Source organism: Bos javanicus, chromosome 3 (assembly GCF_032452875.1).
Source record: "Bos javanicus breed banteng chromosome 3, ARS-OSU_banteng_1.0, whole genome shotgun sequence".
NCBI lineage: Eukaryota > Metazoa > Chordata > Mammalia > Artiodactyla > Bovidae > Bos > Bos javanicus.
In genome coordinates this window covers 10109307-10181395 of record NC_083870.1, presented here as the reverse complement: position 1 = coordinate 10181395, position 72089 = coordinate 10109307, and the positions used below count along the sequence as shown (strand labels likewise).

General features: G+C 40.3%; 1 protein-coding gene and 1 long non-coding RNA gene across 2 annotated transcripts; both read right to left on the bottom strand.

The window, feature by feature from the left end:
• Nucleotides 1-15219: 15219 nt before the first annotated feature.
• LOC133238723 (uncharacterized) lies at nucleotides 15220-52289 on the bottom strand. The gene is made up of 4 exons (XR_009733607.1): nucleotides 51663-52289; nucleotides 45356-45416; nucleotides 44844-45048; nucleotides 15220-22518 (listed from the first exon to the last, which is right to left on the bottom strand). It is a non-coding gene; the product is annotated as an uncharacterized LOC133238723 (long non-coding RNA).
• Nucleotides 52290-62186: 9897 nt separating this feature from the next.
• On the bottom strand, nucleotides 62187-66242 carry CRP (C-reactive protein). The gene is made up of 2 exons (XM_061402132.1): nucleotides 66021-66242; nucleotides 62187-65783 (listed from the first exon to the last, which is right to left on the bottom strand). The coding sequence occupies exons 1-2, from the start codon at nucleotides 66082-66084 to the stop codon at nucleotides 65173-65175; spliced, it is 675 nt and encodes a 224-aa protein (XP_061258116.1). The 5' UTR covers nucleotides 66085-66242; the 3' UTR covers nucleotides 62187-65172.
• Nucleotides 66243-72089: the final 5847 nt, after the last annotated feature.

Here is a 72089-nt window from a genome sequence, read left to right as displayed (position 1 = left end):
ATAAAAATATATATGAAACTAGTTTATGATTTGGTTTTCTTAAAAGGTCTAAAAACAGAACTAAAGTTAAAATTTGATATATTTGGCTACAAAGATTTAACTTCTGAAGACATCATTAAAACTTTAAATGACAAGATACAGAGGAGTAGAAAACACTCGCAAAACCTATAACTTACAATTTGCAACTAAAAATCTAAACGAGCAATAAGACAGCAAATGAACCAAGAAAAAAAAATGGGGAAAACCTTTATAAGTACTTTATAAGTGCTTTATAAGGAAATACCTTATAAGTATGTACAAAGAGCCATGTACACGGATAGTTGTAAAATTATGAGGGATTGGGACCAACTGTCTCTAAGGAGGAAAATTTCAAAATAGTCATGTATACTACAGAACACTAATACTATAAGGCAATTTTTTAAAGTGAGCTGGCCAAATTTGCATTCTCAGGGGAAGTTCTCCAAAATATATTGTTAAGTTTAAGGAAAAAAGAAAAGGTACTGAAAAATAACTACACTTTCATATATGTTTAAGAGGAGAGAGGATCTGGGAGGATACATACAAAAGTATTAAGATAAAAGTGCCTCTAAAAGGGATAAACAGGATTAGTAGAGGTCATTAGTGATTTTTGTTCTTGTTTGGTTTTAACTTCACCGATAAATTCATTGTCACCTGAATTGTTGACGATGAAAATGCATTCATTAGCAGCTAAACAACAATCATTTTGTACAATCTTATTAAGAAAATGTTTAAAAAGAAGATATATACCCAGCCGCACGTGGCCCAGTTGCAAAGCAAGTAAGCAATATAGCTAAGAGACTACATATGTGCCTCTCTTTTTCTTGTGAGTTCTTATGAGAATCTGTATTTGTAGGATAAAAATCTGCAGTGACCCTGGGAGAAACTAATGGGCTACTCCTCGTGTTCTCTGGTTTGGCAAATTGGGAGGATATGAAAGTGGGATCAGCCAGAAAATTTTGAACTATGTAATGAGATCATCCTTGGTTAGTCTGCAATGTAGTCCCTTAAGAGTTTCAGAAAGGAGCTTCTTAGGAAAGGCCACATTTGGTTCTGGAGGGGGAAAAAAAATCACTTGAAGGTCCTTTTAACTTTCTGATGTATTTTTAAGCCCTCCCATTGAACTTGGAAAAGATGTTGAAATAATCAAATGTAAAATGTTTCAGCTGAGCAGGCTGTGCTCTGTAAGGGATGTAAATTGCATGTGTCGTTTAACATATCTTTATCTTTGCAGATTGTATTCTAATAGGTAAATTTATCTTCCCTGTGTGTGTTTCTTACTGATTCTTGGGAGGTCTGTGTGCCATTTTTCAAGTCCTTACTCACCAACAGAGGAGACTAGAAAAGATATTCACATTTACTGTTTCATCATTGGAGAACAGTGAGGAAAAAAATTAGGTCAGATTGTTGCCCTGAGTGGACTTATGTCCCTTAAGTGATGTTATTTAAGACAAAATAATCCAGATAATGTCAAAGGGACTTATGTCTGTCTACCACGGGAAGCCTAGGGATAAGGCCACACATCAGAACCTGTGTGTATTTCAGCTTCCCAAAGGAAGTGAGCAGCAACACTTACCCTGGCAGGTGGGCAAGTTTTCACAGGTGAATTGGGGCTTCACCTAAAGAGTCAAGTCACTCAGTCATGTCCAACTCTTTGTGACCCTATAGACTGTAGCCCTCTGGGCTCCTTTGTCCATGGGATTCTCTAGGCAAGAATACTGGAGTGGGTTGACATTTCCTACTCCAAATGTGAAGAGATTTACACCTAAAGACAGTAGGAAACTATTCCATGTCCTGTGCTTCTGGAAGTTGGCTCCTAGATTAAAAAGGTTTAGGTTCAAAAGTACACTCATTGAGGTAGAGAGGGAGGGTACCCCTTTAATATGGGCTCAGGGGCATCTACACAGTAGAACCCACAGCCAGGCAAAGACTGGTCCAATAGGGCACACTTATAGAGTAATCTGTGCACCCAGAGTCCCAAACTAGATTCACCTTGGGTCTATTTACCTTCCCTGTATATTTGTTAATCTGTTTTCTTATTCTCTAAGTTTCAGGTTAAAACTGGATATTTCCTTGCATGGAAGGTTTTAAGGCAATAGCCAAGAGATTTTGTTTTTCTGGGGCTTGGGATTTGTTTGGATTTTTAGCTTGAAAATCCTCTAACAGAATTTAGAAAAGTCTGCGTACCTTCTCATAATTGCTAACATAACTTCTGGCATATTATAAATATCACCATTTTTAAATCCAATTGTTATGTCATTTGTTAAATACATTCCACAGAATATTAAGATTTCGTATACTTCATCCATTAAAACATTAGCAAGTTCTATTTTAACAGTCAAAACTTTATATCATTTCTTTTCCTCCTAGAACTTATATTTTCAACACACTTACCCATAGAAATTTATCATAATGTAAATTTTATGCTTGAAAGTATTTTATTGACCACCCGATCATAATTCTCTGCAACAAAAGTATATTAATAAAAATTCATTTCATTTCCAGTGGCTGTAAAGATCTAAACCCTAGAGTTTCTTCTAATTAGGATATTATTCTAATTTTTATTTGTAGGTGATTTTGATAAGTAATTCAAATTTCAAATGTATGTTTTGGCAGGGAGTGCATTTCTTAATGAGATCAGATCAGATCAGATTAGTCGCTCAGTCGTGTCTGACTCTTTGCAACCCCATGAATCGCAGCACGCCAGACCTCCCTGTCCATCACCAACTCCCAGAGTTCACTGAAACTCATGTCCATCGAGTCAGTGATGCCATCCAGCCATCTCATCCTCTGTCATCCCCTTCTCCTCCTGCCCACAATCCCTCCCAACATCAGAGTCTTTTCCAATGAGTCAACTCTTGGCATGAAGTGGCCAAAGTACTGGAGTTTCAGCTTTAGCATCATTCCCTCCAAATAACACCCAGGACTGATCTCCTTCAGAATGGACTGGTTGGATCTCCTTGCAGTCCAAGGGACTCTCAAGAGTCTTCTTCAACACCACAGTTCAAAAGCATCAACTCTTCGGCGCTCAGCCTTCTTGATAGTCCAACTCTCACATCCATACATGACCACAGGAAAAACCATAGCCTTGACTAGATGAACCTTTGTTGGCAAAGTAATGTCTCTGCTTTTGAACATGCTATCCAGGTTGGTCATAACTTTCCTTCCAAGGAGTAAGCGTCTTTTAATTTCATGGCTGCAATCACCATCTGTAGTGATTTTGGAGCCCAGAAAAATAAAGTCTGACACTGTTTCCACTGTTTCCCCATCTATTTCCCATGAAGTGATGGGACCAGATGCCATGATCTTCATTTTCTGAGTGTTGAGCTTTAAGCCAACTTTTTCACACTCCACTTTCACTTTCATCAAGAGGCTTATGAGTTCCTCTTCACTTTCTGCCATAAGGGTGGTGTCATCTGCATATCTGAGGTTATTGAGATTTCTCCCGGCAATCTTGATTCCAGCTTGTGCTTCTTCCAGCCCAGCGTTTCTCATGATGTACTCTTCATATAAATTAAATAAGCAGGGTGACAATATACAGCCTTGACATACTCCTTTTCCTATTTGGAACTAGTCTGTTAAAGGTATACTGTATTTTTAAATAGGAAAACTCAACATGACAATTTCAGCACTTTCATAATCTATATTTTTGTACAATCTTAATGAAACTATGAATATGCCTTAAAATTAGACAAGCTGATCATAATGTTCCTACAGGAGACAACAGAACCAAGAATAATCAAGATTCTATAAAGGGAAAACAGTGAGAAAGAAATGCTCTAGGAGATATTTAACCACATTATAAAGCTAGAGTAATTAAAATGCCGCTGCTGCTGCTGCTAAGTCACTTCAGTGGTGTCCGACTCTTTGCGACCCCATAGATGGCAGCCCACCAGGCTCCCCTGTCCCTGGGATTCTCCAGGCAAGAACACTGGAGTGGCTTGCCATTTCCTTTTCCAATGCATGAAAGTGAAAAGTCAGAGTGAAGTCGCTTAGTCGTGTCCAACTCTTAGCAACCTCATGGACTGCAGCCTACCAGGCTCCTCCATCCATGGGGTTTTCCAGGCAAGAGTACTGGAGTGGGGTGCCATTGCCTTCTCCAGAGTAATTAAAATAGTGTGGTGCTAATACATGAAAAGACAAATCAATGAAACAGATTAGAAAGTCCAGAAAAATCCCATACAGGGATTAAAATATAAGTTAGTTTTCAATTTGGAGAAAATATGGATTATTCAATAAATGGTGTTGGGACATCTGGATAGTAAGCAGAAAAGAAACATTTGGCTTAATACTTCATACTATATAACAGAAAAAAATCCAAATTGAACAAATATTTAAATTTTAAAACCAAAACCATAAAAGCACCATTTTTTAAAAAATGGAAGAACATTTTTATCATCTCAAAATTGGAAAGGTCTTTCTACAGGTGAAGTCACAAAAGAAAATAATGATAAAACTGAACTCTGCAAACACAAATATGCATACATGGAAAAGCCACCATCTATCAAAAGATAACTGACAAACCTGGAGAAGTTATTTCCAACTCACATTGTATTCAAAAGCCTAAGTTCTTTCTTGTATAAGAAACAAAAATGATGTCCAAAGAAACCAAGCATGAACAAAGGCTAGCAAAAGATAATTGTTCACAAAAAGTAAAAATCAAACAACTCTTAAAAATTAAGGGGTATTCGACCTCAGTCTCAATAAAGAAAATGCCAGTCAAAACTACAAGCTCTAAGTTTGCACTTGTCACATTCAGTTCAGTTCAGTTCAGTCACTCAGTCATGTCCGACTCTGTAACCGCATGAATCGCAGCACTCCAGGCCTCCCTGTCCATCACCAACTCCCAGAGTTTACCCAAACTCATGTCCATCGAGTCGGTGATGCCATCCAGCCATCGCATCCTCTGTCGTCCCCTTCTCCTCCTGCCCCCAATCCCTCCCAACATCAGGGTCTTTTCCAATGAGTCAGCTCTTGGCATGAGGTAGCCAAAGTATTGGAGTTTCAGCTTCAACATCAGTCCTTCCAATGAACACCCAGGACTGATCTCCTTTAGGATGGACTGGTTGGATCTCCTTGCAGTCCAAGGGACTTTCAAGAGTCTTCTCCAACACCACAGTTCAAAAGCATCAATTCTTTGGTGCTCAGCCTGCTTCACAGACCAACTCTCACATCCATACATGACCACTGGAAAAACCATAGCCTTGACTAGACAGACCTTTGTCGCAATTAGCAATGGTCGAAAACCGGGGTGCACTGGTGATCTTTGAGTTGTCTTCCGACTTCAGTTCCATCCTTCCAAACTCTGGAATGTTGGAGCTGGGGTTGCTCACCACATCACTACTTTGCTATCTGGCGCCCTGGTAGGCTTTGCCGACAGAAGGTGCTGGAGGGGAAGTAGGGGGGGGGGGGCTGAAAGCAGAAGAAGAGATTGTCCGCCCTCTTGACTTCCTGCTCCTGACAGTTGGCCCAGCAGCTTTTTTTCACTTGCAGCACTAGTGCTTAATCATTGCAGCAGTTGAATCCAATTTGTAGTTTTTCCATCACTTTAAATACAGCTAATGGGAAGTTGCTGTATAACACAGGGAGCTGAACCCAGTACTCTGCGACAAGATAGGGGGGTGGGATGGGGGCTTCCCAGGTGACACTAGTGGTAAAGAACCACTCTTCTAATGCAGGAAAGACCTAAGAAATCTAGGTTCAATCTCTGGGGTCGGGAAGATCCCCTGGAGGAGGGCATGGAAACCCATTCCAGTATTCTTGCCTGGAGAATCCCTTGGACAGAGGAGACTGGTGGGCTACAGTCCAAAGAGTCAGACACAACTTGAAGTGACTTAGCAACAGGCAGAGGGGGAGGATGGGGTAGAGGGCAGAAGGGAGGTTCAAGAGGGAGGAGACATATGTACACTTATGGCTGATTTGTGTTGTTGTATGGCAGAAACCAATACAATATTGTAAAGCAATTATCCTCCAATTAAAAATAAAATAATTTTTTTTTAAAGTTGCCACTTCACCTTTTCTCTCTCAGTGAACCATCTCTAACCAATTAGTGCTCCCTCAGTTGCAGTTTGGTCGGGTCCCCAGGGTCCTTCCTCCAAGCTCACAGCACCAGCTGAATAATATCCTCCTCCAAAGAGATCTGCATTCAATACTGTGAGGTTCCCTCCTCTAAGCTTCTAAGTTTTAATTATTTCAACCTCTTCACATGCTCCTCCAGCCTTAGAGATGGCAGCTGCTTTCTACAATTGCTACTTCTGTGATAATTTAGTATTCTCTCCTTGTCTTAATTCTCTTCTTCACAGCTTTGTACCAAGTTAACAATTCTTCACATAAAACTGTTTAAATAATTGGTATGGCATATGATTGAGCTTCCCTGATGGCCCAGAGGTTAAGAATCCTCTGGCCAATGCAGGAGATGTGGGTTCGATCCCTGGGTCAGGAAGATCCTCTGAACATGGAAATGGCAACCAACTCCAGTATTCTTGCCTGAAGAATCCCATGGACAGAGGAGCCTGGTGGTCTACAGTCCATAGGATCACAAAGTCTGACACAACCAGGCAACTAACACTTTCACTTCAGGATTGGATCTTAACTGGTACCATGGCTCCTTTAGCCTTTTGTGAGGACATAGGCAGTCTCATACATTATTGGCATTAACTGAAGCACACAACCACACACACAAGAAAACTGGCAATTTACCATTAATTTCACATCTAGGAATTTATCAGATTTATTCATTTCTGTATGAAATACTGTGTATGAAAGGAAGTTCATTGTAGCTTTGTTGATAAAAGCAAAAGATTAAAGAGAAAAGTGGATCAATAAAGGAATGTTAAATTACAACGTATTCATTAGTGAAACATTTTGCAGAATTTTTTTAACTTTTTACACATATTTCTAGTTTATTTCTTTGTTCCAGTGTGACAGTATCAACATAATTGACTCTGAAACTGATATGATATATACTCAATAGTGATTTTTCTTTCATTTGTTCTGGTTAGCAAAGAAGAGGTTCTTTGTTGATGCCTTCCTAACAACCACTCATATCTGGAATTTATGTAAATGGCATGCAGTGATAAAGATTTAAAATAAATGTTGGCAGCCAAAGACACATTTTTTCCCTTCCTTCCTTCCGTCACTCAGCTGCACATCAACTCAGGATACCTAACAGATCAAGGATTGTGTTGTAAAAGTAACACCAGCACAAAGAACCTTCTTTCCAAGGTGAGATGTAAGTATTCTAGGGAGATTTCCAGTTAATAATCTTGTGTTTGGGATATAGTCAGTACTTTCTATTTAAAAGTGTGTTTTCAGTAGCCCACTAGAAATAATGAGTTCATATTTCAGGCAAGAAATGTATTGGCAAATGTTTGCCATGATATCACTTGTAGACCCTTGATATGAATCCTAGTCTTAGACCAGCTGGAATCTGGATGGTTTCTAGCATGAGGGAGGATTAAAAATAATTTTTAAGAAGTTCTTTGCTGTATCAATATGGAATGACCTCCAAAAAAATGGTAAATGCAAAACAAAAGTGTAAAACAATGTTTTTGTGTATCTGTTTTCATTTTTTAAATTAAAAAGAATATATGTTTGTGTAGAATAGTTCTAGAAGACACACAAGAAACTGAATACCTAAGGAAGAGGAATGGGAGAGAGAGATAAATTTGCTATATACCCTTTCACACCTCTTGAATTTTGTAGTATGTACATATATTGTATATGTGTGTATATATATATATATTAGTATATGTACAATACTAAAAAAAATGTATTCCAAAAATCATTAAAATATAAAATGAGGGGTGGAATACAGAGGATTTTCTGGTTCAAAATTGCCAACCATGCAAAAATATTTATCTACTCTCTATCTCAAGGCCACATTAGAAAGATGCTAAATTCACAACAATGAAGAGAACAGGAGGGAAGCTGTTAGCAAGCAAAATATATCTAAACATTTCTGGAAAAGGACAAAGCAATGAAAGATTCTGAATCTGGGCAAAGGAAACCATAACCTGGAATATATGAGGGAGGAGAAGGGAGCTAAGGAGACTAGAAGAGGCAAAAGTCTACCCAGGAGAATCTAGAAAGATTCCAGGCTGCCTTCATGGCTCTGGGAAGAACATGCAGTGGAAACTAGAGCCTGAAAACTGTTAATACTACCATCCACAAGAATCTCTTGCATAATGGTTTGACCAGAATAGTTGGCAGATATGTATTTTACATCCAGGCCAAAAATCATTACATACACAACGGGCAGTTTTCTAAAAGAAACTCATCAAAATAGAATAAAAGGAGCTAGTCATGGTCCTGAGGTCCCAAAGGTCTAAAAGCCCTTTAGATTGTGTTGCTTGAGAATCCCCGAGCCTAATGACTGGCTCCCCAGTCACCCAAAACAGAAAGCCCACCAATGAATGCACACACACACACACACACAAACTTTCTCTCTAGTCTTAATTTTAAATATGATGCATAACAAAGTATCATTTTGTATTTGGGAAAGAATAAAGTATGAAAGAAGAATGCCATAACAAAAAGTAACTCTGAAAGCAGCACAGATTATTTAGGGGGCAGAAAAGAGAATTTAAAAAGGAAACTAATATTCTCAGACATTATAATCTCATAGAATGAGAAGAGAATCATTGGTTCCCACCTCTGAAGTTCTCTAGATGAAATTGAAAACTGACCCCTGAATACAGAAGGCAAAGAGAGACTGAAGAAAGAGGCGGACCACTCCAGATCGGCAGATGGCAGATTTAGCAAGGAAACTTATGCAGAGGTCTGTTTGGGGCATCCACAAGGTGAGTAGATCTCCAGGCCTGCCCACCAGAATCTTGAAAATGTCTATAGATGTCTTAATGGGAGTCAGTTGCATTTCTAGTCCACATGGTCTCAGCAACACATTGCTCTTTCCAGGCATTTCGATCCTTGAAAATACCCCTAGTGTGGGAATGGTAGTCTGAAGGTACCTTCCAAGGACAAAGGAAGCGTGAGGAGTCTCTGATTGCCTGAAGCCAGCTCCTGGATCAACTGGTGGTCACGATGACCTCCCCCAACATGAGTGTTATGGAAAAGGCGTAATCAGAGAACCCAAAACAAAACACCTAGAAATAAATATATATAATTGCCAAATTGAAAAGTATTAACAAAAAATTACAATATAAACTCTCTCTGAAAATAGAATCTAAACACAAGGAGACAGAAAATAAATTCATAAAAACATCAACCCAGAAGTTCCACAATCAAACCATTGCAAATTCTTGAAAGAGAAAACACAGAATGGGTAACTATTAAAGAACTAATGTAAGAAATTCCCAGAGTTAGGTAAACAACTTTCCAGAGTAAGATGGCACACTAAATGTGTAATACAATAAATGAAGAGAAAAATACCCACATCCAGTCCCACATTCTTCAGAACCCCATGTGTCAAGCTGCTGCTGCTGCTAAGTCACTTCAGTCATGTCTGACTCGCCCACCAGGCTCCCCCGTCCCTGGGATTCTCCAGGCAAGAACACTGGAGTGGGCTGCCATTTCCTTCTCCAATGCATGAAAGTGGAAAGTGAAAGTGAAGTCGCTCAGTCAGGTCCAACTCTTCGCGACCCCATGGACTGCAGCCTACCAGGCTCCTCCATCCATGGGGTTTTCCAGGCAAGAGTACTGGAGTGGGGTGCCATTGCCTTCTCCACTGTGTGTCAAGAGACTAGCCTAAAATTTCCTGAAGGGAAAAAACAGTTCACTCAATAATGAGAAACAAATTGACATCCGACTTGGCAAATCAACATGTGTTTTAAAAGATAAACCTTCCAAAGTAACAAAGCAAAAAGTATTTTCAATTTAGAATCTGACAGTCAATCTATCAATTCAATATGAGAAAACAGTAATAACTTTTTTTTTCCAGACATGTAAAGACCCAAATCATTTATCTCCCTCATATCATACCCTTTCTTGGGAAACTACCTTTAAACATACTCCAACAATTTAAAAGGTAAACCAAAAAAATATACATATGCAATAAAAAAACTGGGACTCCAACCTAGGAGGGTAACAAGAGAGTAAGACTCCAAGTGACATCTTTTCAATGAACCCAGAGTAATCAGCTCAGATTAGAGAGAGGGAAAAAAAAAAAAAAAAGATAGTTGGCTCCAAAAGAGAGGTATCAATAGACCAGGGTGGTAAGGATAAAAAGATATCTTTGGTTCAACAGTATCATTATGCTACAAAGACAGTCACAATATAAGAAAAAAATCAAATAGAAATTCAAAAAAATAAATCTAGAAGGGAAATATACTCATACCATATAATTTGGCTCTGAAGTGAACAATAGTCACAAAATCATAATCATATACGTACTCTTGAGTTTCAGCTTTAAGAATCTATAGACAAGGCTCATAATCTTTATTATGTTAATATACTTTAATTATTATTAAAATTTAGTGACCTAAAAGTATAGATGATGAAAGTGAAAAGAGGGAAGAAGTAAAAGGAATGTAAGGATATTAATTTTTTTCATCCTCTAAAATATAAAGTAAGGAGTAAAGAAATAATGATGTATAATATCTCTGCTGACTAGAATTTCTAAGTAAATATTACAAAGTAAATATTACTGTTGGCTAACAGTCTACCTAAAATGGTGATGTACCTTCATTTGGGGGAAGTGGTGAAGATGTGCAGTCTTGACTCTAAGGGAATCTATAAATAATGTTTAAAATTGATAAAATAAGAAATAGCAATGCAAGACTTTTATAGACAAACAGAGGCTACCTCCATAAAAACTTAAATAGTCTGGAAAGTTCAAAATGATTGCCTTTGTGGAGTGGAGCTGGATATAGAATGGTGAGGCAAAAGACCATTGCTTTTCTTTAAAACTCTTCTACACTCTTTTATCTTTTAATTACAAGCATATATTAGTTGGATAAAATGTAAATATATCCAGTAATTTTAAAGGAAGTGTTACTTCACATATTTGTGAGGTTTGGGACATCAGGGTTTCATATAGATGTGAAAAATGTGAACAGGACTAGTAAATATGTTATGAGATCATTTAAACTGAATTAATAATCTTTCAAACAATCATTTTCTTCAAGGATCACAGTAAGAAGAATGGATCATTTGATAACTGTATTGAATTTCCTAGCAACTCCCAAATAAAATTGTTCTTTCAATTCCCAAAATGTTAGCTGGTTAAGATAGCGGGGAAAAAAAAAAAAAAACACCGAATAAGGTATGAAACCAGGATTTAGGCCCCACATCTGAATCTGACCATACGACTTTTAGAAAAGCCATTCTCCTTCCTGAGTTTGGTAAGCTCCTCTGCAAAGTGAGAAGGTCACTCTAGATTAGTGGATCTCAAAGGAGGTGATATACCATGGGTAAGTGGATAAAAGAGTAAAGGGTTTCCTGCAAAATTCAAAATGCATTCCAGTTTTCATTGCTCTCATTCTTAGCATTTCCTCATAGGCACATCATATCCTTCTACTCATCTGTAACTTACAATGTCTTCTTTGTATCGCGTGTGCGGCCACATTTACAGCGGGGATTCCTACCACAGTAATCTCCTGTAGGCAGCTGCTTATCTCCTCTGCACTACAGATGTCAGAGAAAGCAACCCCTTGTCAGTATCCCCTCACGTCTTGTCGTGATGCCTCTAGAAACTGCTTCCTTTTTCTCACCATCCTTTGAGTGCCGCTGTGTTTTTCACGGTGGATGGAGCTGAAATGGAATGAGGCATCTTCCACACTAATATTTTGTGTGGAAGAAAAGCATTTTGCCTTTCTTGTTCCTTTTCGTCATTTTCTTTTCTTTCGCTCTTCGGTTGCTTCCTACAGCTTGACTTTAGTTCCGCTCTCTCTGGGTCTACTGACAGAAGGTCATCCTGCCCTCGACACCAAGTGTGTATAATTCTATACTCCCTCCTGCAAAAACTAGGAGAATGGCTGTTGCCAGTGTTTTTCTATCTCCTATAAAGCCCCTCTTTTGCAGAGTCATCCTGAGTTCCCTTCCTCGGTCCTGGAAACTCCCCCAGATGTTGATCTCTCCCATTCTCTCAAGAGAGGCCACAGAACACACTCTTTACCTCTCAGGAAAAGCCATATTTAACTTTCTGTCAGAGAAACTGCAGGCTTATTGTTGATGAACACCCTAGACCTGAATCTTAATCCCAAACATTCTTCCAGTGCTGTATTTTCCCTTTTTTCAAGCAAAAGGCCTCTATACCATCCTGGGCACAATTTTGAACTTACAATTTTGAGCTAACAATACATAAAATGCCACTATAAGCTAATGCTCCTGGGGTGCCTTTAGTCCACTTAACATCTCAAGAGAAAGAATACTACTGAAGCCTTACCTCTGATACATGGGATCAGAATCAAAAGATGTTCTAAATAGCAAGCATGAATAAACTCACCTCTATGAAAGAAAAAGAGAAAAAGGTAAAGGAGAAAATAAGTTCTAAGAAAAATACTGAACACAAAAGGCGGAATAAAAGCAAAAAACACACACTTCTAAAGATTTGCACCCAGAATACATTAAACTATTTGATAATAGCCTATTTACCCTCTGATAGAAACAAGAGAAAATTAGGTCCCTAGCTTGATGGATGGAGAAGGCAATGGCACCCCACTCCAGTACTCTTGCCTGGAAAATCCCATGGATGGAGGAGCCTGGTAGGCTGCAGTCCATAGGGTCGAGAAGAGTCCGACATGACTAAGCGACTTCACTTTCACTTTTCACTTTCATGCATTGGAGAAGGAAATGGCAGCCCACTCCAGTGTTCTTGCCTGGAGAATCCCAGGGATGAGGCAGCCTGGTGGGCTGCTGTCTATGGGGTCACACAGAGTCGGACATGACTGAAGCGACTTAGCAGCAGCAGCAGCAGCTTGATGGAAGGCAATCTTTAAACCTTCCCAAGTTTTCTTCACTTTATTCAAGTTTAGACCTCTACTTCCTTTTTTCTCCTAATTATAAACTTTTGTGATTACACCCTATCCTATACTCTACACTTATTTCCCTTTATCTCAGGGAAAGAATCTAGATCAGTGCTATCCAATAAGAGTAGCCACATATGACTATTCAAATTAATTAAAATTAAATAAAATGTAAAATGCAATTCCTCAGTCACACTAAGCCACATTTCAGGGGCTCAGTAACCACACATGTTGAGTGGCTGCCATACTGGACAGTGCAGATTAAAACTTTTCTATCATTGCAGGGCTTCCCTGGTAGCTCAGTTGGTAAAGAATCTGTCTGCAGTACTGGAGACCCAGATTTGATCCCTGGGTGGGGAAGATCCTCTGGAGAAGGAAATGGCAACTTACTCCAGTATTCTTGCCTGGAAAGTCCCACAGACAGAGAAGACTGGCAAGCTACAGTCCATGGGTTTGCAGGGTTGGATACCCCTTAGTGATTAAACCACCACCATAATTGCGGAAAGTTCTACTGGACAGTGCTGGTTTAGAGGAATTTTCATTTAAGTCAAGCCTGACTAAAGCCCCTTTGTAATAATGGTATAGAAAGGTAACATTGCCACAGAGGATTTGAAAAACTTGGAGCCAACATGCCTTGCCCTTTCAGATGAGGCAAGTACCAAGAATTTTAAAAATTTTTCGTGCTATAAAACAAGATGCAAGCAGTCCACGTATAAAAGGAGCACTAACTTGGATGCACACACTTATGGAGACTGTGAGATGGAACAGGAAAACAGTCATTGAAATATTGATAAATAAATCTGGCATAGACGAGCTGAATGGAAGAAGGTATTTGTGTTCCGGACCAGAGTTCTTGGCCTCCTTAATCAAAAGAAATTGATGAGACCAGACAGGGAATTCAGGCAAGGCTTCATTAGAACTCAAACTGCAGCAAAAATAAGTAATAGGTTCCCTTGCTCACTATCCAAGATGGGAGTATCCTGCTTTTGCTCCCAGCTCCTCAAAAGTGGCAGTTGGGTTTTTGGTCTTTTTGTATCTGATTGGTTATAATTTGCCCCAGTGACACGTGCACAGTGATCTTCAGTCCCTATATAGTTTTGTATTCAATACTTTGTTGCTCATACTGATGTTTGTCCAGGTTTGACACTGCAGAAAGAGTCTCAGGTCCCTGGTCTCATCCTGTCTCACTCTGACACAGGGTTGAAAGGCAGCAAGGACTGAATACTGCAGGACTATAGTACACTGTACACTATAGGGAACTGTACACTAGACACCCATGTGCTCTCCGCTGCACATGCCTGTCTAGCTGAAGGACCGAGTGTGGGCTGTCATCCCCCCACATTCCACTCACCATGCTGTGCACCCAGCACAGCGTTAATCCCCCATTCCACAAAAATATAGGGACTAGCCACAGCCCAGACAAGCCCTGTGAATTATCTTTTTTAATTCCTCTCCTTTAGAGTCTGTTATATCTTCTGTAAAATGAATGTGATAGGCTGAAAAGCCTGTCTATGTTCTATGAAACCTGTGAATATATTACTTTTGCAGATAAGCTAAGGATGTTGAAATGGAGAGATTATGCTGGTGTCCAGGAGGCTCGATATAATGACAGGGAGGAAGGAGGTTGGAGAGAAGGGAAAATGCTATTTCATTGTCTCTGAAGATGGAAGAAGGAGCCACAAGCCAAGGAATGTAGGTGCTCTCTAGCTGCTAGAGAAGGCAAAGAAACAGATTCACCCCTAGAACCTCTAAAAAGAACACAGCCCTGTGGGCCTACCCACTTTCAACTTCTGACCTCTAGAACTGTAAGATAATAAATATGTGGGCTTCCCTGGTGGCTCAGTGGTAAAAAGAATCCACCTGCCAATGCAGAAGACCAGTTTGATCCCAGAGCAACTAAGCCCTTCCACAACTATTGATCCTGTGCTCTAGAGCCTGGGAGCTGCAGCTACTGAAGCCCACATGCTCTAGAGACCATGCTCCAAAACAAGAGCATCAATGCAAGAAGTCTGAGCACTGCAACAGAGTATCCTCTGCTCACTATAACTAGAGAAAAGCCCTTGCAGCAGCAAAGACACAGCACAGCCAAAAATAGGTAAATAAATAATTTAAAAAAATAAATAAATTTGTGTTAAACCACTAGATTTGTAATAATTTGTTACAGCAGCAATAGAAAACCAGTACAATAAGGATGCTGGATTATGTCTAAAGTCCTTCCCAATGTAAAAAATAAATTCCATAATTTTGATTCCTTCTGGAAAAAAAACACAACATATAGACTACCTTTCACTAAAGAATAAATGTGCATTTGTGATGTTAATGAAGAGCAGAGAAAAGAAGTCCAGTGTTCACAGTGACTCCAGGTATAAAGCAAAAATTCCTCGGTCTAAGACAGGACGCTGCTGAGGTGTCAGCTCCAGTAGTTACACTCAGGACTGCTGCTGTCAGACAGGGTCACAGCCCCAGGACTGCAGCTGGGGTTGAAGAACATTCCACTATGAACCCCATATATTGTGAGTGCCCAGCCCAAGACATCAAGACTGAAGTTCCACAATGATTGACATTTCTTCTGATGACAACACAAAGTCCCACATGTTCACATCTCCAATGTCTCCTACCAAAGACTATTGTTATTGTTCAGTCACTAAGTCATGTCTGACTCTTTGTGACCCCATGGACTGCAGTACACCAGGCTTCCCTGTCCTTCACTATCCCCTGGAGTTTGCTCAAACTCATGTCCATTGTGTCGATGATGTCATTCAACCATCTCATCCTGTGTCCCCCTTTTCCTCCTGCCTTCAATCTTTCCCAGCATCAGGGTCTTTTCCAATGAGTCAGCTCTTCACATCAGGAGACCAAAGTATTGGAGCTTCAGCTTCAGCATCAGTCCTCCCAATGAATATTCAGCTTGATTTCCTTCAGGACTAGTTCTTATCAAAGATCACCCCTCCCCAAAAAAAGTGATCTGCTTCTGCTACAGAATGACTCTCGCCTCTATCCCCATAAATTGTCTCTTCTCCACACTCCTCCTCACCATGGACCTCCCATCCGCCCAGAACTCTGTAATTCTCAAAGGGACCCTCAACTTCCAGGTGTGCAGAAAAGCAAGAATGGCCTAGAGACTTGGAAGAGGGCTGCCACCCCACTCAGTGAGTGCTATAGACATCAGTCTTTTCCCTTATGAGGAAGTCTTTTTAGCCTGGGCCCAGGTGTCACAAAAAGGCTACACCCCTAGGCAGGCAGGATAGACCTGAACTGAATGATGAAGACCATTGGTTTCTTTTTTCTTTTTTTAATTTTAATTGGAGGCTAATTACTTTACAATATTGTGGTGGGTTTTGCCATACATTCACATGAATCAGCCATGGGTGTACATGTGTTCCCCATCCTGAACCCCCCTACCACCTCCCTCCCCATCCCATCCCTCAGGGTCATCCCAGTGCTCCAGCCCTGAGCACCCTGTCTCATGCATCAAACCTGGACTGGCGATCTATTTCACATATGCTAATATATATGTTTCAATGAAACTCTTTCAAATCATCCCCCCCCCCTCGCCTTTTCCCACGGAGTCCAAAAGTCTGTTCTTTACATCTGTGTCTCTTTTTGCTGTCTCGCATATAGGGTCATCATTACCATCTTTCTAAATTCCATATATATGCGTTAATATACTATACTGGTGTTTTTCTTTCTGACTTACTTCACTCTGTATAATAGGCTCCAGTTTCATCCACCTCATTAGAACTGATTCTAAAGTATTCTTTTTAATAGTTGAGTAATAGTCCATTATATATATGTACCACAGCTTTCTTATCCATTCGTCTGCTGATGGGCATCTAGGTTGCTTCCATGTCCTGGCTATTGTAAACAATACTGCGATGTACATTAGGGTACAATTGTCTCTTGCAATTCCAGTTTCCTCATGTATGCTGAGTGGGATTGCTGGGTTGTATGGCAGTTCTATTTCCAGTTTTTTAAGGAATCTCCACACTGATCTCCATAGTGGCTGTACTAGTTTGCATTCCCACCAACAGTGTAAGAGTGTTCCCTTTTCTCCACACCCTCTCCAGCATTTATTGTTTGTAGACTTTTTGATAGCAGCCTTCCTGACCAGCATGAGATGGTATCTCATTGTTCTTTTGATTTGCATTTCTCTGATAATGAGTGATGTTGAGCATTTTTTCATGTGTTTGTTAGCTATCTGTATGTCTTCTTTGAAAAAATGTCTGTTTAGTTGTTTGGGCCATTTTTTGATTGGGTCATTTATTTTTCTGGAATTGAGCTGCAGGAGTTGCTTGTACATTTTTGAGATTAATTCTTTGTCAGTTGCTTCATTTGATATTATTTTCTCCCATTATGAAGGCTGTCTTTTCACCTTGCTTAGAGTTTCCTTCATTGTGCAAAAGCTTTTAAGTTTAATTAGGTCCCATTTGTTTATTTTTGCTTTTATTTCCATTACTCTGGGAGGTGGGTCATAGAGGATCCTGCTGTGATTTATGTCAGAGAGTGTTTTGCCTATGTTTTTCTCTAGGACTTTTATAGTTTCTGGTCTTACATTTAGATCTTTAATCCATTTTGAGTTTATTTTTGTGTATGGTGTTAGAAAGTGTTCTAGTTTCATTCTTTTACAAATGGTTGACCAGTTTTCCCAGCACCACTTGTTAAAGAGATTGTCTTTTCTCCTTTGTATATTCTTGCCTCCTTTGTCAAAGATAAGGGTGTCCATAGGTGCATGGATTTATCTCTGGGCTTTCTATTTTGTTCCATTGATCTATATTTCCGTCTTTGTGCCAGTACCATACTGTCTTGATGATTGTAGCTTTGTAGTATAGTCTGAAGTCAGGCAGATTGATTCCTCCAGTTCTATTCTTTCTCAAGATTGCTTTGGCTATTCAAGGTTTTTTGTATTTCCGTACAATTTGTGAAATTATTTGTTCTAGTTGAAACATTGGTAGCTTGATAGGGATTGCACTGAATCTATTGGTTGCTTTGAGTAGTACACTCATTTTCACTATACTGATTCTTCTGAGCCAAGAACATGGTATATTTCTCCATCTATTTCTGTCATCTTTGATTTCTTTCATTATTGTTTTATAGTTTTATTTATAGAGAGAAGACCATTTGTTTCTTTATCTGTGCTTATCCAGTTACATACGATTTCTCCCTCCCTCTCTCTCTCTCTCTCTCTGAAAAAAAGAGAGAGAGGGTGAGTCTCTCAGTCATGTCCAACTCTTTGTGATCCCACGACCTGTAGCCCATCATGCTCCTCTGTCCATGGGATTCTCCAGGCTAGAATACTGGAGTGGGTTGTCATTTCCTTCTCTAGGGGTTCTTCTGACCCCAGGAATTGAACCCAGGTCTCTTGTATTACAGACAGATTCTTTACCATCTGAACCACCGAGAAAGCTCTATCTTTCCCTGGAAAATAGAAAAGCCTTTTGTGCCTATGTCTGTGGAAGTAAAAAAAGGAAGAAATAGGAAATTGAATGACCTGAAATTATCACAACATTGTTAATTGGCTACACCCCAATACAGAATAAAAATTTCAAAAGAGAAAAAAAAGAAGAAATTGAATTATAAAAATAAAAAGTAGAAATTGAATCATCTATTATATGTATTAAGGAAAATAATGTAAACTAGAAATTTAGTCCACCTCTTCACCTCACAATCCTGTGGATGCTCAGCTCCATTCACTCTCTCCTGTGCCCACATAAAGTTTATTGAAGTCATAGCCTGGTGGACCAGAGCTCAGGCACGGGCTGGGTTGCAGACAGACTGCTGGTCAGAGGCCCAGGGCATGGATGAGGACTAGGAAACAGTGAGAACTTTGCCAGTTTCACTCTTCCTGTTGTTCTGGACAGTGAGGATGTTCGTGGCTGAGTTCTCAGAACTTAAATGCCTTAGATAACCTCAACTCCAGGTATTGGCTAATGTGTGAAACACTTTCCAAACCTACCTCTGAAGGCTTTGTTTTGGTGGCAAAGGGAACAGGATCATTCCCGAGTCAGGAAAATGACAAGTTTTCTATTAGAGATTTCAGGCATTTCTGGAGCTTCAAATCTCTATAGTCATGCTTGAAAATGCAGGAAAAATTCATTCTATCTGCCAGTTTAAGTGAATCATTCAAAATACGAAAAAGATTTTTAACACATGTATTATTTAGAGAAATAGGCACTTAGACCAAATATTTATGCTGCCCACTGATTGAAGCCACAAATCTGTCAATTGCTCTGTAATCTAACCACCAGTTACCATTCCCCCTTAAGGCCTACTCAGATCTACCTGGGTCTCTCCAACATGAATGTCTTAGACATACACCAGCTACTATCACTTCCCACCTAGATTTCTAACAACACTCTTATTGTTCTCAAAGCTACTCGTCCCCCTTGAAAGCAGCTCTCACAAAGGAGCTGGAATAATCATTCTAAAACAAAAACATCAATTCTCACAATTAAAACATACTATTAGCTCCCTGTATTTTAACTTTCCAGTCATGCTAGAAAAATAAGACAAGAAAAAACAAGCTTGGGATGGGCGTTATGTGAGCCAACTCCCTTAACTCTAGGGACCTTAGCATCCATTGCAAGCTCCTCACCTACTGGAGCTGTGTTTAATCCTCTAACTTCATTTCTGTCCACACCTCACCCTGAACCCTAGCATCCAAGGCTGGTTGATCTTTCAATTCTTAAAACATGCTGGTTTCTCTCTTAACCCCAATGTCTGCACATGTTGTTCATCCTTTTTATTTTCCACGTTATTGATTCTGACTCACATCCTCTTTTGACCAACTAACACTCGCTCTTTTTCCATTTTCAACTTAAATGAAACATCCTCCAAGAATGATTTCTGCACCTCCCAACTCTAAATAAGATGACTCTCCCAAATTTATCAACTGTGTTGTCATTGGCTGTTGACTTGTATGTATTGTTCACTATGACAACGTCCTTGAAAATGGTAGTAAGTCTCTGTCATGTATGCTATTGTCTCAGTGCCTAGTCCAGAGTCTGTAGATAACTGCTGAATAGTTATGTGTCATTCACTGCTGAATAAATAATACAGGGATACCCCCTGAGGTATTAATTTGCCATTGCTGATGCTGAATGTGTTCTATTTTAAGTAAGTAGCATAAAGCTTCCTTGTGTCCGTTGAAGATTCATAACAGTGAGCAACCAATGCTGTTGGAGATGATCTCCTATGGAACACATGTTCACCAAAACCCTGAGCTCTTGCATTGCTTATACTTGGAGCTGAGGGAGGCAGACACATGACACATGGAGGCATCCAAGGAGAATGAAGGGAACCCAAGGTTAGAAGGTTAGAGATTGGCAGGCCCAGTGTATACCAAGGACCCTGGCTCTGCTATCTGCCAGCTCTCTGCAGAGGGAGCAGAGTCTCTGAGAGGATGTATGCTAAATGTACATTTAGATCCTTGGGACTCCCACCCTAGACCAAATGCCTGTGATCCATTTGGCAGAAGTAGCAGAGTTGCAGACTTCAAGGAGAGCTTGAACAATGGGCATCTCTGCAGTACTCAGTGGACCTTCCTGACATTTGAGTGTTAATGTAAGACTCTCAGAACCTTTACCTGACCTTGGGTCACTGGAAAGGGAACACCAATAATGACTAAGTTAGAGTGTTCAATAACTCTATGGGACATAAGCCCAGGGACTTACTTAACTTGATTTAAAGCAAATAGAGGTGTGACATTCTTGCTCACCTGAGTTTATTGAATAAGATTTATATTCACAACATAAATGAACGGCTTGATGATTTATACTACCTACATATGATGGATGAAATAAGTAATCATTCAAACTAACAGTGTCATACCCAAAGAGAAATAAGCCTCACAATGACAAAGCTCTATCAAAGGTGCTTACTACCTGGTTTTATTCTCTCTGAACACCATTATTTTAACCTAAAAAAATCTGGATCCATTCTGTCATGCTTTCTCAGTACAAGAATTCCTAAAAGATCTTCAAAAATCTTCAGAAAAATAGCAAATGGATCCACTGAGACTGACTAAACTCACATTCTATGATGAGAACAATATGTTTATTGGTTATAACTACTTGGCCTTTCAGGTTAGACCACGTGTAATGATTTTTCTCTTTTGTTTCACCTTCTTACTGGAGAATAAGAGAACACTTAATCCATGAAAGATAATCAACTATCATCTGTCCTGGTCACATCTAAATGCTCTTTCATGAATCCCCTGATATTCCAAAACCCCATACAATTTGATCTACTTTATTTTGATGACTTGATTATCAAGTCTCAGTATGTGCTTATGCACCTGCTCAAAAGAAAGCCTGGGAAGGCTCATTCTCTATTGATTTATCTGAAACATCTGGCCTTTCCCAGACCTCATCAATCTGGGAAAGAGAATTGAATCTCATTAACTGAAAGCCTTTTGCAACCCTTTCCCTAACCCCAGAGCTGCTGCTGCTGCTGCTGCTAAGTCACTTCAGTCATGTCCAACTCTGTGTGACCCCATAAACTGCAGCCCACCAGGCTCCCCCATCCCTGGGATTCTCCAGGCAAGAACACTGGAGTGGGGTGTCATTGCCTTCTCCAAACCCCAGAGCTACACTCAGCTATTTCTGAGGGTCCTAGTGGTGCTTGTAGGAGTTTAGTTCCTTCTTGGACTTCTATGATCATTCATTTTTCTGAAGCTCACCAAACCTCTCTCTCTTGAGTTTTGCTCTCACTGAAAACACTGTCCTCTTTGAGAAGACCAATATTTATTCCAAGGATGCCAGGGCTTCCAAAGCTGACCTCACCAGGTGCCAAAGCTTGGTGCTCTCTCTTCTGTCCTCAAGACAGCAAAGTTTTGCTATCTTTCCCCATAAAGTAGGGGAAATTGATATCTCCCTAGCTCAACAGAGAACCAAATATGCTTTGATTGTCCCCCATAAGGTTGGACAAAACTATAGCTTATTTGGTTTCTACCTATCACCCCAAATCTCCAAATTGTTCAAGAATGGATCAATGGACCCAACGAGAAAAATAATCTGACATATACACCCATCTCCAGTTATTCTAGTTGTTCCAGTTGTTCCCCAAATGTCCCAAGCAAATACTGTCTCTTCTCCGTAGGACCAAAAGTCGTGAGGCAAATTAACTCCTCCTGGTTCTGTTTCTGTTTTATTAGACACTTCCTAATGCCATTTTACAGTCTCTGCTATATAAGAAAGCTATAACTTGCTCTAATTTTATAGTAGACCATTTGTTTTTATTTCCCTAGTCCCAACCATCTATCCTTGTCTATTTCTAAACTATAGACACAGAAGCAAGAGTCTTCTCTGACAACCAGAATCCCCCAAGTTTTACCAAAACTTTACTTGATATTTGCAGAGTATGTGTGGTTTCTATCGTCTAGCCTTTCTGTGGAAAATTCTAAAGCTGTCGAATGAGTCTTTCTCTTGTAGGTCCTTTATACAAAATTGGACAAGGTGAAGTGATCTAAAAATTACATATCAGTGGGACTTCCTTGGCTGTCCAGTGGTTAAGCCACCATGCTTCCACGGCAAGGGGCAAGGGTTTGATCCATGGTTGAAAACAGTTCCCGAAAGCCACACTGCCAAAAAAAAAAACAAATAAATAAATTACATCTCAGAACCTCAAGAGTTTCTCTGTAAACTGATCACAAAATATTGACTCATTTATTTTAAGAAGGCATGTCCTGCTCATTATAACTTTTTCTCAAATATTCCTCACAAGGAAAAAAATGTGTTTGTCCTCAAGTTCTATTCAAAATCTCACCACCCTTGAATACCTTCTTGACCCACATACCATCTACAACTTTTCCCTCCCTCGTTTCAAAAGAAAAATAAATCACTGTTAGTTCTTATCTCCTATAGTTCATTATTTACTAATATATTACACTTCTCTTTAGAATATAACTGTTCACGTGTGTTTTCCTCATCTGTAAGCCACAAAGACAGAGGCTACATCATCTTCGTCCATTCATTTATTCATTCATTAATTTATTCAGTCATTCACTTATTCATTTATATCTGGTTTCACTATGTGCCAGTCACTGTATCAGGCCTCTATCTCACTAAGAGACATTAAATGACTAGCTTTTGCCTGAGTAAAGAGGAAGAAATGGTCAATTAAGAAATACATAAGGACTTTCTTGGCCGTATGGTGAATAAGAATCTGCCTGCCAATGCAGAAGATGCAGGTTTGATCCCTGGTCAGGGAAGATGCCACACGTCTTAGAGCAACCAAGCCCGTGGGCCACAGCTACTGAGCTGACATGCTGCAACTACTGGAGCCCATCTGCCTAGAGCCTGTGCTCTGCAACAAGAGAAGCCACTGCAGTGAGAAGCCTGCGCACCACAACAAAGAGGAGCCCCTGCTTGCTGCAAGCAGAGAAAGTCCTCGCACAGCAAGGAAGAATAAATAAATAAATAATAATTAATTAATTAAATACTTCTTTAAAAAAAGAAATAAATAACTTCCCAAAACCTCCAAAAAATGATTTTCCATTCTTGGGTTGCTTCTTCCTAGTGCTTCTGCTGTGACACTTTCAGTTGTTCTACCAGTGGATGACATTTCTCATCTCTTCAAATCACTTAAAGACTACAAAAAAATTTTTTAAAGTTATATGTAAGGACACTGGATTTGGTAACTCTAACTCTGGTTCCCTGAAATTCACATTCCTGAGAGTCTACTTATCATCACCGCCTAATGTTCTCAAATTTCCCTCTCTTCACCTTTTGACTGACCCCTCACAATGGACATAAATCCTTCCCTCAATCTTCCATAACAGAACTAAGCCCATATTGTTATATTTAGAAAAACATTACTAAATCCTCAAAGGTAATGCAAAATTACTCAAAGTTCTTAGATCTAGTACCTGGATATGAACATTCTCAGAGCCTACAGGTTTGGTTTATGCTCCTCAGATGGTCTTAGTCTACTTTTCTCCTGTGATACTGTAATTTATAATAAGAAATATATATTTGGTTTTGTCTCATTTCCTTGGCATTTCTTAAAGAGAGGAATAAAGATGCCTTTGTTATGTTAATGAGGTGACTTTTGCACCCCACCTAAGGATAGGGGCAGGTTGCCACTGAAGCCAAGGGGATGATTGGAGGGTTGGAACTTCCAGTCCCACACCATGACCTTAGGGGAAGGGAAAGGGGCTTGGGGTTGAGTTCAATCACCAATGGCCAATGATTTAATCAATTATGCCTATATAATGAAGCCTCCAAAGGGAAAAAAAAAGCAGAAGGACTGGGTTCAGAGAGCCTCTGGGTTGGTGAGCATTTAGAGGTTAGGGAGAGGAGCCCCTGGAGCTCCAGGCTCCTTCCACATACCTTTCCCTATGCATCTCTAACAATGACATCTGAGTTATGTCTTTTCATAATAAACCAGTGAACTAGTAATGAAAATGTTTCTTTAAGTTCTGTCAACCACTGTAGAAAATTAATTGAATTCAAGGTACAGGTCATGGGAACCTCTGATTTATAGCCAATTGGTCAGAAGCACAGGTAACAGCCTGAGTTTGTGATTGCCTTCTAAAGGGAGGGAGAGGAAGTCTTATAGAACTGTCTCCCCTAACCTGGAGGATCAGTTGCTTCCTCCAGGTAGGTGAAATTCAGACCTGAGCAGAACTTTTTTGAATTGTGGGACACCCAGCTGGAGTCCTGAGCTTTGCTTGTTGGTATGGGGAACACACACACACACACACACACACACACACACACACACAGAAATTTGGTCCAGAAACCCAAAAAGATCTCTCAACTCAAAGGATGCCCCCAGGCAAGAGCCAAGGAATACCCTGACACATTTCTATCTTCTTCCACTCAAGTCTAGGCCCGATGGGCGATGGCCTAACATAAGAATGAGTTCCCTCTCCTTCCTGCTAAGCTCCATCTTCATCTTCCTTTGAATTACCATCATGCCATAATAATGAACACTGGAAATCTCTAGACATTCTGTGGGAGAATCAAGATCCTACTTTTGTCTGGGCCTTATCTATGAACCAAACTCCCAATATAAAAATAACCCAAGCTTGGGACAAGAAATAAGCACACATTAAGCTATGAAATTAGAAGATGCTTACTCCTTGGAAGGAAAGTTATGACCAACCTAGACAACATATTAAAAAGCAGAGACATTACTTTGTCCACAAAGGTCCATCTAGTCAAGGCTATGGTTTTTCCAGTGGTCATGTATGCATGTGAGAGCTGGACTATAAAGAAGCTGAGTGCAGAAGAATTGATGCTTTTGAACTGTGGTGTTGGAGAAGACTCTTGAGAGTCCCTTGGACTGCAAGATCCAACCAGTCCACCCTAAAGGAGATCAGTCCTGGGTGTTCATTGGAAGGACTGATGTTGAAGCTGAAACTCTAATACTTTGGCCACCTGATGCAAACAGCTGACTCATTTGAAAAGACCCTGATGCTGGGAACGATTGAGGGCAGGAGGAGAAGGGGATGACAGAGGATGAGATGGTTGGATGGCATCACCGACTCAATGGACATGGGTTTGAGTAGACTCTGGCAGTTGGTGATGGACAGGGAGACCTGGTGTGCTGCGGTTCATGGGGTCACAAAGAGTCGGACACAACTGAGCGACTGAACTGAACTGGGGCTTCCCAGGTGGCTCAGTGGAAAATAATCTGCCTGTCAATACAGAAGACAGGAGTTTGATCCCTGGGTTGGGAAGATCTCCTGGAGAAGGGAACGGCAACCCACTCTAATATTCTCACCTGGAGAATCCCATGGACAGAGGAGATTGATGGGCGACAGTCCATGGGGTCAAAAAAGAGTTGGGCATGACTTAGCGACTAGACAACAAAGGATGAGGGAGGATATTTTTCTAACACTGTCACCTCCTGAAGGCTGCTTCTCCTTCCCAGTGTGTTATTCTATTTTTCTTCTCTTGTCCATTAATCTTACTTCTTATGTATACCTTGCCCCTTGACTGTGGGCTTGCCTCAGACTAGTTTTCTCAGCTTCAACTTCAGAACACCCAACCCAGAGAACTTGGCTTGTACATGCAACACATGCATATGTGCCCAAACCTTTAAATAGGCAAGAATAAACACATATCCCTCAGGAGCCCCTGGAGTGCATCATAAAACAAGCCTGCTGCAAACATGAAATATACTAGTTTTGTGCTTTATCCTAAAATGAGTACATATTTTGTACTCTAATTTCTGTTATATTGATCTTTTTTCATATTCATTTTAGATTTAAAATTACTCAAAATCACATTAAACAACCCAACCGTGTTCCACCTGTCTTACTGCCCTGCAGGTAAGAAGTTGATGTACTAAGCATGTCACTTTTAATATCTGGACTGAATTGAATTGAACTGGCAGTTAATAAATCAAATTCAGCAACCAGGCAATTGCTCTTGCCTGTCTGGTTATCATAATATTTCAAGAGTCTAGGATCACTCATGTAGATACAAATAGAATCAGCTTTTGGTGGTGGGGGTTATATGAGGAGAGAGGCTCTTTGTTTTAATGTTTGATAATCATGTCTGAGTGATCACACAGATGACATATCAGGAAACTGTCAATAACCCACCAACATGTACAGCTTGTAATTGGTAAAAATTATGATCAACATATTTTCTTACTGAGAAATTAAGTAGCTTTTGTCATTTGTTCAGTTAAAATACCTGCTGGTCCACCAGACAGTGTATTTTACTATTTCGAGAAAACACTTCCCAAAGGAATGATGTTGTTCCTTATTTTACCACCAAAGTTATCATTTCCATCACATACACATGAATAAGGAGTTTCAAATGATTCAGTCTTCACAATCATCTTTTTTTAATCAATCTCAAAAATCATCTTCATTTCAGTATGTTTCTTATATGCCATAAAAACTTTAATAGTTTTGCCTTACACTTATTTATTAAGAGTATTCAGGCTCTTACAAATTGTTGGATAAGTCAAATTTGTAGCCCTTCTATCAATGATTAAGATAAAAATTTAATCAATTCACACTGTCTAGCTACTTATCCATTCTGGAGGGCATCTTTTTTCTGTACAGTTGAGTAATAAATCAATCTTCAATTTATAAACTCTAACCTACATCTTCTCCAAAGAATTTAGTATAGTATAAATATACATGGCTAGCAGGGAAAAAAAGTACTTTCAAAACTACTTCCTTGTTCATAATAAATTTCCCTTAGAACATAACTTTTATTAAAAACTGAAAATGTAGCTACATTTTTAAAATTTAAGTTAATTATTTGGAGGGATAATTTTTCCCTTCCAAAAATTTCTCAAGTACAACAAATGACTGTGTAAAAAATATAATCAAACCTAAATTAAATAAGTTACTTTTAGTGAAATAACTTGAAAGCAAAACTATACAAACTATTCCAAATTTTTACAGGAAAAAAATATATTTGGGGAGATAAATACATGTGAATATATTCCTGAGTTTTAGAATGGAATCTCCAAAAGTTAAGAGTGTGTAGATTTTTAAAGCAGCTACATGCCAATAAAATTTTTGAAAAAGAATGTGTAGATTTTATCATATAAGAAAAAAACATTTTATTTTCACTCACTGCTGCTGCTAAGTCACTTCAGTCCTGTCCGACCCTGTGTGACCCATAGAGGGCAGCCCACCAGGCTCCCCTTCCCTGGGATTCTCAAGGCAAGAACACTGGAGTGGGTTGCCATTTCCTTCTCCAATGCATGAAAGTGAAAAGTGAAAGTGAAGTCGCTCAGTCGTGTCCAACTCTTCGCAACCCCATGGACTGCAGCCTACCAGGCTCCTCCGTCCATGGGATTTTCCAGGCAAGAGTACTGGAGTGGGGTGCCATTGCCTTCTCCGATTTTCATTCACATTTAAACATAATAAAATCTGAATTTGAAAGGTTTACAAGGGGTAAAGCGTCTGCCTACAATGCGGGCGACCTGGGTTCGATTCCTGGGTCGGGAAGATCCCCTGGAGGAGGGAATGGCAACCCACTGCAGTACTCTTGCCTGGAAAATCCCATGGACACAGGAGCCTGGTAGGCTATAGTCCACCGGGTCGCAAAGAGTCGGACACGACTGAGCGACTTCATTTTCACTTTCACTTTCACTTTACAAGAACATCCTAAAGCTTTTAATTTGGATGCTGCTGTTTAATGCCAGTTCATTCATTCTGACAAGGGGTAGTTTTGCTATCTTTTCTGTTTAGTTCATGTTGAATGTTTATTTCACTTTTTAAAAAGTAAGATAAAGCTTAAATTCATATTACAAAGTAAAAGATGCCATTATGAAAAGGCTACATACTATATGATTTCAAGTATATGATATTCTGGAAAAGGCAAAACTATGAACACAATGGTTGCCAGAGATTGGAATTTGGCATGAATGGGATGAATAGACAGAGCACAGAGGATTTTTAAGGCAGTGAAACTGCTCTCTATGATACTATAATGATGGATACATACATTTATCCAAAGCCAAAGAATGCACACCAAGAGTGAACTTTAATGTAAACTACAGATTTTGAGTGATAATGAGTATCAAAGTAGGTTCATCATTTATAACGAAAGTATCACTCCAGTTCAGGATGTTAATAGTGGAGGCAGTTGCTCAGGTGTGCAGGCAGGGGATAAACAGAAACTCTCTGTACTTTCTGCTCAATTTTGCTATGAATCTAAAATTGCTCTAAAAAATAGTTTATTAATCATTAGAAAGCAGGTTATATTTATTCTAGAAAATGCCAATGATTTTTTTCAACTATCTACAATCTCTTCCCCTCCAAGAAAACCAATTTGAACATTTTAGTGTGAATCCCTTTTGTATTTTTCTAAGCCTATACACACCTGTGTGTGAATGTATGTGCTTTCTTTATTTAGAAAATGGGGAAATATGGCTATTGATACTCATTCTTTCAAATTAAATGCATGTGTGTGTATGTTTATATCAAAATATTGAAAAATACACCAAAGTAAGCTTTATGCACAATTCCCTTGGTGGGTCCTATGCATTTCTCCGGTTGATATCTCTTTGGAAAGATGAAGTACATACTACATTTCTCAGGCTCCTTTGCAGCTCTGATTCTAAATGTGAATAAGGTTCTACCAGAAGGAATCCCTTTTCCTCCCTTCTTTCAGATGGATTTTGCTGGCTAACAAAATCATGGAGACATGAGATTTCCTTGGGGACAGGATTCCAGTGCCCACTCTTCAGTGATCTGGGCATGGAGAAACAGCTGCCACTATATCTTGATTCTAACTCTCTGACTCTTGGATGGTAACTGACAATATTGGAGAAGTTTGTCTAGTTTTTGTTTGTTGGGAGGTTTTCCAATTTTATTGAGTTATATTTGACATACTGTTGTATTAGTCTATGGTGCTCAACATAATGATTTGATATATATATATATATACTGAGAAATGATTTCACAATGTTTCATTAATAGCCATCACTTCACATAGTTATAATTTTATTTTCTACTCTCTTGTCAACTTTCAAATATATAGTGCAGTATTCTTAAGTATATTTACCATGCTGTACATTACACTGGCTTGAAACTCAACATTAAAAAAAATAAGATCATGGCATCTGGTCCCATCACTTCATGGCAAATAGAAGGGGGAAATGTAGAAGCAATGACAGGTTTTATTTTCCTGGGCTCCAAAATCACTGCTGACAATGACTGCAGCCATGAAATTAAAAGACGTGTACTCCTTGGAAGGAAAGCTATGACAAAGCTAGACAGCATATTAAAGAGCAGAGACATCACTTTGCCAACAAATGTCCATATAGTCAAATCTATGGTTTTTCCAGTAGTCATGTACGAATGTAAGAGTTGGACCATAAAGAAAGTTGAGTGCTGAAGAATTGATGTTTTCACATTGTGGTGCTGAAGAAGACTCTTGAGAGTCCCTTGGACTGCAAGATCAAATAAGTCAATACTAAAAGAAATCAACCCTGAATATTCATTGGAAGGACTGTTGTTGAAGCTGAAGCTCCAATACTTTGGCCACCTGACGCTACAAACTGACTCATTGGAAAAGACCATGATGCTGGGAAAGACTGAAGGCAAAAGAAGAAGTGCACAGCGGAGGATGAGATGGTTAGAGAGCATCACTGACTCAGTGGACATGAATTCGAGCAAATGCTGAGAGATTGTGGAGAACAGATGAGCCTGGTGTGCTGCAATCCATGGGGTTGCAAAAAGTTGGACACGACTTAGCAACTCAACAACAACAACATAACATCCCCAGGACTCAATTATCCTATAACTGGAAGCTTATGCCCTTTGACTACCTTAATCTTTCTCTCAAATTCTCTCAATCACTAGTCTGTTCTGTTTCTGAGTTTGAGGGGTTTTGTTTTTCTTTTTTTAGTCTCCACATACAAGTGAGATTATACCTTTCTCCTGTCTGATTTATTTCACTTAGCATAAAGGTCCATCCGTGTTGTTTCAGAGGCTTCCCAGGTGGCTTAGCAGGTAAGGAATCCACCTTCAATGCAGGAGACATGGGTTCAGTCCCTAGGTTGGGAAGATCCCCTGGAGGAGGGCATGGCAACCCACTCCAGTATTCTTGCCAGAAGAATCCCGTGGACAGAGGGGGTTGGTGAGGTACGGTCCATGGGGTCACAAACAGTTGGACAGAACTGAAGCGACTAAGCACACACGCATGTTGTTGCAAATGGCAGGATTCCCTCTTTTGTGGCTGCATAATATGTTGCTATTTATTTATTTTTATTTATGACTTATTTCCTTTGGATATATAAGCAGAAGTGGAATTGCTGGATCATAATGGTAATTCTAGTTTTAGTTTTCTGGGGAACTTCCATATTGTTTTCCAAATGTCTTCACCAATTTACATTCCCACCAACAGCATACAAGCAATCTTAAGCATGTCCTTGCCCACATTTGTTACCTCTTACCTCTTTGGTAATAGACATTCTAACAAATGTCAGGTGGGATTGTGTTCTTGAACTTGGAGTTCCAGCAATGGCCTCAAAGGAGACTCTGGGGTGTCACTTTTCGATTGGTCTAGGAGTCATTCCATTCCCAAGAACCTACTTTTTCAGTTATTCCAATGATTTTGCAAATACTTAATTACCTGTTTTAAATCCTTCCCCACTTAAAATATTTAGAATGATTTCTCTTTACAACATGGAACACTGACTGACATAATCCCAACACCCTAAAATTTTTATAATAAAGTAATAACAGAGAATCCCCACCTTTGCCTATTTATTGCAACATGAACATGTTTCCCAATATACCTATCTTTGATCTCTTTATCTGCTTATATGCCTATCATCTGTATACCCATATACATGAAAATATTTTTGTGTTGTGAAATGGAATTATGCTGCACATGCTGGTCTGACATTTTTCCTCCTAAACCCTTTTCCCGAATGTGAATGTATCTCATTCACATTCACATGTGAATATATCTTGTTATTTTTTCATAACTACACAATGTTCTGTAGGATATTTGTAGCATAATTATTCAACCAATCCAAAAATTCCCCCATTGATGAACACATGTGTTTTTCCAAATGTTTGTTGGGAGAATGCTATAATGAATATTTTTTTACATATTTCCTTGGGAGTTTTGATTTTATTGAGGTAGGATAGATTTCTGTAAGCAGAATTAACTCAAAGAATATGAGTATTTCAAAATTTTAACAGATAATGTCAAGTTAAATTCCAATAAACTTCCACAAATGTACACTCCATGCACAAATACGTGAAACTGCTTATATCTACATAACCTAGATATAACTGGATATTAATGACTTTTTTGCCAATCTAATAGCGTTTAAAAATAATATACTTTTAATGTTTATAAAGTAACATTTTAAAAGTATCATCTCTAAATTTCCTTTCTTGGATTGCAAGTAAGATAGTGTCATTTCACATTTTTACTGGCCATTTGCAGTTTATGTGCTGTGATTGTCCTTTCACATGTACCTTTTGCCCAGTTAATTAATGTTCTCATCTATTTGTAAGCACTTTTAGTATATTAAAGATATTATCAAAAAAAAAAAGATATTGTCCCTTTATGTTCTCTCTCTCTCTCTCTCTCTCTCTCTCTCACACACACACACACACACACACACACACAGAGGAAAGAGACTATTCTCCCAGTTTGTTGTTTGATATTTGTTGTTGACTTTTGCTAAAGCAAGTTTTTTTATGTAACATGGGTTTATTTTATTGCTCAAAAAAGTCTCCATGACTTTGATATTTTGCAAATATTTTTACTGTTTGTCTTTTGTTGTTTATAATTAAAAGTATAACCCACCAAATTTTTAATTGTCTGTATTATATAAAATCAAGATTTAACTTTATTTTAGTTCAGATGGATAGATAACAGTCCCAGCAACAATTACTATCTAAGCCATCCTTTCCTCAATTGAAATTAATTGCTTAACTCTGCATATACCTGGATCCATCTCCAAGTTTTTATTTGTGTTTCACTGGACTATTGTCCAGTTCCTATTCAAATGCCATATTGATTTAATCACACTTTTTATAGATAGTAAGCTCTGGCATCTATTAAAAAAGAAATTTCCATTTACTGGGTATTTTTTCCTTTTTGAAATATTTCTTGCCATTCATAGCATGTTTATTCTTCAAGATCAATTTCAGGTTTATTTTCTTTTATTAAAATAAGCTGGAACATTACTCAAGTTAAGTTAAATTTATATATTAATTTAGAAATGATTGACATTCTTGGAATGATTGCGATTTTATGATATAAAGCCTCACCATCCAGGAACACGACATGTCTTTTCCTTCAATTGATTCATGTCTTGTCCTTCAATAGTAACACTCCTCTTCCTTCATATAGATCTTGTGATTTCTATTGAGGTTCTTCCTAAAGAGATTGACAGTTCTACAGAATATGACAAACTAGTATGGACTCATGGCTCTTTCCCTTGAACCAAATCTTGGAGAAACCACCAAAGTGAGAGGGAGGTAACTGGATCCCAGTATAAAAATATAATGGGAGAAATGGTTGGGAAGATGACATGACTGAGCCCAAGCATGAAACTGAAGAAGGTCTGAGCCAAAGGAAGCCATGCCCCACGACTTGGGGAGTGATGGGAAGCAGTTGTCTAAAAGGGCCTTTTATTCTCTTGCCCACATTGCCTTGGGAGTGAAAGCAAGTAACTCAGATTGGAACTTGAACTCAACCAAAACCCATGGACTTCCAACTGAGATTGCACATGTGGTTTCAGGACTTAACTAAGCTCAGGTTCTTAATGTCTCATTGCAGAAAAAAATCAGTCAGAGCCAAAGTGATATTTAAGAAGTGGGTTTCTTTAGAGAGAAGCACACTCCACGTGCAGAGCATGGGCCATCTCAGAAGGCAAGAGCATCCTTGAAATATGGCATGGTTAGTTTTTATGGGCTGGGTAATTTCATAGGCAATGAGAGGGAGGATGATTCCAACTATCTGGGGAGAGGGGCATAGATTTCCAGGAATTGGGCTACCACCCACTTTTCCACCTTTGATGACTGACCTCAGAACTTGTTGCTTGTGAGTGTGTCATTTAGCTCGCTGTTGTGTTACAATGAGCATATAGTGAGGCTCAAGGTCTAGTGGAAGTTGACTCGTCTGCCATCCTAGACCCATTTAGTCTAATCAGTTTATGTCACGCCCTTAGAACTATGTCATTCTTTCAAAGGTTGTGCCCTGGCCCCGTCCCTCCTGTTTCAGGAGGATTGTTGCCCATTTCTTCACAATGACTTGCTAAAAAGCAGCATCACTAACCCAATACTAATTCCAGTGCTAAGTGGCAGACTCACAGTAGGGTGACTCTAACTGAGTGAAGTGTTGGTAACAAGAAGTGCACAGAGTCTGGTCAGTCACTAAGCATTCCTTTCCACATCCTTCCCTCTATCTCACCCTGTGGAAGCATCAGTCACGATAGAGGAAGAGAGCCTCTGGACAGCATAAGTACTTACAGCAGAGATATTAAACAGATAGGGGATGCTGAAGGACAGGGTCCCCTTGTGGGTGGAATGAAGTAAACAGAAAATGGTTGAGATCACATTACAATACTAGAAGCTCTCTACTCTGTTCATACCCCATTTCCACTCTCAACCTCACCAATAGGAGAACAAGGCAGGGCAGAGGATCTTATCCCTTCATTAAAGTACATGTTACCTATCAAGGTAGTTGATAGCTCCCAAAGAATATGAGCTTGCACAGAAAAATGTTAGCAAAATAGGCCTGAGACTGTTATACTTAGAAAGGCCTGTTTGCAAGGCTGAACCTTCTCTTTCACCATAAGAAGATGTAAAGGTATTTAAAAAAAACACACACATACACACGTAGCAAACATAATACTTAATCATAAATTATTTAAAACATTCCCCTTGAGATTAGGAACAAGAAAATGGATGGTGACAATTATCATTTCTATTCAAGTGTAAGTGTACACTGTCGAATGAAACCAAAAATAATATATGAGTCTATACTGATATAAATAAAGGAATGAATTAATGAAGAGAATGGAGAGTTTTTCCTTTAGAGCAGAATGTCATTAATAAGCTAGAAGGAATGATGGAATTAGAAAATCACCATTTGATAAACTATCACAGTAATAATTAATTCAGCTAAGAAACACTGATAGCTGTAAAACTAATGAGTGAAAGCTTGATGAGGAAAGGTGTATGTACATACTCTTGATGCATTTCCTCACAACATATCTATTAATTGCAAAGAGAAAAAGAGTAACTTTAGGGACTTCCCTGGTAGCCCAGTGGGTAAGACTCCATGCTCCCAATGCAGGGTGCCTGGGTTCAGTCCCTGGTCAGGGAATTAAATCCCATATGTGCAGTCAAATAAATAAAAAATTTTTAAAGAGTAATTTAAAATGTAGAAAGCCAAATAAAGCCACTTTAATAAAATGATGAAGTAATGAGACAAATAAAAATGTGTTCCTCAACCAAAATTGAAAAACGCACATGTAGCCAGTGTTCACTCAGTTCAGTTCAGTTCAGTTGCTCAGTCATGTCCAACTCTTTGCAACCCCATGAACCACAGCACACCAGGCCTCCCTGTCCATCACCAACTCCCAGAGGTTACCCAAACTCATGTCCATTGAGTCGGTGGTGCCAGCCAACCATCTCATCCTCTGTCATCCCCTTCTCCTCCTGCCTTCAGTATGATTGAACATCAGGGTCTTTTCAAATGAGTCAGCTCTTTGCATCAGGTGGCCAAAATATTGGAGTTTCAGCTTCAACATGAGTCCTACCAATGAACACCCAGGACTGATTTCCTTTAGGATGGACTGGTTGGATCTCCTTGCAGTCCAAGGGACTCTCAAGAGTCTTCTCCAACACCACAGTTCAAAAGCATCAATTCTTCTGCACTCAGCTTTCTTTATAGTCCAGCTCTCACATCCATACACAATTACCAGAAAAACCATAGCCTTGACTAGATGGACCTTTGTGGACAAAGTAATGTCTCTGCTTTTGAATATGCTATCTAGGTTGGTCATAACTTTCCTTCCAAGGAGCAAGCGTCTTTTAATTTCATGGCTGCACTCACCATCTGCAGTGATTTTGGAGCCCAGAAAAATAAAGTCAGGCACTGTTTCCACTGTTTCCCCATCTACTTGCCATGAAGTGATGGGACCAGATGCCATGATCTTTGTTTTCTGAATGTTGAGCTTTAAGCCAACTTTTTCTCTCTCCTTTTTCACTTTCCTCAAGAGACTCTTTAGTTCTTCTTCACTTTCTGCCATAAGGGTGGTGTCATCTGCATATCTGAGGTTATTGATATTTCTCCCAGCAATCTTGATTTCAGCTTGTGCTTCTTTCAGCCCAGCATTTCTCATGATGTACTCTGCATATAAGTTAAATAAGCAGAGTGACAATATACAGCCTTGACGTACTCCTTTTCCTATTTGGAACCAGTCTGTTGTTCCATGTCCAGTTCTAACTGTTGCTTCCTGACCTGCATACAGGTTTCTCAAGAGTCAGGTCAGGTGTAGCTAGGACATGGAAGCAACCTAGACATCCATCATCAGATGAATGTATAAGGACATATATACATACATACAATAGACTATTACTCAGCCATAAAAAAGAATGTATTTGAGTCAGTTCTAATGAGGTGGACAAACCTAGAGCCTATTATATAGAGTGAAGTAATTCAGAAAGAGAAAGACAAATATAGTATATTAATGCCTGTATATGGAATCTAAAAAGATGGTACTGATGAACCTATTTACAGGGGAACAACAGTGAAGCAGACATGGAGAACAGACTTATGGACCCAGGAAGTGGGGTGAGGGGAGAAGGAGAGGGTGAGATGAATGGAGAAAGTAACACGGAAGCATACACACTGCAATGTGTGAAATAGATAACCAATGGAGATTTGCTGTATGACTCGGGAAACTCAGACTGGGGCTCAGTAACAACCTAGATGGATAAGAAGGGGTGGGAGGTGGGAGGGAATTTAAAGAGGGAGAGGACACATGTATACCTATGGCTGACTCATGTTGATGTACAGCAGAGGTCAATACAACATTGTGAAACAATTTTCCTTCAATTATAAATAAGTTTGGAGGAAATATGTGTTCCTTTTGTTGGAATGCAGTGAGAAGTATAACAGCCTCGGTTCTGAGATATTTCTGCCAAAAATTTATAACCTGAATCTAATCATTAGAAAAGATCACGTAAATACAAACTGAGGAATGTTCTGGCCTATAACCTTTGAGTGTTAAGATTATGAAAAAAATAGGAAACGCTCCAAATATTGAAAGAGACAAAACAACATTCAACAGTGTTCCTAGATTGTACCCAACTATCTATTGTTAACAGCAGAAAAAGACTGTCATTATCCAATTATACAAAAGGTTAAGTTGCAACTTAGTGCAGATGCCCACTGACAGTGCACCCTGAGGGGAATTTAGGATGGAAAAAAACTAGATGAAGAACTCTGTGCTTTGGATAAACAGGCCCTTATATATTTAGATGAACATCTCAGAAAACATTTCAGTGACTACAGATGCTTGCCTCTTTCCAAAAATAGAAAAGTCCTAAAAATATGAACTTGAGGTATCTATACTTTGTGATTAGCAGTAATCTTTTACCAAGATGTATCCTTGACTACCTGTATTTCCTAGCTAAAACAAAAAAAAGCATATAGGCTGGCTCCTCTACCTCTTCAGTGCAGTTTCTCAGAGCTACTGAGAGGCTGTCTCCCAGACTGTAGTCCCCAGTAAGGCCCCTGAATAAAACTTAACTCATAACTTTTATGTTGTGTGTTTTTCCTTCAGTAAAAACTATACAGGACATGACTGGGAGAATTGGTGAAACTTGAATGGGATCTATAAATTAGATAATAGTAACGCATTAGTATTTCCTAATTTTCATGGTTGTATTGTGGTTATGCGAGAGGTCTTTGTTTGCCTGAATTACACTTTAAGGGCTCCCTGGTAGCTCAGATCATAAAGAATCTTCCTGCAGTGCAGGAGACCTGGATTTAACCCCTGGGTCTGAAAGATCCCTTGGAGAAGGGAATGGCTAACCCCTCTGGTATTCTCGCCTGGAAAATCCCATGGACAGAGGAGCCTGGCTACATTGGGTCTCAAAGCGTCAGACACAACTAAGTGACTAATATTTTCACTTTTCACTTTCACATTCTAAAGAAAGTGTCCCCAGGTCCCAGGCCACAGACCAGGTCAGTGGCCTATTAGCAACCAGGTCACACAGCAAGAGTTGAGAAGCGGGTAAGTGATCAAAATTTGTATTTACAGCCACTCCCCATCACTAGCATTGCCACCTAATCTCCCACCTCTTTGGAGCAGTTTCTCAGAGCTTTCTGAGATGCTGTCTCTCAGGCTGCAGTCCTGATTTTGCCCCAAATAAAATGTAACATGCAAGTCTCACGTTGTATATTTTTTTTAAGTCAGTTGAAATTTTTGGAGATTTGAAATGGTCTGCAATTGACAGATTTCTCCTAAAGTTATCTGATCACTCTACTTTCTATTCTATTCATTCTTAGTGATTTTTTAAATTTCCATCTTCTTTCTGTTTTATTCTCAGAAGTGTACTACTGAATCAAATGCAGACTCCATGGCCATTCCCTCCCTTCTCTAAGAAGAAAGTTATTACACATTTATAACAGACCATTCTGTGAGCAAAAATACAGTTTTACAATCTCTCACTCTTTTAAGTATTTCTTCATTCTCAGAAGCATCCAAATCATTTCTTCACTGCTGCTGCCTCCTCCAGAGTTAGTTAATTCATCAAATATTTATTGAGAAAATACTGTGACCCATACCATTCTAGAACCTGGGAATTCCTTCTTTGGAAAGAATGATGCTAAAGCTGAAACTCCAGTGATTTGGCCACCTCATGCGAATGGTTGACTCATTGGAAAAGACTCTGATGCTGAGAGGGATTGGAGGCAAGAGGAGAAGGGGACGACAGAGGATGAGATGGCTGGATGGCATCACTGACTCGATGGACCTGAGTCTGAATGAACTCCAGGAGTTGGTGATGGACAGGGAGGCCTGGCATGCTGCGATTCATGGGGTCACAAGGAGTCAGACACGACTGAGTGACTGAACTGAACTGAAGAGAAAACATACTCTAATCACCCCTGCCTCCGAACAGGTCATAAATTCTTTCTGTATCTATCGGAGTGTAACAGCAGGCTTATTGATTATTAACTGTTTAAACACCTAACACTTGATAACACTTTAATAATAGGGTTATTTGTGATTGTATTTACCCTTCCTTTGTTTTATGTAAGTCTCAAGGAAATTGGGGTGGTGGGTTTGGATACGTACACATGGGGTATAAAAGATTTTCACAAATGCTGGTCGGGGTCCTTGGCTAAGAGGAGACTCTGCCTTGGGCCCACCGGTGTAATAAACCGCACTCCACTATCTGCATTGTCCTTCTGAGTGAGTTTGTTTCCCAGAACGCCTGGCTATAACAGCACCTGGGCAGAGTGCAGCAGGGTAAGGGAACCCGGGAGGACTGCTCTGCCACGTGGCTCACAGTCCTGGGTTTATGGTGACGGGATTAGTTTCCAGGTTGTCTCTGGCCAATCATTCTGACTCAGGGTCCTTCCTGGTGGTATGCACATGGCTCAACCAACCAGAAGGAATCCAAAGGACAAATGGACTGGGGGTCTCCTGTCTCCTTTTGATCTTTCCCGGATTCTTCTGATTGATGGTGGCTTGTTAGTTCCATGTTCCTTACCAGGACCTCCTGTTGTAAAATAACTATGCACATGGCTACTGTGGTGCCTGACCAGGGTGGATGGTTTCAGTCAGAGATTTCCTCTAAGACGTTTGTGGAAGAAATGGAAAGGGAACATGGCAGGAGGGCTGGGAACCTGGAGCAAGTAAGAGGTGTGTGAGGCTGTGACTGAAGGAAAGAGAAGTCTGAAATCACAGAGCTTTGAGCACCAGGAAAAGTGTTGTAAATTATTCTAAGTGCATTGGGAAGCCTTTGCAGGTTTTTCCTCTGGAGAGGACTTGGTCTTATTTACATTTGAAAAGATCATTCTCTCATCACCAGCCTGTGTGGCAATGCTTCCTCTTTGAGTCTGACCTCCCAGCAAGAGGTCGGAGGACTCTGAATTTGTGAGGTGTAGTTAGTGCTTGCAAAGCCTTGCTCTCACAGGAGGTCAGCTGTGACCCCCTTGTCCTCCAGTCCAGCTCCGCCCAGCCACCACCTTCTGAAGATTTAGAGTTTCCAGGCCTGAACTGACTTGGGCTATTCAATGATACAAAAACCTTTCTTTCCACCTTCTTTTCCTCAGAAGTTTGATCTGATGCTGCTTCCTCTAACATCCCACTTCCTTTCTCTCTGTTCTTTTGAAGCAAGCTGACTGCTGAGCTGTGAAAGGTGAAGCCAACTGCTCACACTAACCCTGTTTCTTTTACTCCCTGTAGAACCAACACAGCAGATCACAGTACCTCCCTTTCCTTTCCTACTTACTTTTGTTTTGCCTATAAAATAAAGTCTGTCCTTTAAGTTGATTTCATTCTCCCTGAGTTTCTGATCTAAAAAATCCAACATTTCTGACCACACGTGAAATTCTGAAGCCCCCTCACCCTTCACTGTCACCCACATTCTGTTGCAGGAAGGGGGACTCTTTCCAGGCCCCAAGAGTGGGCGCTTGTCTAACACTCAGAAATGAATTGTCCAAGAAGACACTCATGCTCACAATGCAAGAGATTTTATTGGGAAGGGGCACCTGGGCAGAGTGCAGGAGGGTAAGGGAACCTAAGAGGACTACTCTGCCACATGGCTTGCAGTCTCGGGTTTATGGTGATGGAATTCGTTTCTGGGTTTTCTCTGGACGGTCATTCTGACTCAGGGTTCTTCCTAGTGGCTCATGCATCACTCTGCCAGGACAGATTACAGCAAGAAGGATGCTGGGAGGCAGAAGGGCACGTGGAGTCTCCTTTTGACCTTTCCTGAACTCTCCCAGTTAGTGATGGCTTGTTAGTTCTGTGTTCCTTACTGGGACCTCCTGTGGTAAAATAACTCACACAAATGGTTACTATGGTGACTGGCCAGGGTGGGCAGTTTCAGTGTGTTTTCCCAAACAATTCCACTGCAGAGCAAACCTATTCCCTATAGCCACAAGCATCTGAAGCAAAGATCTTTCAAAGGTTCCCCTTTTTCCTTACGTTTGTGATAATTTCCATTTTTTTCCTCCACCACAAGCTGACAAACTGTTCACAGAGTCAGAGTCTTCTTTCTTCTGTATTTATTCAATGATGAATCCCTTTAACCTACTGGATCTCTAATCCAGACCCTGGGCTTTGAAATCCAATTAGAAACTGAGCAGGACCCTATGAAGCTCCTGGCCTTTAAAACAGTTGCTAATCAGGGAAGGGGAAGGCAGAGACAGCAAGGAGCAGCCAAGAAACAGTCGTGCTGTCTTGGGTCAGGGTCCTAGTTCTGCCTTGAAGGATACATATAACAGTATCTTTGAGCTCTCTGTTGGCTTCCCTGATTGCTCAGTTGGTAAAGAATCCACCTGCAATGCAGGAGACTCCAGTTTTGTTGCAGGAGGGGGGACCCCTACCTGGGCCCGAAACTGGGCTCTTGTCTAACAATCGGAAATGAATTGTCTGAGGAGACACATGTGCTGACAAAGAGATTTTATTGGGAAAGGACACCCGGGTGGAGAGCAGTAGGGTAAGGGAACCCAGGAGAACTGCTCTGCCACGTGGCTCGCAGTCTCCGGTTTTATGGTGATGGGATTAGTTTCCGGGTGGTCTTTGGCCAATCATTCTAATTCAGAGTCTTCCCTGGTGGGGCACACATCACTCAGCCAAGATGGATGCTAGCGAGAGGGATTCTGGGAAGTGGACGGACAACCAGTGTCTCCTTTCGACCTTTCCCAAACTCTTCCTTGGTGGTGGCTTATTAGTTCCGTATTCCTTATCAGGATCCCCTGTCATAAAATAACTCATGTAAATGGTTACTATAGTACCTGGCCAGGGTGGGCGGTTTCAGTCAGTGTGCTTCCCCTAACAGTTTGATTCCTGGGTCAGGAAGATCTGCTGGAGAAGGGATAGGCTACCCACTCCAGTATTCTTGGGCTTCCCTTGTGGCTCAGCTGGTAAAGAATTCACCTGCAATGCAGGAGCCCTGGGTTGGATCTCTGGGTTGGGAAGATCCTCTGGAGAAGGGAAAGGCTACCCACTCCAGTATTCTGGCCTGGAGAATTCCATAGACAGTACAGTCCATGGGGTCGCAAAAAGTTGGACATGACCGAGTGACTTTCACTTTACTTCACTTGAGCTCTCTATAAAACTAAAACCACCAACAAATGGAATATGTTAGCATTATTCATTCTAGAAAACGTCAGAGTTTGCTAACTTCTAGAAGTTCATCCTGAGACCACCTGAAGCCAGATTTTAAAAGTGCAAGTCCTATATACCCTAATCCTTATCAGCAACTCTGCACTTGAACTATTGCTATAAAACTCCTCACCAAGTCTGCATGAGTTAGGACACACAGTTTTAAGGAGCACAAGCCCACCATGTCCCTCTTTGCCTGGAAAAGCAATAAAGCTATTCTTTTCTACTTCACCCAAAACTCTGGGTGTTAATTAACTCTGAGAGTTAATTCAGCGTTGGACTACAGAGGCCAGATTCGACTGTTCGCAGACCCTCTCTGCTGTCTTGTAAGAGGTTGTCCATTATTCTGCTCAAGCCTGAAGTCTGCTCAGCCCCACTTCCTACTGTTTGTATATTGTTCATTCACTGTCATGTCCGACTGTCTGAGACCCCGTGGATTGCAGCACTCCAGGTTTCCCTGTCCTTCACTATCTTCCTGAGTTTGCTCAAACTCATGCCATTGAGTCAGTGATACCATCCAGCCACCTCATCCTCTGTAACCCCCTTCTCCTCCTGCCCTCAATCTTTCCTTTTTCAGGGTCTTTTCCAATGAGTCAGCTCTTTGCATCAGGTGGCCAAAGTACTGGAGCTTCAGCTTCAGCATCAATCCTTCCAATGAATATTCAGGGTTGATTTCCTTTAGGACTGACTGGTTTGATCTCCTATAGATCTGATTATAGGTGTGGAACCACAAAATATAGAGCTATCAAAAGAGAAGCTTCTGTCTGTCTCCATGCTCCTGTTAGAGCTCTGAAAGAACAATCTCATCTCTTTCCCTGTGTGCTCTAAAGGAATTGAGCAATAAACATAGGACTCAGGAGGGATCACAACATCAGCCCTGTGGCTGGTGTTAGGGAAGGGAAACAGTTCCCTCGACCCTTTTAAGTTCTTCCGGCTGGTCTAAAAATTAAATTGGCATGAGACAAATTAACAGGAGAAAACCAAATTTAATTGTGTATGAATAAAGGTCCCATAAGAAAAATGAGGCACAAGGATTAGTTAGGGAATTGTGGCTTATAAGCCACTGAAAGAAGGAGAATGGGGTAGGAATTTGAGCCTTCAAAGGGGAAAAAGATATTTCACATAGAGATAGAAAAACAAATGTTTCCTATGCCATACAGAGACAGTGGGACACAATGAGGGGTTTGGTCTCCAAGCCCTGCCAAGTTCCCCCTACTGAAACAGAAGGGAAGCGGGCAGCACACAATTAAAAGAATAACATAACTTGAGGACGTGACATAAACTAATTAGAACCAAATAGGTCCAAGATAGTGGATGAGTCAACTTCCAGTAGACCTGAGCCTCAGCATACACTACTTGTAACACGTCAACAAGCTAAGAGACACACTCACCAGCATCACCATCAAAGATCAAAAAGTAGGCAGGGGCTCAATTCCTAGAAACCTCTGCCCCTTACCTGAAATAGTTGACATAATCCTCTCACTCATAAGCCTATGAGATAACCAAGCCCATGAAAACTAATCACACCATATTTCAGGCCCTTTTGCCTTCTGAGATGGCCCACACTCTGTGGAGTTTGTTTCTCTCTAAATAAATCCATTTCTTACCTATCACTTTGTTTCTCACTGAATTCTTTCTGTTCTGAGGCACAAAAGAACCTGAGCCTCAGTAAGTCCAGACACCAGGTGAGTGACTCTAATGAAAAGACCATGGGTTCAAGTCCCAATCTAAGATGATGATTTTGGCCATTTTGGCAAGTTACTAAATTTTTCAGGTTTTTCCTAAGTATAAATTAAATTTTTGTTTTATTTTCTCCTGTTAATTTGTCTAATGTCAATTTAATTCTTAGGCCAACAAAACAGCCTAGAGGCATGGAGGAAAAATTCTTCCTCCTTAACACAAATATGAAGGATAGGTTTGAAGAAATAAAAGCTCAAAATGTAAGGATGAGGGACACACATAAAAGTAATCTGGGTGATAATAAACAAGAAGAAAAAATAATGGAAATTTTACATAATAAAAACTGGTGATCCTGAAGGAAAAATAGAACAAATTAAACCGAAACAACAACAAAAACACCTTTTTCAGTTTTTGAATATTCAAATTGAAAGGATTAAAGAATTAAAGATAAATCTAATATTTAATGACCACATCCTGCTGGTGGAAGCAGAATGCTGGAAAAATTCTATTCCTGTATTCTTTAGATAATTTAATAAAACGCAATAGATGGGGTTGGTGTGCCTGTGAAAAGGAATGAAAATATTGGCAGGACTACAGTTAAACACACTCAGTCTTTTAGGAGAAAAGTCAGCCCACTTGCTCTTAAACTATGATTAAAATTCAGTGGCTCTCTACCTCCCCTGAAAGCTGGAATTACTTGAAGAGCTTTAATAAACACTGATGTTTGGGTCCCACACCCGCCTCCCAATTCAGGTTTAATTAGCTTAGGGCATGGCTTGGTAATCCTAATGTGGAACCATGTTTAAGACCCTCTTCTCAGCACTATCCCATGTGCTGATAGAAAAAGAGTGGTGAAAGGAGAAGGAAATACACTCCCCCGGGACCCCGGGGCACAAGGGGTCAGTGAAACATCAGAGCCAGAAACACGGGAAATGTAAGGTGTAATCCCCAGAAGGCATCTTCAGGATTAGCGAAAGGGCCTCAGGGCCATAGGTGGCATTTGGCCATAGGTGGCATTTGTCACCATGTTTTTTGTTTTTTTTTTTTGTTTTTTTTTCACTTGAGCACCTGCCAGTTAAGGATGTTAGGACTGAAGGTCCCACCAGCACAGACACTGCTAATCTCTTCTGGCAACAGCACAAAGTCTTACATGTTCATACCTCCAATGTCTCCCACCAAACACTGGTTTTTATCAAAGCCCCCAGTGAACACAGACTGCTCCTTTCCCAGGATGATGCTGGCCTTTGCCCCCAGGGAGGTTCCCTCTTCCAGACTCCTCCTCACCATGGGCTTCCCATCCACCCGGAGCCTTGTGATCTCAGAGGCAAACTCCCAGATCATACAGAAGTGCTTTGGTGCAGGAGAACCCTCAGGAGACTTGAAAAAGATGTCAGCTCCACCCATAATACACTGTACCTGCCAGTCCCTCATTATGTTGCAGAGGAGAATCTCATTATGCTGTTTCCTTGTGGTGTAAGAGAAGAGGCTATAGTTGAAGGTCAGGTCAGTAAAGATGTGCAGGCACACGTGACGGTCTGGAGTGGTTTAGTTAAGTGTGCCGTCAGTGTCACATAGGAATTATCCGACTCTTTGGGGAACACAAAGTCCTTTGTGTGCATATCTGTAGGGTGAAAAAACGAGAAGGGAAACGTCAACAGTGGAGCTTTGTTAAAAATCAAAATTCAATTGAGTAAATCTAAAGATATAATTGTCATTATTCAGTGATTCATGAACTGGGCAACATCCCATCTAGCTGATAGAAAGGAATTTCAAAGAGCTGTAAAAAATCAAAAACTGTTATAGACAGAAAAGAATAGGAAGAGAACTTTTTAGCAAAGAGTGGGTTATTTCAGTGGGCTATTTAGCAAAGACCTATGACAAGGTCAACTTCTTATGGGGGAAAAATGGCGTCTTATTGGGTAGATTACCTTATTAGAGAGGCCAGGTAATTCCAGACTGACAAGGTAAATGTCACATTCCTGGGAGAGGCTGAAATTACAATTAGAATAGTTATTGCATTTTGACTTGCTAACATGGGGCTTAACACAAGTGACTCCATTTTCAAACAGTTGCCTCTCTCTCTCTCTCTCTTTTATTTATTTTTTTTTTTTTAACAGTTCCTCCCTTTTGATCAGCCTGAGATGTCTCCAGCTGGTATGCAGGACCAGAAGTCAAACGGAGCCTTCTGTGACTACAAGATGTGTACCTAAGGTCCAAGCCCCTGGATTTTACCTGCCATTTGGGTAGGGAGAAGGATCATGAGTCCCTTCCAAAGAGATTCAAGGGCAATCTTTTTTCTCAGTGATTCCAAATCAGAATGGGAGAAAATGGAAACATGTCTTTGGAGATTTATAGCCAAATTCATTAGGAAAATAGAAGAATTCAGGACCCAGTCCAACTTGTAGATATATAACAAAATCTCAAAGATAATCAACAGGATTAGAACTTAATATCTACAAATGTGCACACATAACTTTTTTCTCTATAATCGTTCCCATTTTTATTTTATAATCATTTTATAATCACCCCCATTTTTAAAAATCAAAGATAACCACAGTACAACTAATTTATTTGCACTAAATTTGGCCTTTGTTGTTGTTGTTGTTGTTCAGTCACTAAGTCATGTCCAACTTTCTGAGACCCCATGGATTGCAGCACACCAGGCTTCCCTATCCATCACTATCTCCTGGAGTTTGCTCAAACACATGTCCACTGAGTCAGTGATGCCATCTAACCATCACATCCTCTCTCCCCTGATTCTCCTCCTGTCCTCAGTCCTTCCTGATTATTTACATAAAGGCAGCAAGGATAGTGATTGACCATGCAAGCTCTTTTGAAGACTGCTCTGTTGAAACCTTGTAAGTAAAATACCAGGCCATTTTCCCAAGGGACTTTATTGACTCCAGAGAGTAAACCTTAATTCCTTAAAACTCATGGTCATCTGAATAGCAAAAGCAATCTTGAGAAAGAACAATGGAGCTGGAGGAATCAACCTCCCTGCCTTCAGACTATACTACAAAGCTACAGCCATCAAGACAGCATGGTAGTGGCACAAAAATAGAAGTATAGATCAATGGAACAAGATAGAAAGTCCAGAGATAAATTCATGCCCCTATGGGCACCCTATCTTTGACAAAGGAGGCAAAAATATACAATGGAGAAAAGACAGTCTCTTCAATAAGTGGTGCTGGGAAAACTGGTCAGCTATGTATAAAATAATGAAATTAGAACACTACCTACCTCTATACATAAAAAATAATCTCAAAATGGATTAAAGACTTAAATGTAATGCCAGAAACTATAAAACTATTAGAGGAAAACAGACAGAGAACTCTTTGACGTAAATCACAGCAAGATCTTCTATTACCCACCTCCTAGAGTATTAGGACAGAGGAGCCTGGTGGGCTGCCGTCTATAGGGTCGCACAGAGTTGGACACGACTGAAGTGACTTAGCAGCAATAGCAGCAGAGTAATGGAAATAAAAATAAAAATAAACAAATGGGACCTAACTTAACCCCAAAACTTGCACGATGAAGGAAACTATAAGAAAAGTGAAAAGACAATTTTTAGAGTGGGAGAAAATAATAGCAAAGGAAACAAGTGACAAAGCATTAACCTTCAAAATATACTAGCAGCTCATGGAGCTCAATACCAGAAAAACAAACAACCCTGTCAAAAAGTGGGAAGATGACCTAAACAGACATTTCACCAAAGAAGACATACAAATGGCTAGTATACACATGAAAAGATATTCAACATCACTCATTATTAGTGATATGCAAATCAAAACTACAGTGAGGTATCATCTCACACTGGTCAGAATGTCCATCATCAAAAAGTCTACAAACAATAAACGCTGGAGAGGATGTGAAATAAAAGGAACCCTGTTGTTCCATTAGTGGGAATGTAAATTGATACAGCCACTATACAGAACACTATGGAGATTCCTTTAAAAACTAGGAACAAAACTACTATATGACCCCAAACTCCCACTACTGGGCAGATAGCCTGCAGACACCACAATTGAAAAAGACACATGTACCCCAATGTTCATTGCAATACTGTTTACAATAGCTAAGACATGGAAGCAACCTATATGTCCATCAACAGATGAATGGATAAAGAAGTTACAGTGCATTTACACAATGGATTATTCAGTTCAGTTCAGTTGCTCAGTCGTGTCTGACTCTTTGCGACCCCATGAAATGCAGCACGCCAGGCCTCCCTGTCCATCACCAACTCCCGGAGTTCACCCAACACAAGTCCATCAGGTCGGTGATGCCATCCAGCCATCTCATCCTCTGTCATCCCCTTCTCCTCCTGCCCCCAATCTGTCTCAGCATCAGAGTCTTTTCCAATGAGTCAACTCTTCGCATAAGGTGGCCAAAGTACTGGAGTTTCAGCTTTAGCATCATTCCTTCCAAAGAACACCCAGGACCGATCTCCTTCAGAATGGACTGGTTGGATCTCCTTGCAGTCTAAGGGACTCTCAAGAGTCTTCTCCAACACCACAATTCAAAAGCATCAATTCTTCGGTGCTCAGCTTTCTTCACAGTCCAACTCTCACATCCATACATGACTACTGGAAAAACCATAGCCTTGACTAGACAGACCTTTGTTGGCAAACTAATGTCTCTGCTTTTGAATATGCTATCTAGATTGGTCATAACTTTCCTTCCAAGGAGTAAGCGTCTTTTAATTTCATGGCTGCAATCACCATCTGCAGTGATTTTGGAGCCCAAAAAATAAAGTCTGACACTGTTTCCACTGTTTCCCCATCTATTTGCCATGAAGTGATGGGACCAGATGCCATGATCTTCGTTTTCTGAATGTTGAGCTTTAAGCCAACTGTTTCACTCTCCTCTTTCACTTTCATCAAGAAGCTTTTTAGTTCCTCTTCACTTTCTGCCATAAGGGTGGTGTCATCTGCATATCTGAGGTTATTGATATTTCTCCCAGCAATCTTGATTCCAGCTTGTGCTTCTTCCAGTAATAATGGATTATTACTCAGCTATAAAAAGGATGCATTTGAGTCAGTTCTAATGAGGGAGATGAGTCTAGAGCCTATTATACAGAGTGAAGTAAGTCAGAAAGAGAAAGAAAAATATATTAACACATGTATATGGACTCTAGAAAGATAATACTGATGATCCTACTTGCAGGGCAGCAAAGGAAAACAAAGACATAAAGAACAGAATTTTGGACACAGTGGGGAAGCAGAGGGTGGGGTGATTTGAGAGAGTAGCATTGAAACATATACATTACTATATGTAAAATAGATATCCAGTGGGAATTTGCTATATGACGCAGGGAACCCAAAGCTGGTGCTTTGTGACAACCTAGAGGGGTGGGATGGGGAGGGAGTTGGGAGGGAGGTTTAAGAAGGAGGGGACATATGTGTAGTTACAACTGATTCATGTTGATGTATGGCAGAAACTATTGCATCATTGTGAATTAATTATCTGCTAATTAAAAATAAAAATCTAAAAGAAACAGTCATATCTGAGTCTATGCACATCTCCCTCAAATATGACATTTCAGCTAACACCTTGGTAATATAACCCGTATTTGTAGTTGCGTTACAAATCTGCTATAAGGAGAACAGATTCTTACTAAATTTATGTAAATGACTAACCCTAATGCCATGAAAAGAATATTCAAGAGTTTTGGGGAGGGATCGGGTAGAGAGAAAAAGTAAATGTTTCATCTTTGTTTACAAAGGTATACTTTGCCAAATTGCTTTAAGTCATAGATAGCTTAAGAAAAAAGATTTTCTGAAATTTGGAGAAAAAAATATTAAGGAATCAGCAATATTTCAAACAAAAAAATTATAATCTTCCTCCTTAATCCATTCAGTCCTATGTAATTAATATTTGTTTGTTCAAATCCAGCTTTTCCATTAGTTCTGTAAATTTTTACTCAATTCAGTTTTATGATCTTAAAGCTAACAGAAACCTGTACTTGTCAAAGTCCTTTCCACTAATCTTCTTGAAGATGAAGCACATTTGAAGAAATACTTTTACAAAAGCATCTGAGTAAAACAATAACTGTGTGTAAGTGACAAAAAACTTTAAAATGCCCATCATTAAAAATCTGTTGAAAGCTCATTTTAATGGCATTGACAAGGAAATTTGCATATTTCTATGATATAAAATGTTTTAAGATAACTGGCGTTATGACTGATAATCATACCAGGATATGTCCGATTTCTAGGAATTTATCACAATTTTACAAAATTTATAACTTATACAAATACAACATAAAGAAGGCTTAGTACTACTTCTTATTTGACAATGCTTCCAATATGATTTAATACATCAAATAAACCAAATTGTTTAACATTTCCTTTTATACAAAGAGAGAACAAGTGTTTTAAAATTTTGCAGGGAACCTGTAATATCCCAAAGTTAGTTTGAGGTCAAAATGACTTCATTTAGAATTTGACCTGGGGAAAGTTTGTCAAAGAAATCAAAAGATTTTAAAGTCCTTGGTCAAGCAGGATCATAGATCACTGTGAAAAAATACTGTTATCCATTTAACAATAATAGCAGTTAAAGACTTCAAAGGCAAATGCAGGAAGTTAAGTAATGCTAAAGAAAAATGTAGCTCTTTTACTAAAGAAGACTCAGCTTTCTTAACTAATCAAAAGACCCGATAAAGATAGCACAGGAAATTATTCTGATAAGACACAAAATCTTTCTTTTCTAGGCAAATTACTTAAAAGGTCAGAAAAGAAAACTTTTACAATCTCTTATCAAGAGCGGGACAACAGTTCAATAAAACCTTATTGTTTTCACAGAGGGGGAAAGCACATTCTAACTTTATAACTGCTTCCTTTTTATATTAAAATTTATTCACTAGAATTCATTTCCACCTTAGCCAGTCTCAACCATGCATAAAAACCCTTACCAGATTCCTTTTCCACAAACCTTATACAACTTTCTTCTTTATTTATTTTTATTTTTCTTAAGACTTATTTGCTTATTTATTTGGCTGCACCAGGGCTTAGTTGTAGTGTTCAGACCTTCAATCTTCACTGTGGCTGTGGGATCTAGTTCCCCGACCAGCGATTAAACCTGGGCCACCTGTATTGGGAGGGCAGAGGCACTCTGACAGCTTTTAACTGCCTGAGCACAGCTTTCAACTGCCTGAGCCATGTTGACCAATTATATGGGGTTTTTTCTTTTTTGCTTTTATGATTCTCATTAGCAATAGCCTTTACTTACTAGACCCCGTACAGCTTAAGTCAAACTCAGTACAATCTGAAACCCAGTCTAGTTTTTCAGTGGGACCTAGTCCTGCTCCAGCTGTTCACCTGATGTGGAATTTGTGGGGTGGATAAAGAACTGAACCAGCAGGTCCCCAACTATGAATTGCAGACTGAGGTTCCACACAATGGAGAACTTCATACTGAGCCATCAATCATTCCCAAATGGAATCTGATGACAGAAACAAGGGCTGAGATTTCAAATCAAATAGGGAACTGACTAGCAAGCCAATTAGACCAGGAGCTTGATACAAAGGAGAGCAGAGCTCAGAACATAGAGCAACTTGCCCAGGGCCCCACTGAAGATGACCGAACCAAAAAAACTCCAAAGAGACCACACCCATGTCTCTTGTTTCAAAAACTCTTGAAAGAAATCTTTGAAGTCTTGTCACTGCCTCCAAATCTGCTAAACTGAGTAAATGGAAAGATCTAATTGGCTTTAATTCAATGATTCATGAAGCAGGCAACCTCCCATCTAACAGAAAGGAATTTCAAAGAGCTTATCCAAATAAAAGCCTTTTATAGGCAGAAAGCGGTAAGAAGCAGAAGTTTCTAGCAAAGGGTGGATTATTTCAGGCAAGGTCACCTTTCTATGGGGGAAGGAAAGGGTTTTATTGGGTAGATTACCTTATTAATCCTGATTATGTAATTTCAGATTGACTGGTGAAAGGTCACATTTTGGGGAGAGGCTGAAGCTGCAGTTAAGTTAGGTATTAGGTCTTGGTTTGCTGACTTGGGGGTTAACACAACTGACTCCATCTTGGGCCTGTTGTCTCTTTTCTATCTTTGTTAGGCCACAAAGATGCATTCTTTTACTATGTACAGGAGATTGTACTTAAAAACTGCAGCCTGCCTTCTTTGCCACATCACAATCCCTCCCCAGTGCTGGCTATTTTCCCTAACATGGCTTTGCACAGACAGCCCTGATACAAGAGCCCAGCTACCACCTGAAGCAGCACCTACCTACCTGAGAAAAACCACTAAAGAGGATAATGATGACCAGAAAACATGGTGACAACTTCTCCATGTTCCTTCCTGCAGTCACTGTGCCCAGAATCTGGGTTATCCTCCTGGAAAGAGCAGCATCAGTTGGGCTATCTGGGGCTTGGGTGTCTGAGATCCCTCTGACTCAGGTCTGCCCCCTTTGACTTTATATGTGCAATAGTCAGATTGTCTCAGCTGATGGGTAAATGATTTTGCAAAACTGCTCCTTAGAACCATAAATCAAAGCTCTAAGGGCAAATAAACCAATACAAACCACAAAACGGGAGACCAACATGGGTTATTTATTAGCGACTCCATGTAGCCTACTGGAGCTCCAATAGCTCTGCATTGCAGTGTTTTGTGAATTAAAACAGCCACATCTTATGAGTCCATTCTGGAGAAATGTTGCTAAAAATTTGGGGATGGAGGAGATATTTTACTCACAAAGGCAACCATAACACCACTTAGGATCATGAAAAATTAGAAAACTAAGGCATGTTTAAGGAAACTGTATACATCTACAATCACTAAATAGAATGGATAATTGTTTAAAGTATTGGTTGTGAACTTTATCCTACAACATGCAAAAAATGCTTATAATAGTATAATATGAGAAAAATAACATAAATTTGTTTATATACAATTTTTTAAATGAAGTAACTAGTTCAGAAAAAAATCTAACAGGAATAACCCCCCCACCACAAAAAAAAAAAAAAAAAAGTGTGTACTTATCATGGTAATGAAATTATGAAGAATACTTTTCTTTCATTAACATTTTCATAATATAGTTATATTGCTTATAAAATAAAGTGTGTGTGTGTGTGCATGCGCACACATGTATGTGTGTAATTAAGCAAAGAAAGAGAGAACAGAATAAAGATAAGTAGCCCATGAAGCTTCAAAAGCTAGTTTCATTTTATGAATAAGACACCCAGCTTGTGGCTATTTGACTTTAATCCAAAAACATTATAATTTCACATAAAAAGAATCTTAAGTGTATTCATCATGAGTTTTCCCATTGTAGTCAATAAGAATGGCAAACCACTTCAGTATTCCTGCCTTGAGAAACCCATGAACAGTATGAAAAGCCAAAAAGATATGAAACTGCAAGATGAACTCCCCAGGTCAGTAGGTGCCCAATATGCTACTGGAGAAAAGTGAAGAAATAACTCTAGAACGAATGAAGACATGGAGCCAAAGTGAAAACAAAGCCCAGTTGTGGATTTGACTGGTGATGGAAGTAAAGTCCAATGCTGTAAAGAGCACTGTTGCATAGGAACCTGGAATGTTAGGTCCATGATCAAGGTAAATTAGAAGTGGACAAACATGAGATGGCAAGAGTGAACATTGACATCTTAGAAATCAGTGAACTAAAATGGACTGGAATGGGCGGATTTGATTCAGATGACCATTATATCTACTACTGTGGGCAAGAATTCCTTAGAAAAAATGGAATAGCCATCATAGTCAACAAAAGAGTCCAAAATGCAGTACTTGGGTGCAATCTCAAAAATGACAGGATGATCTCTGTTCATTTCCAAGGCAAACCATTCAATATCCTAGTAATCCAAGTCTATGTCCCACCAGTAGTGCTGAAGAAACTGAAGTTGAATGGTGCTATGAAGACCTACAAGACCTTCTAGAACTAACACCCCAAAAAGATGTCTTTTTCATAAGGGACTGGAATGCAAAAGTAGGAAGTCAAGAGATACCTGCAGTAACAACAAATTTGGCCTTGGAGTACAGAATGAAGCAGGGCAAAAGCTAATAGAGTTTTGCCAAGAGAACATGCTAGTCATAGCAAACACCCTCTTCCAACAAAACCAGAGAATACTCTAGACATGGACATCACCAAATGGTCAATACCAAAATCAAATTGATTATATTCTTTGCAGCCAAAGATGGAGAAGCTCTATACAGTTAGAAAAACAAGACCAGGAGCTGACTGTGGCTCAGATCATGAACTCCTTATCACCAAATTCAGAGTTAAATCGAAGAAAGTAGGGAAAACCACTAGCCATTCACATATGCCCTAAATCAAATCCTTTATGAATATAAAGTGGAAGTGACAAATAGATTCAAGGGATTAGATTTGATAGACAGAGTGCCTGAAGAACTATGGATGGAGGTTCATGACATTGTACAGGAGGCAGTGATCAAAACCATCCCTAAGAAAATGAAATGGAAATAGGCAAAATGGTTGTCTGAGGAGGCCTTACAAATAGCTGAGAAAAGAAGACAAGTGAAAGGCCAAGGAACAAAGGAAAGATATACCCATTTGAATGCACAGTTCCAAAGAATAGCAAGGAGAGATAAGAAAGCCTTCCTCAGTGGTCAATGCAAAGAAATAGAGGAAAACAACAACATGGGAAAGACTAGAGATCTCTTCAACAAAATCAGAGATACCAAGGGAACATTTCATGCAAAGATGGGCACAATAAAGGAAACAATATGGACCTAACAGAAGCAGAAGATATTAAGAAGAGGTGGCAAGGATACATAGAAGAACTACACAAAAAAGATCGACATGACCCTCATAACCACGATGGCGTGATCACTCACCTAAAACCAGACATCCTGGAATGTGAAGTCAGGTGGGCCTTAGGAAGCATCACTATGAACAAAGCTAGTGGAGGTGATGGAATTCCAGTTGAGCTATTTCAAATCCTGAAAAATGATGCTGTCAAAGTGCTGCACTCAGTGTGCCAGCTAATTTAGAAAACTCAGCAGTGGCCACATTTTCATTCCAATCCCAAAGAAGAGCAATGCCAAAGAATGTTCAAACTACCACACAATTGCACTCATCTCACACGCTAGCAAAGTAATGCTCAAAATTCTCCAAGCCAGGCTTCAACAGTATGTGAACTGTGAAATTCCATATGTTCAACCTGGATTTAGAAAAAGCAGAAGAACCAGAGATCAAATTGCCAACATCCATTGAATCATCAAAAAAGCAAGAGAGTTCCAGGAAAACATCTACTTCTGCTTTATTGACTATGTCAAAGCCCTTGACTGTGTGGATCACAACAAACTATGGAAAATTCTTCAAGAGATGAGAATACCAGATCACCTTACCTGTCTCCTGATAAATCTGTATGCAGGTCAAGAAGCAACAGTTAGAACTGGACATGGAACAACAGACTGGTTCCAAATTGGGAAAGGAGTACACCAAGGCTGTACATTGTAATCCTGCTTATTTCACTTATATGCAGAGTACATCGTGCAAAATGCCAAGCTTGATGAAGCACAAGGTGAAATTAAGATTGCCGGGAGAAAGATCAATAACCTCAGATATGCAGATGACACCACCCTTATGGCAGAAAGTGAAAAGGAACCAAAGAGCCTCTTGATGAAAGTGAAAGAGAAGAGTGAAAAAGCTAGCTGAAAACTCAACATTCAGAAAACTAAGATTATGGCTTCTTGTCCCATCACTTCATGGCAAATAGATGAGGAAACAATGGAAACAGTGACAAACTATTTACTGGACTTCAAAATCACTGCAGATGGTGACTGCAGCCATAAAATTAAAAGACTCTTGCTCTTTCGAAGAAAAGCTGTGATGAACCTAACTGCTGCTGCTACTGCTGCTAAGTCGCTTCAGTCGTGTCCGACTCTGTGTGACCCCATAGACGGCAGCCCACCAGGCTCCCCCGTCCCTAGGATTCTCCAGGCAAGAACACTGGAGTGGGTTGCCATTTCCTTCTCCAATGCCTGAAAGTGAAAAGTGAAAGTGAAGTCGATCAGTCGTGTCCGACTCTTAGCGACCCCATGGACTGCAGCCTACCAGGCTCCTCTGTCCATGGGATTTTCCAGGCAAGAGTACTGGAGTAGGGTGCCATTGCCTTCTCTGATGAACCTAGACAGCATATTAAAAAGCAGAGACATTACTTTGCTGACAAAGGTCCATCTAGCCAAAGCTATGATTTTTCCAGAGTCATGGATGGATGTGAGAGTTGGACTATAAAGAAATCTGAGCCCCCAAGAATTGATGCTTTTGAATTGTGGTGCTGGAGAAGACTCTTAAGAATCCCTTGAACTGCAAGGAGATCTAGCCAATCCATCCTAAAGGAAATAAGTCCTGAATATTCATTGGAAGGACTGATGCTGAAGCTGAAGCTCCAATACTTTGGCCACCTGATGCAAAGAACTGACTCACTAGAAAAGACCCTGATGCTGGGAAAGATCGAAGGCAGGAGGAGAAGGGGACAACAGAGGATGAGATGGTTGGGTGGTATCACCAACTCGATGGACATGAGTTTGAGCAAGCTCTAGGAGTTGGTGAGTCACAGGGAAGCCTGGCATGCTGCAGTCAGGGCGTTGCAAAGAGTTGGAGTGACTGAGCGACTAAACTGAACCGAAGTCAATGAGAAATCGATATTAGACATTATTTCTTTCCTATTTGACTGGAAGAAGTGACATGTGGGTAGCATATTCTAAACTCCCAACAGAAAAGATCTATTACAAATGACAGTACATTTCTGGAAAGGTTTCTCTTCTAATGATGTATTAGTTAAAAATTCCTTTTAATTACCCTTTCTCAAACTCTTTGCATCTTATTTTTAAAATGTAAAACTTACTTAAAGTAATTGCTTCAAAAGCTTCTTATTCCAAACATTTGTCAAATTAAATAAATATGCATACTTTGAACAAAAATTATAGGTAAAACATTAGGACAAAGAAGGAAAGTGTTTTCCAAGTACTTGAACTGCCTTCTCATTAGCATTGGTTTTCCCAGGTTAAGTCAAAAGAAGGCAGCTGCAAGTATGATGGCAGGACTCTGGAAATGTTATTGATTTCAAGGAGCTGACCAGATCATCAGATCTGTGTCCATAACGGGTATTCTGAACAAGGCTTAAAATTGAAAAAGAGAGAGAGAGATAGAGGGACATAAAAATAGAGAGAGTGAGAGCTATAGAAATAGAAAGAGAATTGAAAGAAAAAGGAAGACAGAATTTGAGAGACCTTCCTGTGAACCATTTCACAAGCCACCCCTAGTTCCAAGAATCTGCCCAAGCAACACTGTAACCACTCACACCATGGGACAGAAGAGAGGTGTGTGCAATAGACCAGATTGCCTTGTGACATTTTCCCTGCTCAGATATGTTTGCTTGGGTGTCCTCTCTTATCTTTTACAGCTCATGATATCCCCATGAAAATTTTTAAGGATCTCAGCTTTTCTAGATATCTTGGCTCTTTGGTTTCTCCCTGATTTAAAGCCCCAGTACATCAGAAAAACACTTCATTTAGAGACTCCCAAGTATCAACTGGGGATAAAGAAAAACACTGTAAGACAAACAATGTTTGTTATCTTTCTATCACAGTGCAGCTTTATTGAATAAATAAGAGCATGGTAAATATAGACCTATCAGTTTGTTTAATCCTCAAGGACCTATAACTCTAGATTCCAGTGTTTAAAGAGAAAGTTTGGTGTGCCCACAATTCAATCTGAAACCACTATAACATGGGGAAAAGAGAAAGCAAGGGACATGTCAGTCAGAAACAACCATAGATCCAGTCAGAGAAAAGAGTAGCCTTTTCAAAGCTATCACTCAGCCTAGAACAGTGGTTCCCCAGCCCCCGCTGTTGGAGACTCGGCTGCACATTGTAATCAACTAAGGAGCTTCAAAAATACTAATGTCTGTATACCTAGACAAAACTATAACTCAAAAATGTACATGTACCCCTGTGGTCCTAGCAGCGCTATTCATAATAGTCAAGACATGGATACAACCTAATGTCCACCGATAGATGAATGGATGAAGAAGATGTGGTACATATATACAACAGAATATTACTCAGCCATAAAAAGAACAAAACAATGTCATTTGCAGCAATATGGATGCAACTAGAGACCATCATGATCACTAAGTGAAGTCAGAAAAAGAAAGACAAATACCGTATGATAGCACTTATATGTGGAATCTGAAATACGCCACAAATAAACCTATCTACAAAGAAGAAAACAGACACAGAGCACAGACTTGTGGCTGCCAAGGAGAAGAGAGTGGGGGAGAGAAGGACTGGGAGTTGGGGATTAGCAGATGTAAACTATTATATATAGGATAGATAAACATCAAGGCCTTATAGGATAACATGCGAGCATGTTAAGTCGTTTCAGTTGTGTCCAACTCTGTGTAACCGTATAGACTGTAGCCCCCAGGTTCCTCTGTCCATGGGATTCTCCAGGCAAGAATACTGGAGTGGGTTGCCTTGCCCTCCTCCAGGGGATCTTCCTGACCCAGGGATCGAACTCACATCTCCTACGGCCCCTGCATTGGCAGGTGAATTCTTTACTACTAGCACCAACTGGGAAGCCCTACTGTATAGCACAGGGAACTACATTCAATACCCTGTGATAAACCATAAAGGAAAAGAATATACAAAAAAAGAATGTCTATATGTATATAAGAGAGTCACTTTGACTGATTGACAATCAAGCAGAGATTGATTGACATGACACTGTAAATCAACTATACTGAAGTTAAAAAGAAGAAAAAGTTTTAAAAAATACTGATGCCTGGATCTCATCACCAAAGAATCTACTGCAATAATATGGGATGTGACCTGGGAAACTGGATTTTTAAAAGCTCCCTCAAGTGATTATAATATTAGCAACTAAATTTGAAAATTGCTAGCCTAAAGAATTTCTCATATGATTATATGCCTTTAATGAGTACTTCCTAGACCATGAAATGATGTCTAAGGGCACAACTAACAGTGGAAAAGATGGGGGCTTCCAAGTCAAAGAAGAGCTTTGACAATATGTCAAGGGCTTCTGTTGTTATTCAGTCCCTAAGTTGTAGCCAACTCTTTGCAACTTTATTGGCTGTAGCACATCAGGCTCTTCTGTCCTCCACTGTCTCCCAGAGTTTGCTCAAATTCATGTCCATCAAGTCAGTGATGCTATCTAGCCATCTCATCCTTTGCTGCCTTTTTCCTTTGGCCTTCAATCTTTCCCAGCATTAGGGTCTTTTCAAATAAGTCAGCTCTTCACATCAGGTAGGCAAAATACTGGAGTTTCAGCTTCAGCATCAGTCCTTCCAATGAATATTCAGGGTTGAATTCCTTTGGTATTGTTTGGTTTGATCTCCTTACTATCCAAGGGACTCTCAAGAGCCTTCTCCAACACCACAATCCAAAAGCATAAATTCTCCAGCAGTCAGTCTCCTTTATGGTCCGACTCTCACATCCATACATGACTAGAGGAGAAATCATGGTTTTGACTATATGGACCTTTGTTGGCAAAAGGGTGTCTGTGCTTTAATCTGTCTAATGTAATGATGCTAAAGTCGAATAGGAATTTCATGTACAAGGCATTCTTGCAAACATATAATAATAAAATGAAAAGTTGAGAGATTGCCAGTGCCCCCAGAATGGTAGTTTACATGCTGTATGTATGGCATCCTGGAATGGCTTCTCCATGAGAAAATGTGTATGCATCTCCATACCCCCTCTCCTCCTCTAGGGGTGTGAGTACAACATATAAATTTTTACTGCATGTGGCAGTAGAAAGCAGTGGTTTGAAGCATGGGTCTTGGAGTCAGACTGCCTAAGTTCAATTCCAACTCTGGACAAGTTAATTAACCTTTCTGGACCTCAGTTTCCTCATCTGTAAAATGTGGACTATAAAATGATACTTGCCTCATAGGGTAGTCATTAAGCAAATAAATATGCCTAAAAAAACAGTGGAAACAGTGTCAGACTTTGTTTTGGGGGGCTCCAAAATCACTGCAGATGGTGATTGCAGCCATGAAATTAAAAAACGCTTACTCCTTGGAAGGAAAGCTATGACCAACCTAGATAGCATATTCAAAAGCAGAGACATTACTTTGCCAACAAAGGTCCATCTAGTCAAGGCTATTGTTTTTCCAGTAGTCATGTATGGATATGAGAGTTGGACTGTGAAGAAAGCTGAGTGCTCAAGAATTGATGCTTTTGAACTGTGGTGTTGGAGAAGACTCTTGAGAGTCCCTTGGACTGCAAGGAGATCCAAGCGGTCCATTCTAAAGGAGATCGGTGCTAGGTGTTCTTTGGAAGGAATGATGCTAAAGCTGAAACTCCAGTACTTTGGCCACCTCATGCCAAGAGTTGACTCATTGGAAAAGACTCTGATGCTGGGAGGGATTGGGGGCAGGTGGAGAAGGGAATGACAGAGGATGAGATGGCTGGACGGCATCACTGACTCGATGGACGTGAGTTTGAGTGAACTCCAGGAGTTGGTGATGGACAGGGAGGCCTGGAGTGCTGCAATTCATGGGGTTGCAAAGAGTCAGACACGACTAAGCTACTGAACTGAACTGAAAGGCCTTAGAACAGTGAATGGAATATGGTATGAGCTCACTATGTATAACGTATTTTTAAGACCATCTGTGATCTGTCCTGTGTGACTAAGCAATTACCATTCTAGGAGTGGTGATGGAAACTTAGAGATTCCTTATCTATGTGTATAAGAAGACATGGGTTGGATGTACTAAACTGAATGAGTCCTTAGATCCTGCACCAGAGGCAGACAAAGGGGATAGATAACTTGAGTCAATGTGTGCTAGATCCTTCTTTAAAGACCACCAACCTGCCTTCAAGGTTATTGGGAGCCACACATATCTCAGATAAGACTTCTGAGCTGCCAGGAAGACACTAAAGTGTTGGTTCTAAAAACATTTGGCAAAAGAGCTTGTGAATGGCAGACTCCTGGGCTCTAACTCCAGAGTCTAATCTGGTAGGTCTGGGGTCAATGAGTCTACAGTAAACACCTTGGGTGACAATGATGCTTGTAATCACCAGGCCAGGTTAAGAATCAGTTTAAGAATCACTGGACCAAGCTATCTAGGAAATTTGAGATAGGAATCTGCATTTTCTGAAGAAGAAAGGTAGCAAGCCCACTCAACCCACTTTCTGTTACAGGAGAAAGGAAAAGATAAATAGATAATATGGAGGCAGAGAATAACAAGGGAGGCATCTAGGCAAGTTCTGCCAACCCACCTGAGACTAGAGGTTGGCTGTCTTCAGATGAAATTATTTAGAAATCAACACAGCATTTTCCTTCTTTCCCTGGGAGTCTAAGGATCAGAAATTGATATTTTCAAAACCTGATTTGGGTAACTTTTTTTCTTTTTTGGCTGTGGGGCTCACAGAATCTTAGCTCCCTGACCATGGATTGAACCCAGGCCAACTGCCAGGGGATTCCTGGGTATTTTTGTTGGTGATGTTGCTGTTTTAATGATCTGGAGTCACTTACTTCTTTTTTTTCCCCTGTCAATCTTTACTTCCCTGGAGATCAAACTAAGTGATAGTGAGAAACATTAGGGAAAAAAATCACTGACTTACCATCCTACCTACTTTCTCAACTGGGACTCCAAATCTATTTCCATCAGGCCCAGTCCCATTTCCAAAGCAGCCTGCAGTCTCTCCTCCAAGCTCTGGATGGACCACAAGAAAGGGTCCTCATCCATTCATCTGGCTGGAGGCCACTCAAGATCACTGCGACCAGTGATCCAGTATTTCTCCCTGACAAAGGGAGACTTTATATACCTGATCTGTGCATCACCATGTTGCATCTTGTGCTAAGATGTTCACACTTGAGTCACTTCAAGCCAAGACTTGAAGACCTGGTTCATATTCTTACCAGCATGGCTATTTTCAGTCAGCAAAGGAAAGTGTCCTGTTGGGTAGCAGCCTCCAGCGTCTGCCTTTGGCTTTACATAGGCAATTGGTCTACCCCCAATGTTTGGTCTATAACTGAACTACAATATCTCTTCATGCTACTAAGCTTCATGTCATTGATAGAAGTGTACAAATCTATCCTCTTACCCCCTTTGAAGGAAAGAAATGTTTATCATTTACTACTCATGTAGTAATCACTTTCCTCGTGCCTCAGACAGTAAAGAATCCACCTGCAATGCAGGATACCCAGGTTTCATCCCTGGGCCTAGAACATCCTCAGGAGGAGGGGATGACTACCCACTCCAGTATTCTTGTCTGGAGAATTCCATGGACAGGGGAGCCTGGCAGGCTACAGTCCGTGGGGTTGCAAAGAGTCAGACATGACTGATCGACTAACACATTCACTTCTTTTTTTTTTTTTTTCGTAAGCATGTGCCCTCCATATAGCTTACATCATTTTCTCTCAAGGAAACCCTATATAGTAATTTTATTGTAGGTTTTATATCTCGTTTGGCCCCCTGTCTTCTTAACTTGAGCCTTAACACCTGATTTTACTTTTGAACAAACTGGATGCATGATCCCTGCTATTAAGGAGAACCAGTGTAAATGACATGGGTACATTAACATCAGCCTTACTGAATAATTGATCTTACTCTCCATTTGCTGTGACAAAGAATTGCTTAGAACTAACTTACCCAAACCAAAATCATCCTCTCTGGTAGATGTCATATAACATTTAATTGGATTATGTCAAACAACTCTATATAGTCCATTACAATAATACCCCAGTTACCTTGGGATATTTTCTCTAACAGGATTACAATGAAGAATCTTTAGGTAAGCTAAATTGTTTAAACATTCCAGAAATGCTTTATTGAGATTTTTTAATGTTCACTGAATGCAAATACCAGCTTTAAAAATTTCCCTGGCTAAAATGATCAGGACCAGAGGGTGTCCACAAAACTATGTGTGGCAAGGTACCAGTAATTGAATTCTGAGAAAAATATTAGCTCAGCCCACATCCCTAGGGAGTTGGGATAGCCTTCTATAATTAAGACATAACTCCTGACTGGATTCTTTAACTAGGGGGAAAAAAAATCAACCCTTCCTTCTTCCTAGCTGAATGTCAGGGTATATGGATCTGCCCTAATTAGAAAACAAAAAATATTTGCACTCGCCTATTTACCCAGGAAAATGTATCCTTCTTTTTTTTTCACACATTTTTAAAATTTATTTATTTGTCCATGTTGTGAAACATGTGGGATCTTAGTTCCCCAACCAGGGATCAAAGCTGAGACCCCTACGTTGGAAGTGCAGAGTCTTAACCACTGGACTGCCAGGCAAGTCCTTATTCTTAACTTCTATGTTTTCAAATGGTTACCAAAAGTAAATTAGGAGAATCAATATTCATAATTCAACACTCATAAATTTATCATTCTAATATTCCGAGCTTAATTTTTGGTTAAGATTCAGACCTTTCAACTGCAATCAACCCAGACCAATTCCACCAAATTGTATTTCAATGGTATATAATCAACCTTTGTTTGCGGACATCATACAAAGTTCAATTCAGTCGCTCAGTCGTGTCCGACTCTTTGTGCCCCATGGACTCAGCACGCCAGGCTTTTCTGTCCATCACCAACTCCCAGAGCTTGCTCAAACTCATGTCCATTGAGTTGGTGATGCCATCCAGCCATCTCATCCTCTGTCATCCCCTTCTCCTCAATAATAATAATAGCAGATAACTATTTTGAGAGTTTACTATGTGCCAGGCGCTACCCTAGGTACTCTATATGCATGATCTCACTTGATCCTTTCAACAACTCTTTGAGCTAATTACTATTATTTCTCCTCACTTTATAGACAAGAAAACTGAGACAAAAATTCACATAGTAAGTTGTAAAGCCAGGATATAAACCTAGGCAGGATGCTTCCAGAAACTCTATGCTTAACTAGTCTACTGATGCCTTCCCCAAAGTAACTATTTGATATATAGTCACAGGGCTAGTTCATACTTTAGTGTGACTTCTGTGGGGTAATTTCAACAGCTCACTTAGTACTAAAAGGCCAAGGTGAAGAACACCTTTGGAAGAAACCAACAGCCATCAACCTTGAGGGGTCTTTCTCTATAAGGGACTTAAGCAGCTTGGAAAGTGCATTCCAGCCATTGAAACTGACAGCAGATTCTTGGATCTCAATGAGCTTTAGTTTTTATTCCTCATATTGGAGGAATAACACAGTGAGTCTTTTTTAACTGAAGTATAGTTGCAGTACTCTATTATATGCTACACATATAATAGTGTAGGTGTACAATATAATGACTTAAAATGTTAAAGGTTATACTCCATTTATAGCTACTATAAAATATCAGCTATATTCCTCATGTTGTACAATATATTCTTGTAGCTTATTTTATACAAAATAGTTTATACCTCTTACTCTCTAGAGTGAGAGTTTTACATCCCCACGACTGGCCTCACACAAATTACCAGCTATCACAAAAGAGGGGTTGCGTTCAACAGAAAAAAAATCCCTATTGGAGGTTAGAGAGCCATCAGCTATGTCACTGCAAGACGGATAATGGTTCACCTGAACTCACTGGGACTTGGTTTCAGAGGATTGTTAGAAATGTTAGTCACCACTTGAAATGCAACCATCAGATAACAGCTCGGGTTCACTAATATAAACAGGGGCTTTACTGGTTCATGAATGTGCGAAGGTCAGGTGTAGATCTGGTTCCAGGCAAAGCAGATCCAGAAATTCAAACAGTGCAGTCAAGGCTCCACTGCTCTGTCAGCCCCTCAGTTCTGCTGGCCCCAGCTTGGCTTCTTTCCTCACAGTCTTTCTCCATGTGGTAAACAAGATGGCTGCTGACGGTCTCAGGCTAATACCCTCTCAGATGGGAATTTCAGCAGAAAGATGTCTCACTCCCAGAGTTCATAAATCAGTCCTGGGAAAGACTATAATTTGTCCAGCTAGGAGCATGTAACCATCTCCCCATCCTAAATCTCCAAACAAGTTCGGGCTACTCTGATAGTTCAGCCTGAGTCACACCCACTCTGTGGCCTGGCTGTGTTGGGGAAACAGGTGGGGATGCACGGTCCCATGTGGTTCAGATGGTGTTTGAGAAGAGTTTCCCAAAAGAACCACAAAATGAAGAAATCACTGTGAGCAAACAAAAACATGGCTATGTAAACGCTTGGCAGTAACAATTAAAGTAACTAACCAGATGCCTCCACTTTGCCCATGAAAAAATATAGGTTTTCTGTACTGGGCCTTTCTGATTGCCCTTCCAGGGTACTTTGAAAAAGTAAGGGAACTGCAGCACTAGGTTTCCCATTTTAGAAGACCTGGGCCAGTGTCATAACTCCAACACTAAAGAGCCCTGTGAATATGAGGAAGACTCTCCTACTTTCTGGGGGGTTCTTAGTAGGAAATTAGATATGAGACCAGCACTCCCTACTCAGCTCAAAGATTCACCTTTTGACTTAAAAAAAATCACTTCTCCTTGCTGGGTCCTAGTCTTCTCATCTAAGTGAGGGTAAGGGATTAACTCTAAAATAATCTAAGATAATCAACTTTAAAAAAAAAAAAGAAAAAAAAAAACAGGACATCCCAAAGCATCTTCAATCCTGATCCTGTTGGACAAAGCTTTCCAATCTCCCAAGCCAGATACTTAAAAATTCCATCTGGTGTTGAGGAAGGTAGAGCAGGGAAGCAAAAGCCTATGTTCACAGAGCAGGCTTGCAGAGGTGTGTACAGGGGTGGGGGGAGGTCCAGAGCCATAAGGTGGAATTGCCAGGAAGCACTTCTAGGACCACAGCCTAACCTCACTACCACAGCTGAGGCTTAATGAACACCTCACCCTTTGCTTCATAGTTCAGCGCCTGCCAGTTAAGGACATTAGGACTGAGGGTTGAACCAAGATAGACAGCATTAATCTCTTCCGGCGACAGCACAAAGTCCCACATGTTCACATCTCCAATGTCTCCCACCAAACACTGGTTTCTATCAAAGCCCCCAGCGAACGCATCCTGCTCCTGCCCCAGGATGATGCTGGCCTCTGTCCCCAGAATGGCTCCCTTCTCCAGACTCTTCCTCATCCGGGGTTTCCCATTCACCCAGAGCTCTGCAATTCCGGAGGTGGACTCCCAGCTGGCACAGATGTGCGTTGGAGCTTGAGTGTTTTCGGGACTCTGGAATAACACCTGCTTCCCATGCACTCCAAAAATATAGCCTTTACCCTTAGACCAAAATATGAGGATCTCGTTAGGTTGCTGCTTGGTGGCATAAGAGAAAATACTGTAGCTGTGGGTTCGGGCCAGCTCTGTGTAGAAATAGAGACACACGGTGAAGGCTTTGAGTGGTGTCCTTAACTGTGTTTTCAGGGATACGTAGGAATTCTCCGTCTCTTTGGGAAACACAAAGGCCTTCTTATGCAAGTCTGTGAGACAGAAAGCAGAGGAAAGATGAAAAGTTTCTCAGATCACAAAGATCTATTCCTGCATAAATAGAGTTTGGGATTGAGAAATAGACTGATTTTTCCTCAGTGTCATACACACACACAGACTTACACACGCTCACCCGTGCTGGATGTTCCTCTGACTTCACCTTGTATAATCTTAGGCCCCACACCCATCACTCAGATCAAATCCTTGGCACAGCTTGGAGTAGCCCCTACCTGTCTGGCCTGAAACACTAGAGAAGCTGATCAAGACCAGGAAACACCACAACAGCCTCTCCATGGTCAGTCTCTGCCACCAATGCTTCTAAAATCTGGATTCACCCTTCTGGAGATGTCTGTGGCTGAAAGCTCAGCGACCAGAAGTCCTAGATTCTTTGCCTCAAGATCTGCTCCATCCTGCCTGGATTTATATCCAAGGCAGTGGGGGAGTCTGTGCCACACGTAAATGATTTTCCAATACTACCTTTCTCAGCAAGCGTCAGGGCTCTGGAAAGAAGGGAAGCAAAATAATTCTGGAACAGAGAAATCAATGTTGGTTATTTATTACAAGCTCCTGTGACTATGGGATCACCAATTCTTTATGCCAGGAAAAATGAAGAAGCTCCCTGAGAGTTCCACTTGGGTATTTATCTTGAGAAAATAATTTAAAAATCTTAATAGAACATGGCCATCTGAGAACATATCATAGTATATCTCTAGCACCCACTTCAGCCCAAGTCTTGGTGTTTCATGGAGGATAGCTTCTGGAGATGAACATCATTGCCGACCCTTTTCAGATGCCTCTGGTTCACAAATTGGGAAATGCCAAAAACAAACATGTCATCCACAGAGCCAAGGACAATTTTTTCTTAGCCAATTGAGTTTCATTGCAAAGAAATCTCTGGTCCAGTGAAACATGTAACTGATCACAAACTTACCATATGTCAGAGTTTCTTCATGTCAAGGTTCAGGGAAGAGTCAAGGTGATGTGCCCAGTCCTTCAGTTCTGTCTGACTCTTTGTGACTCTGTAAACTGCATCCCACAGTCCTATGGATGCATAGTCCATAGAAAATCTCTATGGACTCCTCTGTCCATGGGATTTTCCAGGCAAGAATACTGGAGTGGGTTGCTATTTCCTTCTCCAGGGGATCTTCCTGACCCAGAGATCAAACCCACATCCCTTGTATCTCTTGCATTGGCTGGGAAGCCAATCTTACTATAGATTCCTATTTAATCCAGTCTTCAAATGGCTATTTAGCTCCTCCTGTCTCCTCAAACCCCCAGAATCTCATCCATTCTTATACACAGCAATCACAGCTCTTTATTGAGAAATTAGAAGCAAACAGGAAAAAGCCACTGTATCTCTTGTAGCAGAGGCTTCTGGCAGCTGCACAATGCCCATTCTCCACTTCTCATCCCGTAAGAACAGCACTATTGGTTGAGCACACGGTCACCCAGTCAAATACTAAACTTCACAGCCTCCTCTGCAGTTAGGAGTGAGAATGTGATTACATTCTGGCCAATGAGATATGAACAGAAGGAATAAGGATTTTCCAGGTTGCTCCCTTTAAAGACTTCTCTTGTGCTCTTCCTTTCCACTTCCCCTCCTGCCATCTGTCTAGTATTCAGACATGATAATAGGAGCTAGAGTATCACTTTTAGACCACCATGGGTGAGATGCACATTTGAGGTTGCAGATAGATGGAACCTGGATAATTGACTATGGAACCACCGCATCAGCTCTAGACTAACTACCCCAACATTTCCTTGAAGGAGACATACTGTCCTTTGTTAAATCAAAACTATTAATGTGGTCTTCCTGCTATAAAATCCAAACTGACATCTTTACACATCCTCCCATCTCCAACTTTCTGAATCTTTACTTACATATTCTGCCTCCCTCTTATGACAAAGGATGAACTGTCCGTCTATATCTAAGGGCAACCTTTGTACTTCTGCAAAGGATCCCAGACCCTGTTAATCACTCAGAGTTTTACTTCCATCAGTATTCTATCTTTTGCATCATTAATTTCTTTGCATCTTTCCCCAAAACCAGACAAACATGCTGTAATATATTTAGTCTTTTACAGAAAGGAAAAAAGAAAGGAGGAAGGATCCCACATGTCAGACATCCCAAGATTCCACACCCCTTCAGCTACTGTTCATTGTTTCTGCTCTCATTTACTGGAAAACTCCTGGAAAGGGTTTTGTGTACTGACAATCTCTGTTTTCCCATCTCCTGTTTTCTCCTCAATCCACGCAAACAAGACTTTGGCCTCCACCACTCCAGCAAAACGAACGTAAGCAAAAATCTCTTCCTTGTCAGATTTAATCATTGATTTCTGGTTTGACTTCTCATCAACAACTGAGAACAACAGCTATGTGCCAGAATGCTTGAATACTGGCACACAGTTTTTTTAAAAAAGTGAAATAGTTTTAAAGTTCTCTGCCTAATAGAAGTGGCCCTCACTTTCCCCTCTCTACGTCCTTGATTCCCAAGTGGAGACAAGAGATGGCGGTGCCTCCAAGGACATTGCTTGAGTCTCTCAATCTAGTCTTACTAGTTTCACCTCAGGTCTTCTGAAGTGAAGTTTATGACCCAATACACCCTCTTTTTACTTATTTTAGTTGGTTGTGTAATATTTACATTTCAATGAGTTTTCACAAATAGAAATCCCCCAGACAATGTGTGTCCAAACTGATTACTACTTGCCCTAAAATGAAATATCCAATCAGCATCCTTGCCTCAGGAACCACCCTCATACCAAAGGGAAGTATAGGTTTTTTATGGAAGGGGCAGCATTTAAGCTAAGACACAGGTAGGGAAGCAAGAGTTTTAAGACTAAGAAAATAATACGAGCAATGGTCACCACAAACTTCATTTTCTATTCTTCATCCACAAACTCCAAAAAAATTACTTGAACCTCTCGGTGCACAATAGTCCATTTTAGTGAATCAATATCTTTTCAGTCCCCAAATTTTATTGGTTTGCAAGACAAAACTCTGAGATATCCTTACTCTGTACCAATTGTACCAATTCACTCTCTTATTTACTCTCTATAGTGGTTCATTAGTGTATCTTCTCTACCTGATATTTCCCAGTTCAGTTCAGTTCAGTCGCTCAGTCATGTCGGACTCTTTGCGACCCCATGAATCGCAGCACGCCAGGCCTCCCTGTCCATCACCAACTCCTGGAGTTCACTCAAACTCACATCCATCAAGTCAGTGATGCCATTCGGACAACTCATCCTCTGTCATCCCCTTCTTCTCCTGCCCCCAATCCCTCCCAGCATAAGAGTCTTTTACAGTGAGTCAACTCTTCGCATCAGGTGGCCAAAGTATTGGAGTGTCAGCTTCAGCATCAGCCCTTCCAATGAACACCCAGGACTGATTTCCTTTAGGATGGACTGGTTGGATCTCCTTGCAGTCCAAGGGACTCTCAAGAGTCTTCTCCAACACCACAGTTCAAAAGTATCAATTCTTCGGCGCTCAGCTTTCTTCACAGTCCAACTCTCACATCAATACACGACCACTGGAAAAACCATAGCCTTGACTAGACAGACCTTTGTTGGCAAAGTAATGTCTCTGCCTTTTAATATGCTTTCTAGGTTGGTCATAACTTTCCTCCCAAGTAGTAAGCATCTTTTAATTTCATGGCTGCAATCACCATCTGCAGTGATTTTGGAGCCCCAGAAAAATAAAGTCTGACACTGTTTCCACTGTTTCCCCATCTATTTCCCATGAAATGATGGGACCAGATGCCATGATCTTCGTTTTCTGAATGTTGAGCTTTAAGCCAATTTTTTCACTCTCCTCTTTCACTTCCATCAAGAGGCTTTTGAGTTCCTCTTCACTTTCTGCCATAAGGGTGGTGTCATCTGCATATCTGAGGTTATTGATATTTCTCCTGGCAATCTTGATTCCAGCTTGTTCTTCTTCCAGCCCAGCGTTTCTCATGATGTACTCTGCATAGAAGTTAAATAAGCAGGGTGACAATATACAGCCTTGACGTACTCCTTTTCCTATTTGGAACCAGTCTGTTGTTCCATGCCCAGTTCTAATTGTTGCTTCCTGACCAGCATATAGGTTTCTCAACAGGCAGGTCAGGGGGTCTGATATTCCCATCTCTTTCAGAATTTTCCACAGTTTATTGTGATCCACACAGTCAAAGGCTTTGGCATAGTCAATAAAGCAGAAATAGATGTTTTTCTGGAACTCTCTTGCTTTTTTGATGATTCAATGGATGTTGGCAATTTGATCTCTGGTTCCTCTGCCTTTTCTAAAACCAGCTTGAACTTCTGAAAGTTCATGGTTCACGTATTGCTGAAGCCTGGCTTGGAGAATTTTGAGCATTACTTTACTAGTGTGTGAGATGAGTGCAATTGTGCCGTAGTTTGAGCATTCTTTGGCATTGCCTTTCTTTGGGATTGGAATGAAAACTGACCTTTTCCAATCCTGTGGCCACTGCTGAGTTTTCCAAATTTGCTGACATATTGAGTGCAGCACTTTCACAGTATCATCTTTCAGGATTTGGAATAGCTCCACTGGAATTCCATCACCTCCACTAGCTTTGTTTGTAGTGATGCTTTCTAAGGCCCACTTGACTTCACATTCCGGGATGTCTGTTTCTAGGTCAGTGATCACATCATCATGATTATCTTGGTCATGAAGATCTTTTTTTGTACAGTTCTGTATATTCTTGCCACCTCTTCTTAATATCTTCTGCTTCTGTTAGGTCCATACCATTTCTGTCCTTTATCGAGCCCATCTTTGCATGAAATGTTCCCTTGGTATCTCTAATTTTCTTGAAGAGATCTCTAGTCTTTCCCATGTTGTTGTTTTCCTCTATTTCTTTGCATTGATCGCTGAGGAAGGCTTTCTTATCTCTCCTTGCTATTCTTTGGAATTCTGCATTCAGATGCTTAAATATTTCCTTTTCTCCTTTGCTTTTCACTTCTCTTCTTTACACAGCTATTTGTAAGGCCTCCCCAGACAGCCATTTTGCTTTTTTGCATTTCTTTTCCATGGGGATGGTCTTGACCCCTGTCTCCTATACAATGTCACAATCCTCCATCCATAGTTCATCAGGCACTCTATCTATCAAATCTAGTCCCTTAAATCTATTTCTCACTTCCACTGTATAATCATAAGGGATTTGATTTAGGTCATACCTGAATGGTCTAGTGGTTTTCCTTACTTTCTTCAATTTAAGTCTGAATTTGGCAATAAGGAGTTCATGATCTGAGCCACAGTCAGCTCCTGGTCTTGTTTTTGCTGATTGTATAGAGTTTCTCCATCTTTGGCTGCAAAGGATATAATCAATCTGATTTTGGTGTTGGCCATCTGGTGATGTCCATGTGTAGAGTCTTCTCTTGTGTTGTTGGAAGAGGGTGTTTGCTATGACCTGTGTGTTCTCTTGGCAAAACTCTATTAGCCTTTGCCCTGCTTCATTCCGTATTCCAAGGCCAAATTTGCCTGTTACTCCAGGTGTTTCTTGACTTCCTACTTTTGCATTCCAGTCCCCTATAATGAAAAGGACATCTTTTTTGGGTGTTAGTTCTAAAAGGTCTTGTAGGTCTTCATAGCACCGTTCAACTTCAGCTTCTTCAGCGTTACTGGTTGGGGCATAGGCTTGGATTACCATGATATTGAATGGTTTGCCTTGGAAATGAACAGAGATCATTCTGTCATTTCTGAGATTGCATATTCTGAGTACTGCATTTCAGACTCTTTTGTTGACCATGTGGCTACTCCATTTCTTCTAAAGGATTCCTGCCCACAGTAGCAGATATAATGATCATCTGAGTTAAATTCGCCCATTCCAGTCCATTTTAGTTCACTGATTCCTAGAATGTCGACGTTCACTCTTGCCATCTCCTGTTTGACCACTTCCAATTTGCCTTGATTCATGGACCTGACATTCCAGGTTCCTATGCAGTATTGCTCTTTACAGCATTGGACCTTGCTTCTATCGCCAGTCACATCCACAACCGGGTATTGTTTTTGCTTTGGCTCCATCCCTTCATTCTTTCTGGAGTTATTTCTCCACTGATCTCCAGTAGCATATTGGGTACCTACCCAACCCGGGGAGTTCCTCTTTCAGTATCCTATCATTTTGCCTTTTCATACTGTTCATGGGGTTCTCAAGGCAAGAATACTGAAGTGGTTTACCATTCCCTTCTCCAGTGGACCACATTCTGTCAGACCTCTCCACCATGACCCGCCCTTCTTGGGTTGCCCCACAGGCATGCCTTAGTTTCATTGAGTTAGACAAGGCTGTGGTCCGTGTGATCAGATTGACTAGT

What these genes read in the sequence shown, in the direction of transcription:
- CRP (XM_061402132.1), bottom strand. Translation starts at nt 66,084, where the DNA reads ATGGAGAGGCTGTTGTGGTGTTTCCTGGTCTTGATCAGCTTCTCTAGT. An exon ending in TAGTGTTTCAGGCCAGACAG is followed by an intron (nt 65,784 to 66,020) that starts GTAGGGGCTACT and finishes TCTGTCTCACAG; the next exon opens with ACTTGCATAAGAAGGCCTTT.